Source organism: Oncorhynchus nerka, linkage group LG25, assembly GCF_034236695.1.
Source record: "Oncorhynchus nerka isolate Pitt River linkage group LG25, Oner_Uvic_2.0, whole genome shotgun sequence".
Lineage (NCBI taxonomy): Eukaryota > Metazoa > Chordata > Actinopteri > Salmoniformes > Salmonidae > Oncorhynchus > Oncorhynchus nerka.
In genome coordinates this window covers 37,785,439-37,837,346 of record NC_088420.1, presented here as the reverse complement: position 1 = coordinate 37,837,346, position 51,908 = coordinate 37,785,439, and the positions used below count along the sequence as shown (strand labels likewise).

At 43.9% G+C, this 51,908-nt stretch overlaps 1 pseudogene; it reads right to left on the bottom strand.

The window, feature by feature from the left end:
- Positions 1-23,856: 23,856 nt before the first annotated feature.
- On the bottom strand, positions 23,857-51,629 carry LOC115109472 (WASH complex subunit 1-like; annotated as a pseudogene).
- Positions 51,630-51,908: the final 279 nt, after the last annotated feature.

Here is a 51,908-nt window from a genome sequence, read left to right as displayed (position 1 = left end):
TTGATTTTTTGTGTGCTTGTGTGTATAGAGCTATACGGATGATAAGGCGGTGAAGCTGCTGCAGCTCAGTATGGGCCCCCCGTGGGGAGGATCTAAAGGACCCTTCAGAGGAGGAGCTTAAGAACGATAACGAGGAGGAGTACAGAGGAGTACAAGAACGATAACGAATCAAAGACAGAGAACAAGTCAGGGCAACTCAATTATTAGACCACAATTGAGTATAGCCTATGGCAATGCTGACTCAACAAAATATGGTTATTCAGTATTTCAGTGAGGGAAGTAATTTACAAAAACTGGAACGGGATATACATTTGTAATTGAAGGAAACTATCAGTTTAAAAAACTGGAGGCCTGGCGCATTGCTCTCTTTTCTCAAAATGTCCCCTCTCTCTCACTCTCGTACGCTCGCTCTCATTCTCTCGTACACTCACTCTCTCTCGTATGCTTGCGCTCTCTCGTAAGCTCGCTCTCTCAAGGAAGTGGAGGGTTGTAAGAGGAGGAGGGGTGTGTCTAAGGTGGTTTTTCCATATGTAGTGTGCAGTGTTGGGGCGGTACGAGACAGAGAACAGCTGCTCAGCCTGGCCACAGAAACACACTCCTGCCCCTACTACGATACACGCTTCACTATATCCCCCGAACAGGTAAACACCATCACACTCACCTTTTCCTTCAAATTATTAGGTATTACGTTGTAAGTCCCGGGCCCTTTTTATTTATTTTTATTTATTTTTATTTAACTTTTACCCCTTTTTCTCCCCAATTTTGTGGTATCCAATTGGTCTTGTCTCATTGCTGCAACTCCCATGCAGACTCAGGAGAGGCGAAGGTCGAGAGCCGTGCAACTTCCGAAACACAACCCAACCAAGCCACACTGCTTCTTGACACAATACTCATTTAACCTGGAAGCCAGCCGGACCAATGTTTTGGAGGAAACAGCGTGCAACGGCTCAGACACAAGAGGTATGTGGCAGGGTCTACAGTCAATCACGGATTACAAAAAGAAAACCAGCCCAGTCACGGACCAGGATGTCTTGCTCCCAGGCAGACTAAATCACTTTTTGCCCGCTTTGAGGACAATACAGTGCCACTGACACGGCCCGCAACTAAAACATGCGGACTCTCCTTCACTGCAGCCGACGTGAGGAAAACATTTAAACGTGTCAACCCTCGCAAGGCTGCAGGCCCAGACGGCACCCTCAGAGCATGCGCAGACCAGCTGGCTGGTGTGTTTACGGACATATTCAATCAATCCCTATCCCAGTCTGTTGTTCCCACATGCTTCAAGAGGGCCACCATTGTTCCTGTTCCCAAGAAAGCTAAGGAAACTGAGCTAAACGACTACCGCCCGTAGCACTCACTTCCGTCATCATGAAGTGCTTTGAGAGACTAGTCAAGGACCATATCACCTCCACCCTACCTGACACCCTAGACCCACTCCAATTTGCTTACCGCCCAAATAGGTCCACAGACGATGCAATCTCAACCACACTGCACACTGCCCTAACCCATCTGGACAAGAGGAATACCTATGTGAGAATGCTGTTCATCGACTACAGCTTGGCATTTAACACCATAGTGCCCTCCAAGCTCGTCATCAAGCTCGAGACCCTGGGTCTCGACCCCGCCCTGTGCAACTGGGTACAGGACTTCCTGACGGGCCGCCCCCAGGTGGTGAGGGTAGGCAACAGCATTTCCACCCCGCTGATCCTCAACACTGGGGCCCCACAAGGGTGCGTTCTGAGCCCTCTCCTGTACTCCCTGTTCACCCACGACTGCGTGGCCACGCACGCCTCCAACTCAATCATCAAGTTTGCGGACGACACAACAGTGGTAGGCTTGATTACCAACAACGACGAGACGGCCTACAGGGAGGAGGTGAGGGCCCTCGGAGTGTGGTGTCAGGAAAATAACCTCACACTCAACGTCAACAAAACTAAGGAGATGATTATGGACTTCAGGAAACAGTAGGACAGTAGTGGAGAGGGTAGTAAGTTTTAAGTTCAGAGGGAACACCCCCTATCCACATTGATGGGACAGTAGTGGAGAGGGTAGTAAAAACAGTTTATCTCAAGTTCCTGTTAAACAGCCTCCACACATCACAGACTCAACTCCAGCCACTTTAATAATGGGAATTGATGGGAAATGATGTAAAATATATCACTAGCCACTTGAAACAATGCTACCTAATATAATGTTTACATACCCTACATTATTAATCTCATATGTATATACTGTACTCTATATCATCTACTGCATCTTTATGTAATACATGTATCACTAGCCACTTTAACTATGCCACATTGTTTACATACTCATCTCATATGTATATACTGCACTCAATATCATCTACTGTATCTTGCCTATGCCGCTCTCTACCATCACTCACTCATATATCTTTATGTACATATTCTTATCCCCTTACACTTGTGTCTATAAGGTAGTAGTTTTGGAATTGTTAGCTAGATTACTTGTTGGTTATTACTGCATTGAAGGAACTAGAAGCACAAGCATTTCGCTACACTCGCATTAACATCTGGTAACCATGTGTATGTGACAAATAAAATTTGATTTGATTTGACCGTGTCAGCGAGCACTGCGCCTGGCCCGCCACAAGAGTTGTAAGTGTGCGACATCCCTGCTGGCCAAAGCCTCCCCTAACCCGGACAATGCTGGGCCAATTGTGCACCGCTCCATGGGTCTCCCGGTCGCGACAGAGCCTGGAATCGAACCAAGAATCTCTAGTGGCACAGCCAGCTATATATATACATATACATACATACATACATACATACAGTGGGGCAAAAAAGTATTTAGTCAGCCACCAATTGTGCAAGTTCTCCCACTTAAAAAGATGAGAGAGGCCTGTAATTTTCACTTCAACTATGACAGACAAAATGAGAAAAAAAAATCCAGAAAATCACATTGTAGGATTTTTAATGAATTTATTTGTAAATTATTTGTAACATATTGAGAATGGAGTCGTATTTAAAATGCTGAATCATAGAAGAGTCAGTTACCTAAATCTAATGAATTCTAAATAATAACGGAGAGATAATTACGATAGAGTTGTGCCCATCTAAATGTTTTTATTCTTAAGGATTGACTGACATACGTTTTACATTTTGGAGTAGAGAAAGTTGGAAAGTTTGGTTTTACTCTTACGGTAGAATTAAAGCAGAACTCAGTTTGAGTAGGGGGTATATTTTTTGCCAGGCAGGAATAAGATAGTTTGTTGCAGTGTTGCCAACTCATTTTTAGGGTAAGTTGCTGGAGGCAGGTTGATTTGTTGCTAAAAGACATTGTGATATCATTGCGTGATAACGTAGAATACACAATAACGTTACTCAAATTGATTTGACAGTTGTTCAGGTACAGACTCCCACTCCTTTCTGTACTTCTGGCAGTACAATTTTGATTGAGAGATGTTGATTGATGTTGTCAGTTATGTTCAAGATCAAACATTTGTGACCAACTGTATTCATTGGGTTTGGCTTGTCGAACCCGTTCTACTGCTGCTGCAGTCAGCCAACAATGATTTTCAATTCGTTGAAATTGCTGCTGCCTGGGCATGGGCTGAGCGCCTGCTGCTGACGTCGCTCACAATGCACTTTTGCAGCCAGGCAATGATGGTGTGACAGAGAAAATTGTTTGTGTAATTTAGAGGGAAAATGCGTGCATTATAGCTTTGAGAACCATTGCCTAGAAATTATTCGGCACAACAGGCTGAAATAGTAGCATTGACTAGTGCCTGTGAAAGCAGCACAGATAAATCTTAAAGTAGATAAGACACATGACAGAGAATTGTTACAGGATAGACATGAACGAACGCCCCAGGGAGAATTGGACATGTAGAGAATGAAAGGGGCGGTCCTACAAGATAATGTCAGACATAAGGATAATTTACTAATCTTACCTAAGTCATTTTTAGATATGCGGCAATGTATAATAAACTAATAAATAAAAAATTATATAGTGTTCAATTTATTTGTTGGACACGATTATGGTAACTGGAATATTAGGTCAAGATATTATCCCTAGAGTTGGTTTACTAGGATCGATTTCTTTAAATAATGGATGACAGTTTAGCTAATCAGGTAGCACAAATAGAAGGCCAGAGTTAGGGACCAGAAAAAGTACAAATAGAAGTTGGAGATATACTAGCAGACCACATGAGAAGACTGTTTGTTAACCAAACCCATATGTCCAAGATTTTATGCTCTACAGGTGAATTACAGGAGAAGGTGATTCACTCAATCCAGTCCCTGAGGAGAATAGATGGGAAGCAGCCCTGTTGGGTGGGGCCATACCAAGTACTCCTGGTGACAGCCTTCGCGGTGAGAATAGCTGAAAGAGCTACCGGGGTTCATATCACACATTGCGAGAGGGTAAGACACACTGACACTGTCGAACAATCACAGAGTTAGGAGAAGAACCGAATACCAATAGGGTTCGGGAGTTACCTCTCCAACGAAGATTCCCTGACCCCGCCCTATCCTCCCTGTGTGCGATCCTAGAAGTGAAAGTGTGGGCTGGCCTCTAACTGAGGATATGTTCTCTGGAAAAGGGTGGGGCTTTACAGGAGTGCTGATTGGTCTGAGCTGTCTTATTGTGGGAGCCATCTTCCTAATACACCAGGATCCATCCGAGAATGCAGAAGGTGGTAACTTGACCCATAGTGTAGATGGTGAGGATTTTGTATTAAGCAAGTATAAGAGATCACTTGATCTGGGTAAACAGGAAGTGAGAGTGGAGATCAGGAAGGATGTCTCAGTTGAGTTCTATGTAGACCAAATAGGGTCTCTGACCCCGTGGCAGTCTAGGACTATGAGCCATTATGGAAGATATCTGTGCAGGTCCCCGTGTAGTTCATGGAAACAGGTCATAGCTCACACAGAGAGAGAGGGCTATATAAATCCACATACCCAGTATGGAAGAAGGTGGAGTATAGTGAAGGTGAGCGTTTTTGACTGTAATCCGGAGCAAGGGAAATATTGCATAAAGGTACGAATTACCATTAAAAAATGTAAAGGAAGAGTTGCTAAGCAGTTGCTAGGGACTCTCCTGGAAGAAGCTAGCTAGCTTACAAATAATAACAACAAAAAATATCTAGTTAACAGAAGAAAGGAAGACAAAATAAGGACAGAAGAAAAAGGAAAAGAAAAAGGACAACAAAGTGAAACCTCTAAAGAAACAAGAGACCATAATACAAGAAACAGCACTATAGAGAGATAGAACAACAACAACACAGCCACTGCCAGCTAGCCTACTTCAGCAGTACTGTATCATTTGAATTATTTTAGTCAATAAGATTCCTGCTACGTAAGCTTAACTTTCTGAACATTCGAGACGTGTAGTCCACTTGTCATTCCAATCTCCTTTGCATTAGCGTAGCCTCTTCTGTAGCCTGTCAACTATGTGTCTGTCTATCCCTGTTCTCTCCTCTCTGCACAGACCATACAAACGCTCCACACCGCGTGGCCGCGGCCACTCTAATCTGGTGGTCCCAGCGCGCACGACCCACGTGGAGTTCCAGGTCTCCGGTAGCCTCTGGAACTGCCGATCTGCGGCCAACAAGGCAGAGTTCATCTCAGCCTATGCCTCCCTCCAATCCCTCGACTTCTTGGCACTGACGGAAACATGGATCACCACAGATAACACTGCTACTCCTACTGCTCTCTCTTCGTCCGCCCACGTGTTCTCGCACACCCCGAGAGCTTCTGGTCAGCGGGGTGGTGGCACCGGGATCCTCATCTCTCCCAAGTGGTCATTCTCTCTTTCTCCCCTTACCCATCTGTCTATCGCCTCCTTTGAATTCCATGCTGTCACAGTTACCAGCCCTTTCAAGCTTAACATCCTTATCATTTATCGCCCTCCAGGTTCCCTCGGAGAGTTCATCAATGAGCTTGATGCCTTGATAAGCTCCTTTCCTGAGGACGGCTCACCTCTCACAGTTCTGGGCGACTTTAACCTCCCCACGTCTACCTTTGACTCATTCCTCTCTGCCTCCTTCTTTCCACTCCTCTCCTCTTTTGACCTCACCCTCTCACCTTCCCCCTCTACTCACAAGGCAGGCAATACGCTCGACCTCATCTTTACTAGATGCTGTTCTTCCACTAACCTCACTGCAACTCCCTCCAAGTCTCCGACCACTACCTTGTATCCTTTTCCCTCTTGCTCTCATCCAACACTTCCCACACTGCCCCTACTCGGATGGTATCGCGCCGTCCCAATCTTCGCTCTCTCTCCCCCGCTACTCTCTCCTCTTCCATCCTATCATCTCTTCCCTCTGCTCAAACCTTCTCCAACCTATCTCCTGATTCTGCCTCCTCAACCCTCCTCTCCTCCCTTTCTGCATCCCTTGATTCTCTATGTCCCCTATCCTCCAGGCCGGCTCGGTCCTCCCCTCCTGCTCCGTAGCTCGACGACTCATTGCGAGCTCACAGAACAGGGCTCCGGGCAGCCGAGCGGAAATGGAGGAAAACTCGCCTCCCTGCGGACCTGGCATCCTTTCACTCCCTCCTCTCTACATTTTCCTCTTCTGTCTCTGCTGCTAAAGCCACTTTCTACCACTCTAAATTCCAAGCATCTGCCTCTAACCCTAGGAAGCTCTTTGCCACCTTCTCCCCCCCCCTCCTCCCTCTCTGCAGATGACTTCGTCAACCATTTTGAAAAGAAGGTCGACGACATCCGATCCTCGTTTGCTAAGTCAAACGACACCGCTGGTTCTGCTCACACTGCCCTACCCTGTGCTCTGACCTCTTTCTCCCTCTCTCTCAGATGAAATCTCGCGTCTTGTGACGGCCGGCCGCCCAACAACCTGCCCGCTTGACCCTATTCCCTCCTCTCTTCTCCAGACCATTTCCGGAGACCTTCTCCCTTACCTCACCTCGCTCATCAACTCATCCCTGACCGCTGGCTACGTCCCTTCTGTCTTCAAGAGAGCGAGAGTTGCACCCCTTCTGAAAAAACCTACACTAGATCCCTCCGATGTCAACAACTACAGACCAGTATCCCTTCTTTCTTTTCTCTCCAAAACTCTTGAACGTGCCGTCCTTGGCCAGCTCTCCCGCTATCTCTCTCAGAATGACCTTCTTGATCCAAATCAGTCAGGTTTCAAGACTAGTCATTCAACTGAGACTGCTCTTCTCTGTATCACGGAGGCTCTCCGCACTGCTAAAGCTAACTCTCTCTCCTCTGCTCTCATCCTTCTAGACCTATCGGCTGCCTTCGATACTGTGAACCATCAGATCCTCCTCTCCACCCTCTCCGAGTTGGGCATCTCCGGCGCGGCCCACGCTTGGATTGCGTCCTACCTGACAGGTCGCTCCTACCAGGTGGCGTGGCGAGAATCTGTCTCCTCACCACGCGCTCTCACCACTGGCGTCCCCAGGACTCTGTTCTAGGCCCTCTCCTATTCTCGCTATACACCAAGTCACTTGGCTCTGTCATAACCTCACATGGTCTCTCCTATCATTGCTATGCAGACGACACACAATTAATCTTCTCCTTTCCCCCTTCTGATGACCAGGTGGCGAATCGCATCTCTGCATGTCTGGCAGACATATCAGTGTGGATGACGGATCACCACCTCAAGCTGAACCTCGGCAAGACGGAGCTGCTCTTCCTCCCGGGGAAGGACTGCCCATTCCATGATCTCGCCATCACGGTTGACAACTCCATTGTGTCCTCCTCCCAGAGCGCTAAGAACCTTGGCGTGATCCTGGACAACACCCTGTCGTTCTCAACTAACATCAAGGCGGTGGCCCGTTCTTGTAGGTTCATGCTCTACAACATCCGCAGAGTACGACCCTGCCTCACACAGGAAGCAGCGCAGGTCCTAATCCAGGCACTTGTCATCTCCCGTCTGGATTACTGCAACTCGCTGTTGGCTGGGCTCCCTGCCTGTGCCATTAAACCCCTACAACTCATCCAGAACGCCACAGCCCGTCTGGTGTTCAACCTTCCCAAGTTCTCTCACGTCACCCCGCTCCTCCGCTCTCTCCACTGGCTTCCAGTTGAAGCTCGCATCCGCTACAAGACCATGGTGCTTGCCTACGGAGCTGTGAGGGGAACGGCACCTCAGTACCTCCAGGCTCTGATCAGGCCCTACACCCAAACAAGGGCACTGCGTTCATCCACCTCTGGCCTGCTCGCCTCCCTACCACTGAGGAAGTACAGTTCCTGCGCAGCCCAGTCAAAACTGTTCGCTGCTCTGGCCCCCCAATGGTGGAACAAACTCCCTCACGACGCCAGGACAGCGGAGTCAATCACCACCTTCCGGAGACACCTGAAACCCCACCTCTTTCAGGAATACCTAGGATAGGATAAAGTAATCCTTCTCACCCCCCCCTTAAAAGATTTAGATGCACTATTGTAAAGTGGCTGTTCCACTGGATGTCTTAAGGTGAACGCACCAATTTGTAAGTCGCTCTGGATAAGAGCGTCTGCTAAATGACTTAAATGTAAATGTAAATGTAAGAGGATCTCGGGTTATGGTATGTTGGATTTGATCAGGTTTCGGTTGATACCGTAGTGCCATTCCGGGTAGAAGAGGTTAGGGCAGGTGATAGCTCTATAGTCAGCCAGAATACAAGCAGAGTCCCTGACAAAACAGATACTGACCGTGGAGTCGTCCAGAGCCAAGGGCCAGTGTGGATAGTTCAGACGAAAGATCTTAAGGAAGTGATTGAGGTGGAAACTGGTTATGAGGATTCTAACCTATGGTTAGAATGGATTCAGTATACAGCCAGATCAGTAGCGAAAGAAGAATGTTATGCCTGCGCCACAGCAAAACCTCAGTTGACAACCATTCCCTTTCCATTTGATGGAATTGATGCACCCAGGGTAATGGCCTGTATGGTAAAGCTGTTCATGAGGGCAGGGAAGCTGGACAATGACAGTTGCATTGATCTGCATTATCTGTATCCCCATGTGCCCATTACATCCAGACTTCCCCCTTTCACAGTTACAGGAGGACATTATTATTGTATGGCTCGATACATCACACACGGATGGGATGGGGAACAATTCCGTACAGAGATGGCCGCCTCGCCCGCGTTCCTAGTATGCAGTTTTTTGTTTTTTTAATTTCTTATTAGTACAGGTCATCTTAGGTTTCATTACAGTCGAGAAGAACTACTGTTAGCAACTCACCATCAGTACGACCAAGAATATGTTTTCCGACCACAAACAGGACAACGGAATGGACTGGGACTCCGAAAAAGAGGGAAACGTTCTTCTGGTCAGACTCCGGACAAGGGCACATCACGCACCACTCCCGAGCATTCTTCTTGCCAATGTCCAGTCTCTTGACAACAAGGTTGATGAAATCCGAGCAAGGGTAGCATTCCAGAGGACATCAGAGACTGCAATGTTCTCTGCTTCACGGAAACATGGCTTACTGGGAAGACGCTATCCGATGCGCCAGCCAACGGGTTTCCTGCCTAGAAACAAACATCTTTCTGGTAACAGTGCCTCATGACTAACAAGACATGGTGTGATGAAGGAAACATACAGGAACTCAAATCCTTCTGTTCACCTGATTTAGAATTCCTCACAATCAAATGTAGACCGCATTATCTTCCAAGAGAATTCATTATAATCACAGAGTTATATCCCCCCCAAGCAGACACATTGATAGCATTTATTTAACTCTTTGCAAACTGGAAACCATTTATCCGGAGGCTGCATTCATTGTAGCTGGGGATTTTAACAAAGCTAATCTGAAAACAAGACTCCCTAAATTTTATCAGCATATCGATTGCGCAACCAGGGGTGGTAAAACCTTGGATCATTGTTACTCTAACTTCGCGACGCATATAAGGCCCTGCCCCGCCCCCCTTTCGGAAAAGCTGACCACGTCCATTTTGTTGATCCCTGCCTACAGGCAGAAACTTAAACAAGAGGCTCCCACGCTGAGGTCTGTCCAACGCTGGTCAGACCAAGCTGACTCCACACTCCAAGACTGCTTCCATCACGTGGACTGGGACATGTTTCGTATGGTAGATGAAAATATTGAATAGCTGATTCTTGAATATTAGTTAAGATGTCGCCCATAGAAATGAAACCGTGGATTGATGGCAGCATGTGAAACTGAAAGGTGCTTTTAATCAGGGCAAGGTGTCTGTAACATGTCCGAATATAAACAATGCAGCTATTCCCTCCGCAAGGCTATTAAACAAGCTCGTCAGTACAGGGACAAAGTGGAATCAATTCAATGGCTCAGACACAAGAGGCATGTGGCAGGGTCTAATCACGGACTACAAGAAGAAACCCAGCCCAGTCAGAACTGTCTTGCTCCCAGGCAGACTAAATAACTTTTTTGCCCGCTTTGAGGACATATAATGCAACTAAAAATTGGTTTCCTTCACTGCAGCCGAGTGTAAGACATTTAAACGGTTAAATGGAGAATGTCATAATCCAGCTGTGTGTTTACGGACATTTCAATCAATCCCTATACCAGTCTGCTGTTCCCATGAGAGGGCCACCATTTGTTCCCAAGAAAGCTAAGGTAACTGAGCTGACTACCGCCCCGTAGCACTCACTTCCGTCATCATGAAGTGCTTTGAGAGACTGATTCCACCCTACCTGACACCCTAGACCCACTCCAATTTGCTTACCGCCCAAATAGGTCCACAGGTTCTCAACCACACTGCACACTGCCCTAACCCACCTGGACAAGAGGAATACCTGGAATGCTGTTCATCGGCTCATTCAACACCATGTACCCTCCACATCACTCGAGACCCTGGGTCTCGACCCCGCCAACTGGGTAGACGGGCCGCCCCAGGTGGTGATGAACAACATCTCAGATCCTCAACAGGGGCCCCAGGAGATGAGCCCTCTCCTGTTCCCTGTTCACCCACGACTGCGTGGCCAACGCCTCCAACTCAATCATCAAGTTTGCGGCCACAACAGTGGTAGGCTTGATTACCAACAACGGATACGGCTAATGTGAGGGCCTCGGAGTGTGGTGTCAGGAAAATAATTGTCAACAAAACTAAGGAGATGATTGTGGACTTCAGGAAACAGCAGAGGGAACACCCCCTAAATGGAACAGTAGTGGAGAGGGTAGTTTTTAAGTTCCTCGGCATACACATTGAATTCCACTTGAGTGAAGAAGGCGCAGCAGCGCCTCTTCAACCTCAGAGGCTGAAGAAATATTTGTCACCAAAAGCACTAAACAGATGCACAAATCCTGGATGTGGCTGTAATGGTTTTCCGCCCTCAACCGTAAGTTAGAGGTAGTGAGGTCTGCAATCAATTAAACTACCTGCCCTCCAGGACACCTACACCACCCGATGTTACAGGAAGGCCATAAAGATCATCAAGGACATCAACCACCCGAACCACTGTGTTCAATCATCCAGAAGGCGAGGTCAGTACAGGTGCATCAAAGGGGACTGAAGACTGAAAAACAGCTTCTATCTCAAGGCTATCAGACTGTTAAACAGCCACCATTGAGTGGCTGCTGCCACTGTCATTGACACTGATAGCCACTTTAATAATGGGAATTGATGGGAAATGATCACTCCACTTTAAACAATGCTACCATATAATGTTACTTACCCTACATTATTCATCTCATATGGGACTGCATCCCTATGTAGATACATGTATCACTAGACCTATGCCACTTTGTTTACTTTGTCTAATACTGATAACAGGTATGGATCACTCACTCATATATCCTTATGTACATATTCTTTATCCCCTAACACTGTGTATAAGACAGTAGTTTTAGAATTGTTAGTTAGATTACTTGTTGGTTATCACTGCATTGTCGGAACTAGAAGCACAAGCATTTCGCTACACTCGCATTAACATCTGCTAACCATGTGTATGTGACAAATAAAATTTGATTTGATTTGATTTGATTTGATTTGATTTGGAAGTAAGAACATGCAATAGGACAGAGAACGTTACAATGAGGGACCACCCTGACTGGGTGGTTGAGTTCCGAGGACATTAGTAAGATAAAAAGTCCTAGAGCGGATGTCTGGTGGTTGTGTGGAGGTATGAAGCTGTGGCCCCACCTGCCTACAAATTGGAACAGTGCAGTGATAACATGGAGTTTACATTGGATTGTTCCAAGGGGGTACCCAGAGTCCTGGGGAAACAAGCATCTTCTGGGACTGCAACTAGTTTGATGGTATGGTAGAATGACCACTGAATATGAATCTGATGGTGGTGGGTGTATGAGGTTCGGAAGAATGTTGTACTTTCATCCCTGATAACACAGCTCCAGACGGATCAGTGACCAAGCCCTGGCTGGTTTAATCACATTAGCTCAGAGAGGGCAGAAACTCTGGGACTGCAACAAATTGGTTTGATAGTGTGTTTGGGAAATGGAAAAATGATAATCACTGGTGGTGGATTTCACCCACTGTGTGGAGGTTGTTTGATTCCAGAGAGGTTTGGGAAGGACTCTGGAGAGGTCAATGACACAACAGATTCCGACTGCCAGTGGGATGACCACTGGCCTGAATCTGATAACTAGGGAAGGATGTCTACCCCTTTAACAGTCATTGATGAATAAGGAATGAAAATACATATATTGGTTTTGTGAGGTTGATTTTGAGTGACATTGACAATATTAATAAAAATACAAATAGATGTGTAATTTTTTGTAGTTAATGTTTAGGCAATAATTAACAGTATTTCACCCTGTCACTGTATAACATATGGAAATGTGTTTGAATTATAGCAGACAAGGAACTGTGGCAGACAACTTATGACCACTGTGAATCTGATAACAGGGAAGGATGTCTCCCCACCCAGAGAGGGGGAAACCGTTGGGACTGCAGTAGATTGTGACCACTATGAATCTGATAACAGGGAAGGATGTCTCCCCACCCAGAGAGGGGGAAACCGTTGGGACTGCAGTAGATTGTGACCACTGTGAATCTGATAACAGGGAAGGATGTCTCCCCACCCAGAGAGGGGGAAACCGTTGGGACTGCAGTAGATTGTGACCACTGTGAATCTGATAACAGGGAAGGATGTCTCCCCACCCAGAGAGGGGGAAACCGTTGGGACTGCAGTAGATTGTGACCACTGTGAATCTGATAACAGGGAAGGAGGTCTCCCCACCCAGAGAGGGGGAAACCGTTGGGACTGCAGTAGATTGTGACCACTGTGAATCTGATAACAGGGAAGGAGGTCTCCCCACCCAGAGAGGGGGAAACCGTTGGGACTGCAGTAGATTGTGACCACTATGAATCTGATAACAGGGAAGGATGTCTCCCCACCCAGAGAGGGGGAAACCGTTGGGACTGCAGTAGATTGTGACCACTGTGAATCTGATAACAGGGAAGGATGTCTCCCTACTCAGAGAGCGGGAAACCGTTGGGACTGCAGTAGATTGTGACCACTATGAATCTGATAACAGGGAAGGATGTCTCCCCACCCAGAGAGGGGGAAACCGTTGGGACTGCAGTAGATTGTGACCACTATGAATCTGATAACAGGGAAGGATGTCTCCCCCACCCAGAGAGGGGGAAACCGTTGGGACTGCAGTAGATTGTGACCACTGTGAATCTGATAACAGGGAAGGATGTCTCCTCACCCAGAGAGGGGGAAACCGTTGGGACTGCAGTAGATTGTGACCACTGTGAATCTGATAACAGGGAAGGATGTCTCCCCACCCAGAGAGGGGGAAACCGTTGGGACTGCAGTAGATTGTGACCACTGTGAATCTGATAACAGGGAAGGATGTCTCCCCACCCAGAGAGGGGGAAACCGTTGGGACTGCAGTAGATTGTGACCACTATGAATCTGATAACAGGGAAGGATGTCTCCCCACCCAGAGAGGGGGAAACCGTTGGGACTGCAGTAGATTGTGACCACTGTGAATCTGATAACAGGGAAGGAGGTCTCCCCACCCAGAGAGGGGGAAACCGTTGGGACTGCAGTAGATTGTGACCACTATGAATCTGATAACAGGGAAGGATGTCTCCCCACCCAGAGAGGGGGAAACCGTTGGGACTGCAGTAGATTGTGACCACTGTGAATCTGATAACAGGGAAGGATGTCTCCCCACCCAGAGAGGGAAGAAACCGTTGGGGTTAATAAACAATGTATTGGTCTGGATTATTCTTGTATACAATTGATGTATCAGTGTGTATTATTTAGACATTAAGGGAGGATTGTTAATGGGATTTATCTGTTAATTGAATGATTAGAATATTCCACCCAGAAACCATATAATTTTATGGAATTGATTAGAATGTATACAATTATAATCAATAAATGTGTAGTTCTAGTCAGAATTAGGGTAAAACAATATAGCTAATGTTTATGTCTTCATGGTATTTTAAAGACAGACTGTCTGAGCAAAATTCGGCGCCGACCTGACTAGAGATTTGGGAGAGAACGGGGAGTACGTCTCAAGGTCTCCCTAATCTCTGACGGCTGGGTAGTGAGACAGTATGTGCGTAGGATACCTTCTGTTAGTGTGAAGGTGTGTGCGTAGCAGGATATTGTGTGCTAATGTTAGTGTGAATGTGTGTGCATATGGTTGTGTGAGTGTGTGTGTGAGAAGCCAGTATAAAATGAATTGTTTTGTATTCTTGAATTTAGAACATTCCCGTGAATAAACATTTGACACTTGTAGACTGGGCCTCAGTCTGTTTTAATTTCAATCAGTATCTTACAAATCCTGATTTAGCAGACTGAGTTTTTTGATTGAATTCGTTTATGAACATTGCGAACATAACTATCTTAACACTATCCTACATCCATTAATTGTTAGTCTATGGCTTAGTCACACTCACACTCTGTTCTGTTTCAGCCTCACTCTGGTGGGAGGAGTCCAGGCCAGGCTGTGATAGAGAACCTCTATATGAAGACTGTCAATCAATCCATAGTTGCTCCATATATACACCTTCTCAGTATAGGTAACATATCTATCTACAGTATACTGAACAAAAATATAAACACAACATGTAAAGTGTTGGTCCCATGTTTCATGAGCTGAAATAAAAGATCCCAGAAATGTTCCATACGCACAGAAATCTTAATTTTCTCAAATGTTGTGCACACATTTGTTTACGTCGCTGTTATTGAGCATTTCTCCTTTGCCAAAATAATCCATCCACCTGGCAGGTGTGGCATATCAAGAAGCTGATTGAAACAGCATGATCATTACACAGGTGAACCTTGTGCTGTGGACAATAAAAGGCCATTCAAAAATTTGCAGTTTTATCACACAACACAATGCCACAGATGTCAAGGTTTGAGGGAGCGTGCAATTAGCATGCGGACTGCAGGAATGTCCACCAGAGCTGTTGTCAGAGAATTTAATGTTAATTTCTCTACTATAAGCCACCTCCATCATTTCAGAGAATGTGGCAGTATGTCCAACCGACCTCACAACCTTAGACCATGTGTAACCACGCCAGAACAGGACTTCCACATCTGGCTTCTTCCCCTGCGGGATGGAGTGAGATGAGCCACCTGGACAGCTGATAAAACTGAGGGTCTGCACAACCAAAGAATTTCGACAAAACTGTTAGAAACTGTCTAAGGGAAGCTCATCTGCGTGCTCGTCGTCCTCACCAGGGTCTTGACCTGATTGCAGTTTGGCGACGTAAACAACTTCAGTGGGCAAATGCTCACCTTCGATGACCACTGGCATGCTGGAGAAGTGTGCTCTTCACGGATGAATCTCGGTTTCAACTGTACTGGGCAGATGGCAGATGGCGTCGAGTGGGCGAGTGGTTTGCCCCATGGTGGGGTTATGGTATGGGCAGGCATAAGCTACGGCCAACAAACACAATTGTATTTTATCTATGGCAGTTTGAATGCACAGATACCATGACGAGATCCTGAGGCCCATTGTCGTGCCATTCATCTGCCGCCATCACCTCAGGTTTCAGCATGATAATACACTGCCTCATGTCGCAAGGATCTGTACACAATTCCTAGAAGCTGAAAATGTCCCTGTTCTTCCAAAGCCTGCATACTCACCAGACCCATGTCACCAATTGAGCAGGTTTGGGATGGTCTGGACATATGTGTAAAACCGCTTGTTCCAGTTTCCGCCAATATCCATCAACTTTGCACAGCCATTGAAGAGGAGTGGGACAACATTCCACAGGCCACAATCAACAGCCTGATCAACTCTATGTAAAGGAGATGTGTAGCACTGTATTTGGCAAATGATGGCCACACCAGGTACTGATTTCTTTTTTTTAGGTGTCTGTGACCAACAGATGCATATCTGTATTCCCAGTCATGTGAAATCCATAAATTAGGGCCTAATGAATTTATTTCAATTGACTGATTTCCCTATATGAACTGTAACTCAGTAAAATCTTTGAAATTGTTGCATGTTGTGCTGTTTTTGTTCAGTATATATATCTCAAGATATCCTGGCCTAATCAATCAATCTGTACCCCTAATCAATCAATCTTCTGGGGATGACAATTTCCTCTCCTCGTCATCACAGAGACTATGTGTGTATTGTTCTGTGTGACCGACACTGCTCCCTACCTGCAACGCTGGCCAAACTCCCCGATTAGATCAGAGCACACACACCAGCTTCGGCCCCGCCTTCGCTGGCCTGCGATGAGTAATCAGACACACAGTCGCATACACACACACACAGTCACACACACACTCCTGTAGAGCACAACCCTGGAGCACAGGACCTCTGACTCAACACTTCTCTCTCTTCATGGAAAAGAAAAGACAACAGCAGCAGCCATGAGAGGAAGGTGAAGTGGATAGAGTGAGGCCAGGTGTGTACCCCTTGTCAAAAAAGTTAAGCTGCTTTACCTCTCTCAGCCTGGAGCCAGGACTTCTGATTGGACAAGAGTCTCTCTCTCTTCAATTGGAGGGATGTTCTTATCAAAAGCACATATACACACACACACTCGTTGAAGCATATACAGCACAGTGCCTTCAGAAAGTATTCTCACCCCTTGACTATTTCCACATTTTGTTACAGCCTGAATTTCAAATAGATTAAATTGAGATTGTGTCTTTAGTCAAGAATTCAACCCCTTTATGTCAAGCCTAAATAAGTTCCGGAGTAAAAATTTGCTTAACAAGTCACATAAATTGCATGGACTCACTGTATGCAATAATAGTGCTTAACATGATTTTTTAAATGACTACCTCGTCTCTGTACCACACACATACAATTATCTGTAAGGTCCCTCAGTCGAGCAGTGAATTTCAAACACAGATTCAACCACAAAGACAGGGAGGTTTTCCAATGCCTGGCAAAGAAGGGCACCTATTGGTAGATGGGTAAACATTTAAAAAAGCACATTGAATATCCCTTTGAGCATGGTGAAGTTATTAATGACACGTTGGATGGTGTATCAATACACCTAGTCACTAAAAAGATACAGGTGTCCTTCTAATTGCCGGAGAGGAAGGAAACCGCTCAGGGATTTCACCACGAGGCCAAACAGTTAAGAGTTTAATGGCTGTGATGGGAGATAACTGAGGGTAGATCAACAACATTGAAGTTACTTCACAATACTAACCTAGTGACAGAGTGAAAAGGAAGACTGTACAGGTTGCTGTGCGTTTTGTTGCCAACCGTACTTTGCTACCTGACAACTTTACGGTTTTTAATTTTTAATTACCGTTTATATTTTATAGTTTTTCCCTCACTCAACTTTTTTTCATTCAACTTTTTCAGCTTTATCTGGACATGGTTGGTCAGGACTTCCAACAGCCGAAGCTATGTAGTAACATTAACATGATGCCTTCTAATTGCAGTTGCTGTACTCATAATATGCAGGAGAACAATTGCCTTACGGCGAGGATAGCTGTGCAGCAAGCCCAGCTTCAGACGCAATCGTTAGGCAAGGGTAATTTCAGTGTAGGAAAGGATGAAACAGCGTCTGTGCCACCAGTAAGTACAGATAGTACAAATCCCCTGGCACAGTCCCCGCAGCCGGACAACTTTCTCATGGGTTCTGGAGGGAAATGCTGTAGGAACGCTCAACCGGTGTCTCTCATTCAGCCGACAGAAACTTTCAACCGGTTTTCCCCATTAAGCAGCAAGTCGGAGTCTGAGGCCGAGCCTTCTCTGGTCTCTACTCCTCCCGTTACGGGTCTGAGACGCCAAAGGCTCCCACCATTAGCTCTGACAAATTGAAAACCCTAGTCATTGGCGACTCCATTACCCGCAGTATTAGACTTAAAACAAATCATCCAGTGATCATACACGGTTTACCAGGGGGCAGGGCTATCGACGTAAAGGCTAATCTGAAGATGGTGCTGGCTAAAGCTAAAACTGGCGAGTGTAGAGAGTATAGAGATATTGTTATCCACGTCGGCACCAACAATGTTAGGATGAAACAGTCAGAGGTCACCAAGCGCAACATAGCTTCAGCCTGTAAATCAGCTAGAAAGATGTGTCGGCATCGAGTAATTGTCTCTGGCCCCCTCCCAGTTAGGGGGAGTGATGAGCTCTACAGCAGTCTCTCACAACTCAATCGCTGGTTGAAAACTGTTTTCTGCCCCTCCCAAAAGATAACATTTGTAGATAATTGGCCGTCTTTGTGGGACTAACCCACAAACAGGACCAAACCTGGCCTGTTGAGGAGTGACAGACTCCATCCTAGCTGGAGGGGTGCTCTCATCTTATCTACCAACATAGACAGAGCTCTAACTCCCCTAGCTCCACAATGAAATAGGGTGCAGGCCAGGCAGCAGGCTGTTAGCCAGCCTGCCAGCTTAGTGGAGTCTGCCACTAGCACAGTCAGTGTAGTCAGCTCAGCTATCCCCATTGAGACTGTGTCTGTGCCTCGACCTAGGTTGGGTAAAACTAAACATAGTGGTGTTCGCCTTAGCAATCTCACTAGAATAAAGACCTCCTCCATTCCTGCCATTATTGAAAGAGATCGTGATACCTCACGTCTCAAAATAGGGCTACTTAATGTTAGATCCTTCACTTCAAAGGCAGTTATAGTCAATTAACTAATCATAATCTTGATGTGATTGGCCTGACTGAAACATGGCTTAAGCCTGATGAATTTACTGTGTTAAATGAGGCCTCAACTCCTGGTTACACTAGTGACCATATCCCCCATGCATCCCGCAAAGGCAGAGGTGTTGCTAACATTTACGATAGCAAATTTCAATTTACAAAAAACCCAGACGTTTTCGTCTTTTGAGCTTCTAGTCATGAAATCTATGCAGCCTACTCAATCACTTTTTTTATAGCTACTGTTTACAGGCCTCCTGGGCCATATACAACGTTCCTCACTGAGTTCCTATCGGACCTTGTAGTCATAGCAGATAATATTCACATTTTTGGTGACTAATATTTACATGGAAAAGTCCACAGACCCACCCCAAAAGGCTTTCGGAGCCATCATCGACTCAAAGGGGTTTTGTCCAACACGTCTCTGGACCTACTCACTGTCACAGTCATACTATGGACCTAGTTTTGTTCCATGGAATAAATGTTGTGGATCTTAATGTTTTTCCTCATAATCCTGGACTATCGGACCACCATTTTATTACGTTTGCAATCGCAACAAATAATCTGCTCAGACCCCAACCAAGGAGCATCAAAAGTCGTGCTATAAATTCTCAGACAACCCAAAGATTCCTTGATGCCCTTCCAGACTCCCTCTGCCTACCCAAGGACGTCAGAGGACACAAATCAGTTAACCACTTAACTGAGGAACTCAATTTAACCTTGCGCAATACCCTAGATGCAGTTGCACCCCTAAAAACATGTCATAAGAAACTAGCTCCCTGGTATACAGAAAATACCCGAGCTCTGAAGCAAGCTTCCAGAAAATTGGAACGGTAATGGAGCCACACCAAACTGGAAGTCTTCCGACTAGCTTGGAAAGACAGTACCGTGCAGTATCGAAGAGCCCTCAATGCTGCTCGATCCTATTTTTCCAATTTAATTGAGGAAAATAAGAACAATCCGAAATTTATTTTTGATACTGTCGCAAAGCTAACTAAAAAGCAGCATTCCCCAAGATAGGATGGCTTTCACTTCAGCAGTAATACATTCATGAACTTCTTTGAGGAAAAGATCATGATCATTAGAATGCAAATTACAGCCTCCTCTTTAAATCTGAGTATTCCTCCAAAGCTCAGTTGTCCTGAGTCTGCACAACTCTGCCAGGACCTAGGATCAAGAGAGACACTCAAGTGTTTTAGTACTATATCTCTTGACACAATGATGAAAATAATCATGGCCTCTAAACCTTCAAGCTGCATACTGGACCCTATTCCAAGTAAACTACTGAAAGAGCTGTTTCCTGTGCTTGGCCCTCCTATGTTGCACATAATAAATGTATTTCTATCCACCGGATGTGTACCAAACTCACTAAAAGTGGCAGTAATAAAGCCTCTCTTGAAAAAGCCAAAACTTGACCCAGAAAATATTTTTAAAATGATCGGCCTATCTTCCATTCCTCTCAAAAATGTTAGAAAAAGCTGTTGCGCAGCAACTCACTGCCTTCCTGAAGACAAACAATGTATACAAAATGCTTCAGTCTGGTTTTAGACCTCATCATAGTACTGAGACTAAACTCGTGAAGGGGGTAAATTACCTTTTAATGGCATCAGACTGAGGCTCTGCATCTGTCCTCGTGCTCCTAGACATTAGTGCTGCTTTGATAACATCGATCACAACATTCTTTTGGAGAGATTGGAAACCCAAATTGGTCTACATGGACAAGTTCTGGCCTGGTTTAGAGCTTATCTGTCGGAAAGATATCAGTTTGTCTCTGTGAATGGTTTGACATCTGACAAATCAACTGTAAATTTCGGTGTTCCTCAAGGTTCCGTTTTAGGACCACTATTGTTTTCACTATATATTTTACCTCTTGGGGATGTCATTCAAAAACATAATGTTAACTTTCACTGCTATGCGGATGACACACAGCTGTACATTTCAATGAAACATGGTGAAGCCCCAAAATTGCCCTCGCTAGAAACCTGTGTTTCAGACATAAGGAAGTGGATGGCTGCAAACGTTCTACTTTTAAACTCTGACAAATCAGAGATGCTTGTTCTAGGTCCCAAGAAACAAAAGAGATCTTCTGTTGAATCTGACAATTAATCTTGATGGTTGTATAGTCGTCTCAAATAAAACGGTGAAGGACCTCAGCGTTACTCTGGACCCTGATCTCTCTTTTGACGAACATATCAAGACTGTTTCAAGGACAGCTTATTTCCATCTACGTAACATTGCAAAAATCAGAAACTTTGTCCAAAAATGATGCAGAAAAATTAATCCATGCTTTTGTTACTTCTAGGTTAGACTACTGCAATGCTCTACTTTCCGGCTACCCGGATAAAGCACTAAATAAACTTCAGTTAGTGCTAAATATGGCTGCTAGAATTCTGACTAGAACCAAAAAATCTGATCATATTACTCCAGTGCTAGCCTCCCTACACTGGCTTCCTGTCAAGGCAAGGGCTGATTTAAAGGTTTTACTGCTAACCTACAAAGCATTACATGGGCTTGCTCCTACCTATCTCTCTGATTTGGTCCTGCCGTACATACCTACACGTACGCTACGGTCACAAGACGCAGGCCTCCTAATTGTCCCTAGAATTTCTAAGCAAACAGCTGGAGGCAGGGCTTTCTCCTATAGAGCTCCATTTTTATGGAATGGTCTGCTTACCCATGTGAGAGACGCAAACTCGGTCTCAACCTTTAAGTCTTTACTGAAGACTCATCTCTTCAGTGGGTCATATGATTGAGTGTAGTCTGGCCCAGGAGTGTGAAGGTGAACGGAAAGGCTCTGGAGCAACAAACCACCCTTGCTGTCTCTGCCTGGCCGGTTCCCCTCTCTCCACTGGGATTCTCTGCCTCTAACCCTATTACAGGGGCTGAGTCACTGGTTTACTGGTGCTCTTCCATGCCGTCTCTAAGAGGGGTGCGTCATTTGAGTGGGTTGAGTCACTGATGTGATCTTCCTGTCTAGGTTGGCGCCCCCCCTTGGGTTGTGCCGTGGCGGAGATCTTTGTGGGCTATACTCGGCCTTGTCTCAGGATGGTAAGTTGGTGGTTTAAGATATCCCTCTAGTGGTGTGGGGGCTGTGCTTTGGCAAAATGGGTGGGGTTATATCCTGCCTGACTCCTTTAGTCTCAGCCAACACTATTTATGCTGCAGAAGTTTGTGTCGGGGGGCTAGGGTCAATCTGTTATATCTGGAGTACTTCTCCCGTCTTATCCTGTGTCCTGTGTGAATTTAAGTATGCTAATTCTCTCTTTCTTTCTCTCTCTCGGAGGACCTAAGCCCTAGGACCATGCCTCAGGACTACCTGGCATGATGACTCCTTGCTGTCCCCAGTCCACCTGGCCGTGCTGCTGCTCCAGTTTCAACTGTTCTGCCTGCGGCTATGGAATCCTGACCTGTTCACCGGACGTGCTACCTGTCCCAGACCTGCTGTTTTCAACTCTCTAGAGACAGCAGGAGCGGTAGAGATACTCTGAATGATCTGCTATGAAAAGAAAAACTGACATTTACTCCTGAGGTGCTGACTTGTTGCACCCTCGACAACTACTGTGATTATTATTATTATTTGACCATGCTGGTCATTTATGAACATTTGAACATCTTGGCCATGTTCTTTTTATAATCTTTATTACCACCTTCCGGAGACACCTGAAACCCCACCTCTTTCAGGAATACCTAGGATAGGATAAAGTAATCCTTCTCACCCCCCCCCCTTAAAAGATTTAGATGCACTATTGTAAAGTGGCTGTTCCACTGGATGTCTTAAGGTGAACGCACCAATTTGTAAGTCGCTCTGGATAAGAGCGTCTGCTAAATGACTTAAATGTAAATGTAAATAATCTCTACCCGGCACAGCCAGAAGAGGACTGGCGACCCCTCATTGCCTGGTTCCGCTCAAGGTTTCTTCCTATGTTTTGGCCTTTCTACAGAGTTTTTCCTAGCCACCGTGCTTCTACACCTGCATTGCTTGCTGTTTGGGGCTTTAGGCTGGGTGTCTGTACAGCACCTTTGACATATAAGCTGATGTAAGAAGGGCTATATAAATATATTTGATTTAATTTTAATAAAACTATTCCAAAACATGCATCCTGCTTGCAATAAGGCACAAAAGTAAAACTGCAATAAATTTGGCAAAACAAAATAACTTTTTGTCCAGAATACAAAGCGTTATGTTGGGGGCAAATCAAACAAGTAAAGACCAAGAAGCTCCGTTTTAGATCATATCGTTGTCAATAAAACTGAATTGGGAGCTTCAACAGTGTGCAGGCCTTGTTCTGTACTAGTATTCTTTGTTAGCCCAGCACCTATGTTTTTAAGGATGTGCATATGACCACAAACTTTTCTACAAATCCAACATCACTATTCACATTTTCAAGCATGGTGGTAGCTGCATCATGTTATGGGTATGCTTGTCATCAGCAAGGACAAGGAGGTTTTTTAGGATAAAAAGAAACGGGATAGAGCTCAGCACAGGTAAAATCCTAGAGGAAAACCTTGTTCAGTCTGCTTTCCACCAGACACTTGTTAGACAAATTCACCTTTCAGCAGGACAATTACCTAAAACACAAGGCCAAATATACACCGGAGTTGCTTACCAAGATGACATTGAATGTTCCGGAGTGGCCAAGTTATGATTTAAAATGGTTTGAAAATACTTACTGTACATGACTGTTTAGCAATGATCAACAACCAGAGCTTGAAGAATTTTTAAAAGAATAATGTGCAAATTATTGTACAATCCAGGTGTGCAAAGCTCTTAGAGACTTACCCAGAAAGACTCACAGCTGTAATCACTGCCAAAGGTGATTCTAACATGTATTGACTTAGGGGGTTAAATACTTAAATATTTAAGATGTTTTATTTTTCGTATTTTGTGTAGATCATTGACAACAAAATGACAATTAAATCCATTTTAATCCCACTTTGTAACAACAGGTGGGGAAAGTCAAGGGATGTGAATACTTTCTGAAGGCACTGCAGGTTTAGGCTCTGTCTGTCTCACACACCTCTCCAGCAGTACAGATCAGTCAACTCTCCACTGACAGTTTTATTTTAAATGCAAAAAGCCATTTATTGATTGAAATGTTCTGCTACTTTAGTGTGGTGTTACACATGATGTAATATTTACATGTTACTTTATTAAACATCTTTACAATGCTGAGATGAGGTCTGACTTTTCTCCTGTAGTTGTTTGTCCTTTCATTTTCTCAGTAAAGATCAGTCCGTGATGGTTCCTGTGTGTTGATCAAAACTACAGAAAACCAGCAGAGGGAGTCACTGAACTATATAACACACCTGGGTCAAATACATGGCAGGCACTGGAATTGCGGCTGATTGCATACGTAGGGACCATGTCACTATCGTCAAACAACCATATAATCTGCAAAGAAACCAGTGGCATTCCCGGTCTTTATTGAAGTTATGCTACGACCTGGAATGCCACCATTGTCTATCATCTGGAAGAAACTCAACCCACTGACAGCACAGCATTACCTCTCCTCAACAAGCGTTAGCTTCATCCCTCAGAATCGCCTCAGTATTCTGTTCTCTGATTGGCTTAGAGCTAGATGTGCTCAGAGTTCCATTGGTTCTGACTGGCAAGTCTCAGTTGTTAGGCCTCCCAGTCGTCCTCGTCTTCAGCGGTTGGCTGATGGGGGGCAGGAAGAGGCGGGATTACATCGGACATCCTAGCGAATGCGCTGCCAGAACCAGCTTGGCCCTCCCCAGAGTCCCCGCCTCCAGGACCCTTACCAGAGATACCTAGGAAACACACACACCACGATCACCGAGACAGAAATACTTATACACCATTATCAGAGCCTTTATGACAATAACCCAGGGGAGATGAGCAAAGGAGGGAGGGACAGGCACCTTTCCTTCGCATGGCCAACTTATTGAAGAGATCTGACATGAAGTCTCCTCCACTGGCTGCTGCTACCACTGAGAGAGAGGGAGGGAGAACACAGTAAGAAAACAGTGAAGCAGAGATGATGGATTCCATTTCTATGTCCTTTTTAGTACAGTGGAGAGAGACCAGAGAAGTTACATACTACATAAATAGTATAGCTGGTGAACAACTGTAGTAGTTTTCATGACTTGCTCAAATGAACCCAACTGTTAAATGTTGGTGGCCCGGCAGCAACTGAACCAGCAATGATGACGGGACTTACTCTCACACATATTCTCGCTCCCTCACACACGCTCACAGCAAATGTCATAGAGACTAAAACAGCATGTAGTTAAATCAGTGCTTAATGAAGGTGATGTTTATACATCTAAAGGTCATGCAGCCCTGAGCTGTTCTCTATGACTAGTTAGGTAACCCTGTGGTGTGTTTTTACACACACTAACACTATGTCCCAAATATGCTCTGTAAGTTAAAGAACTGGAGGCGGGTAGCATTGCTCTGTTGGTGCTACATGTTCTCAAAGATTTCTCGCTTGTTATTCAAGTGGAGAACCAAGACACTCAACCAATGGCAATCTGTTTATTTCTCTCTCCCTCTATTCTTCTTCTTCTTCCTCTCTCTCTCCACCACCTCTCCCTCCCCCTCTTTTTCTCTTACCTTGTTCCTGTTCCTTCTGTTTCTTCTTTTCCATCTTGCGTTCTTTGATGTTGCGTAGTTTGGCCTTGCCGATGCCTCCAGCGTTGCGGATGGACTCTAGTAGACTGGCCCGGCTGTTTGATTCAACCACCTCGCTGGGAGCCCCCGCTACAGGAGCTGGACGTAAACCCACAGTTGGAGAGGAGTGTGTGTATGTGTGTGTGTGTGTGTGTGTATATATACTTACATACAGTGCATTGGGAAAGTATTCAGACCTCTTCCCTTTTTCCACATTTTGTTACGTTACAGACTTATTTTAAAATGTATTAAATTATTTTTTCCCCCCTCATCAATCTACACACAATACCCCATAATGAGAAAGCTAAAACAGGTTTTTAGAAATTTTAGCAAATTGATTAAAAACAGAAATAAGTATTCAGACCCGTTGCTTTGAGACTCGAAATTGAGATCAGGTGCATCCTGTTTCCATTGATCATCCTTGAGATGTTTCTACAACTTGATTGGAGTCCACCTGTGGTAAATTCAATTCATTGGACATGATTTGGAAAGGCACACACCTGTCTATACAAGGTCCCACAGTTAACAGTGCATGTCAGAGCAAAAACCATGCCATGAGGTCAAAAGAATTGTCCGTAGAGGTCCGAGACAGGATTGTGTCGAGGCACAGATCTGGGGAAGGGTAAAAAAAATATTTCTACAGCATTGAAGTCCCCAAGAACACACTTGCATCCATAATTCTTAAATGGAAGAAGTTTGGAACCACCAAGAGTCTTCCTATAGCTGGCCGCCCGGCCAAACTGAGCAATCGGAGAGAAGGGCCTTGGTCAGAGAGGTGACCAAGAACCCAAAGGTCACTCTGACAGAGCTCCAGAGCTCCTGTGGAGATGGGAAATCCTTCCACATGACAGCCCCCTTGGAGTTTGCAAAAAGGCCCCCAAAGGACTCTCAGACAATGAAAAACAAGATTATCTGGTCTGATGAAACCAAGTTAAACTCTTTGGCCTGAATGCCAAGCGTCATGTCTGGAGGAAACATGTCACCATCCCTACGGTGAAGCATGGTGGTGTCAGCATCATGCTGTGGGGATGTTTTTTAGTGGCAGGGACTGGGAGACAATTCAGGATCAAGGGAAAGATGAACGGAGCAAAGTAAAGACAGACCCTTGATGAAAACCTGCTCCAGAGTGCTCAGGACCCCAGATTTGGGCAAAGGTTCACCTTCCAACAGGACAACGATACTAAGTACACAGCCAAGACAACGCAGGAGTGGCTTGGGGACAAGTCTCTGAATGTCCTTGAGTGGCCCAGCCAGGGCCCAGACTTGAACACGATCGAACATCTCTGGAGAGACCTGAATATACCTGTGCAGCGACGCTCCCCTTTCAACCTGATAGAGCTTGAGAGGATCTGCAGAGAAGAATGGGAGAAACTCCCCAAATACAGGTGAGCCAAGCTTGTGGTGTCATACCCAAGAAGACTTGAGGCTGTAATCACTGCCAAAGGTGCTTCAACAAAGTACTGAGTAAAGGGTCTGAATACTTATGTAAATGTAATATTTCCGTTTTATTTTTAATACATTTGCAAAAATGTCTAAAAACCTGTTTTTACTTTGTAGGGTAGGGTATTGCGTGTAGATTGATGAAGAATATATATTTTTTATAAATTTTCAAATAAAGGCTGTAACAAAATGTGGAATGTGAAGGGGTCTGAATACTTTCCGAATGCACTGTATGTAGTGTGTGTGTGTGGTACCTGTGCTCCGAGTGAGGTTGGGTTCAGCAGGGCTGTCTGGAGGTGGAGGTGGGGGAGGAGGTGGAGGAGGGGGAGACCAGGGGAGGGGTGGGGGTGTGTGTGGGCTCTGGTGGGGGAGGAGGGGGAGGAGGCGGGACTGCAACTTGGAACTGAGAACCTGTAACACAAACAAACAACAAAACATCAACCAATAGAAACAGTTCCGTAAGTTGACATGACCGATTTCCAGGAAAACTTCTATTTAATCCACACAATAGAAACAGCGTGTCTACCAGACATGTCCTCCCCAGTGAAGGTCGGTAGTTCAGGGAAGGTGTGTGTTGGTCCAGAGGGTGCGATGCCTGGCCCCAGGTCTTGGCTGTAGGACAAGTCGTCAGCAATGCCTGGCAAGTCTGGTAGGTAGGAGGGGACGTCTATCTCTGGGACCTGACCTAGGTCTGGAACATAGAAGTAGCTCTCTGCTGTCTACAGGGGGACAGATGGAGAGGGAATGAGAGAAGAAGGGAGAGAGAAAGTGTCCTAATTCAAAAGGTATACTTTAACCTGTTTGCAAGGCCCTTTGAAATAATCTTTCAGGCCTCCAGTTCTTTAGTGAACACATGTAAGGGAGTGCGTGTGTACGGTGTGTGTGTACCTGTCTCTCCAGCTGTTCTCTCTTGGTTATGGATAGCGGAGCGTCAAATGGTTTCTCTTCCTTCTCTGTCTCCAGAGTGGTGTGTGTTTTAGTCACCGCCCCCGCCAGGGGGTCCAGGAACACATACTTCTTATACCTAAACACATAGACAAACAGTTAGAGGAGTGTGTGTTAAGGGTGTGTGTGTGTGTGTGTTAAGAGTGTGTGTGTGTACTAACAGGTTCTCTGTAGTATTAAACAGCAGCAGGGAGCTGACAGAGGAGATGTTTCGAGGCAGACCGCCCAGCCCCTCTTCGGTCTCATCCTCTGAACGCTTCTTACTGCTCACAAACACCGGGTAATAACACAACTTCTCCTAGAGGGGGATATAGAGACAGGGGGTGTAAAACAAGAGAAGACCGATATTAAATGAGTCTGGTAAGAACCTACTTTTCTTTAAAAAACACAAATGGCCACCAGACATAAACATGCATCAGCATTGCTTTCCAACCCTGTTTTGAACAAAGAAAGAGTTTTTTATTTTACCTTTATTTAACCAGGTAGGCTAGTTGAGAACAAGTTCTCATTTACAACTATGACCTGGCCAAGATAAAGCAAAGCAGTTTGACACAAACAACAGAGTTACACATGGAATAAACAAACATACATTCAATAACACAATAGAAAACAATCTAAATACAATAATATTAAATAAAAAACGAATAAAAAAAGAGTTACAGTAGTAGCTTTCGATAGAGACAGCCTTGCAGGCAAAAGAGAGAGATGCAGATTCAAAGACTGATTCCAATACCCTGTGGTTTGGTGTCTGCAGACAACCAGACTCCAAACCACATGAATAACTCCCACTCTTTCCCTTTTCGTCATCAGCCTCTGTATATTTCTCTCTCCTTATATCGCTCCCTCTCTCCGCAGCGCATGAGGCTTCATAAATAATACATCTCTGAGCCAGGGAAGCACACAGGAAATATTGTTTTCCACCCCCCCCCCCCCTCTCAAACAGCACAAAATACTACTGTTCCTGGAAGTTTTCGATTCCGGCAGCAAGGGAGATCTCATGGGTGTTCACTATCAATAAACACACAACTTCACTGCTGAGCTAAGGTGCAAACACACACAACTGTGGTGTAAAGTAACTAAGTAAAAATACCCTGACACCCAAAAGTACTCAATATATTTCAAATGCTCAGGCAGGAGAGTAATACGGTCCAATTCATATACCTGTCAATATAACATGTTGTCATCCCTACTGCCTCTGATCTGGTGGACACTCGCTAAACACAAATACTGCATTTGTAAATTATGTCTGAGTGTTTTAGTGGGACCCCTGGCTGTCTGTAAATACAAAAACATTGTGCCTTCTGGTTTGCCTAATATAAAAGGAATTTCATGTGTAGAATTTATTTTTACTTAAGTATGACAATTGAGTACTTTCCCCACCACTCTACTTAAGTATTTAAAACAAGATACTTTAAAACTTTTATTCAAGAAGTATTTTACTGGGTGACTTTCACTTTTACTTGAGCCATTTTCTACTAAAAGGTATCTTTACTTTTACTCAAGTATGACAAGTGAGTACTTTTTCCACCACTACACGCACACAGTAGTTTCCTGAGGGTAGTTTTAGTCAGGGCTTCTCATGTTATGTCCCCAGGTCAGAACAGGTCTGTCCTCAGGCAGGTCAAGTCAGGTCAGAGCCTAATCTAGCGGTAGGTGTCTCCCAGCCAGGTCAAAACCCATCACCTCAGTCCCCAGGTTTGTCTATGCAGCTGTTAAATACCTGTGGACTCAGCTGTACGGTTGAGTGGAGCAGAATGTACACTACTGTTCAAAAGCTTGGGGTCACTTGTTTGTTTTAAATGAAAGCACATTTTAAGTCCATTAAAATAACATGAAATTGATCAGAAATACAGTGTAGACATTGTTAATGTTGTAAATGAATATTGTAGCTGGAAACGGCTGATTTTGTATGGAATATCTACAGTGGCGTACAGAGGCCCATTATCAGCAACCATCACTCGTGTTCCAATGGCAAATTGTGTAGGCTAATCCAAGTTTATCATTTTAAAAGGCTACTTGATCATTAGAAAACCCTTTTGCAATTATGTTAGCACAGCTGAAAACTGTAGTGCTGTTTAAAGAAGCAATAAAACTGGCCTTCTTTAGACTAGTTGAGTATCAGCATTTGTGGGTTCGATTACAGGCTCAAAATGGCTAGAAACAAATAACTTTCTTCTGAAACTCATCAGTCTATTCTTGTTCTGAGAAATGAAGGCTATTCCATGCGAGAAATTGCCAAGAAATTGAAGATCTCGTACAACACTGTGTACTACTCCCTTCACAGAACAGCACAAACTGGCTATAACCAGTTTGTTATAACTCTGCCTAGATAATGGGCCTCTGTACACCTATGTAGATATTCCATAAAAAAATATCCAGCTATAACAGTTATTTACAACACAAACAATGTCTACACTGCATTTCTGATCAATTTAATGTTATTTTAATGGACAAAAAAATGCTTTTCTTTCAAAAACAAGGACATTTCTAAGTGACCCCAAACTTTTGAACAGTCGTGTATCTTGAGTTAAAGCCAAAAAGGCATGGTCATATTTCATTTATCTAAACAGCTAGGACTATACCCTATAAGAAATCCCGCTATGCCCTCAGACGAACCATCAAACAAGAAAAGCGTCAATACAGGATTAAGATTGACTCCTACAACACCGGCTCTGACGCTCGTCGGATTTGGCAGGGCATGAAAACTATTATGGACTACAAAGGGAAACCAAGATGCGAGCTGCCCAGTGATGTGAGTCTACCAGACATGCTAAATTTATTTTATGCTCACTTCGAGGCAAGCAACATTGAAGCATGCATGAGAGCACCAGCTGTTCTAGATGACTGTTTGATAATGCTCTCGGTAGCCGATGTGAGCAAGACCTTTAAACAGGTCAACATTCACAAAGCCGCGGGGCCAGACAGATTACCAGGACGTGTACTAAAAGCATGTGTGGACCAACTGGCAAGTGTCTTCACTGACATTTTCAACCTTTCCCTGACCGAGTCTGTAATACCTATATGTTTCAAGCAAGACCACCATAGTCCGTGTCCCCAAGGAAGCGAAGGTAACCTGCCTAAATTATTCCTGCCCCATAACACTCACATCGGTAGCCATGAAGTGCTTTGAAAGGCTGGTCAAGGCTCACATCAACAGCATCCTCCAGGATACCCAAGACCAGGTATTCCCAAACTGGGTGCAATGCCAAATGTGATTCACATTTTTTTTTAATGCCTGGCAGGTTTGGTAGGTAGGAGGGGACATCTATCTTCACACTTTCAAACAGTCCTGAGTAGCCGAGTTTCACTGCCAAAAATAAAATTAAACCATTTAGTGTTGAACAACACAATGTCAAATACAGGTAGTCTAGTCAAATAATTAACATCCAATCACATTAACCGTTACTCTGTCCTGGGAATTCCACTAACGATCCGTATGTAGCCAAACGTAGCTGCTGCTCATGTTGGTATCTGTACTGATGGCACAAAAGCCATGACAGGGATACATAGTGGAGTGGTAACGCACATGCAAGCAGTTGCTCCCAATGCCACTTGGGTACCCTGCAGCATCCAACGAGAGGCTCTTGCAGCTTGAAAGACATTTAGGACACTACAGTGAAAATGTTTAACTTTGTTAAAGCAAGGCCCCTGAACTCTAATATATTTTCTGCACTATGCAATGATACGGGCAGCGATCATGTAACGCTTTTACAACATACAGAAGTGCGCTGGTTATCAAGGGGAAAAGTATTGACACGTTTTTTAAATTTTATTGAGAGATGAGCTTAAAGTTCTTTACTGACCATAATTTTCACTCGTCTGACCCCATGCATGATGACAAGTTTCTCACACGACTGGCCATCTGGGTGATGTTTTTTCTCAACTGAATTATCTGAATCTAGGATTACAGGGACTCTCCTCAACTATATTCAATGTGCGGGACAGAATTGAGGCTATGATTAAGAAGTTGGAGCTCTTCTCTGTCTGCATTAACAAGGACAACACACAGGTCTTTCCATCATTGTATGATTTTTTGTGTGCAAATGAACTCAAGCTTACGGACAATGTCATATGTGATATAGCGAAGCACCTGAGTGAGTTGGGTGCGCAATTACGCAGGTACTTTCCCAAATGGATGACACAAACAACTGGATTCATTATCCCTTTCAGGCCCTGCCTCCAGTCCACTTACCGATATCTGAACAAGAGAGCCTCATCAAATTGCAACAAGCGGTTCTGTGAAAATGGATTTTAATCAGAAGCCACTGCCAGACTTCTGGATTGGGTTGTGCTCAGAGTATCCTGCCTTGGCAAATCGAGCTGTTAAGACACTGTTGTCCTTTGCAACCACGTACCTATGTGAGAGTGGATTCTCGGCCCTCACTAGCATGAAAACTAAATAGAGGCACAGACTGTGTGTGGAAAATGATTAAAGGCAGACTCTCTCCAATACAACCCAACATTGCAGAGTTCAAGCATACCCTTCTCATTAACCTGTGATGAGTTATTCACAATTTTCGATGAACAAAAGGTTTTATATGTAAGATGGTTAAAAAAAAAAGAGCAAAATGATTGATTATCATTATATTATTATTTGTGCCCTGGTCCTATAAGAGCTCTTTGTCACTTCCCACGACCCGTGTTGTGACAAAAACTCACTTATTCTTACGTTTAATAAATGTATCATATAGTGTATATAGGTCGAGAGTTATGGTCCTTGGTGTCCACATCACCAACAAACTATCATGGTCCAAAGACACCAAGGCAGTTGTGAAGAGGGCACGACGACAACTTTTCCCCCTCAGGAGACTGAAAAGATTTGGCGTGAGTCCCCAGATCCTCAAAAAGTCCTACAGCTGCACCATCGAGAGCATCCTTACCAGTTGCATCACCACCTGGTATGGCAACCAACTGCTCGGCATCTGACAGTAAGGTGATACAGAGGGTAGTGCATACGGCCCAGTACATTACTGGGGCCAAGATTCCTGCCTTCCAGGACCTATATACTAAGTGGTGTCAAAGGAAAGCCAATAAAATTATCAGAGACTCCAGCCACCCTAGTCATAGACTGTATTCTCTGCTACCGCACGGCAAGCGGTACCGGAGCACCAAGTCTAGGACCAAAAGGCTCCTTAACAGCTTCTACCCCTAGCCATAAGACTGCTGAACAATTAATCACATGGCCATCGGACTATTTACATTGACCCCCCCCCATTTGTTTTGTACACTGTTGCTACTCGCTGTTTATTACCTAAGCATAGTCACTTCACCCCTACCTACATGTACAAATTACCTCAACTAACCTGTACCCCCACACACTGACTCAGTATCGGTACCCCCTGTATATAGCCTCGTTATTGTTATTTTATTGTGTTACTTTTTATTATTTTCAGCTAGAGTTTATTTGGTCAATAGGGCTTGGTTAAGGGCTTGTAAGTAAGCATTTCACAGTACGGTCTACACTTGCTGTATTCGGGGTGCATGTGACAAACAAAGTTTGATTTGACCTCTTTGTACTGTAATGTTTTGCAGATGATCAAATAAAGTATTGTATTTGTGTGTTTGTATTACCTGCAGGTCCTTGTCGTCAAGGGGTCGTAGTTTGGCCTGTATGTGGTATCTGGGGCGTGTTTGGGAGGCGGGGTCTGTGGCTCCACTGAAGATGGAGGAGTAATCCTGGAGACGATCTGGAGCTGGATACTTAGCACTGGAGAACACCTACACATTGTCACACATCAAAATCTCGTAGTACTCGAAAGTATTGTAAGTAATCTGTTTTGCAGATATCTGCAACTCTGTGTGTGAAGCGTGTTACCTTGGTGGCCTTCTTGCTCCCTTTGATCTTGTCGACGCGGGCCTGGGCCAGCCTAATCCGATCTGTCACACTCTGCAGCTGACAGCGATTCCGCTCTACACTCTCAGACACCCTACACACACACACCAGGGGAAACTCAAAGTGTAAATGCGTGGGTGTGTGTGTATGTTCTGCTGATCAATTGTTTTTGTTTTTTGTGATCAAATGTTTATTCAGCAAACAAGAATAAATACAGTACCAGTCAAAAGTTTAGACACACCTATCTCATTAAAGGGTTTTTCTTTATTTTTACTATTTTCTACATTGTAGAATAATAGTGAAGACATCAAAACTATGACATAACACATATGGAATCATGTAGTAACCAAAGAAGTGCTAAACAAATCAAAATATATTTTAGATTGTAGATTCTTCAAAGTAGCCCCCCTTTGCCTTGATGACAGCTTTGCAAACTCTTGGCATTCTCTCAACCAACTTCACGAGGTTGTCACCTGGAATGAGTAGGTGTCCAAACTTTTGACTGGTACTGTACATACAAAATGAAGTGACACCCCCCTCCCCCATCACAATCCCACCCCAGTCGAGGACCTTAGGGACACAATTAAATAAAAATAGATGGTTCAAATTAACAAATAAAAAAAACTAATCAAAGCAACACATCAAAGTGTTTCAGTGGCATTAAGACATTGGTTCAAAGTGTCTTTTTTAGCTCTATGAATGCAAGCAGTAAAATGCTCCATATCAATTACATCCAAGAAAGTGAGGATCCATTGACGGATAGAAAGTGTGTGGAGGCTTCCATCGTACTGCAATATTTTTTTGCAGTTTGGCCAGCAAGAAGAATGTGCTTCTGACGAAGAGATAAATGAAGTACAGAGAAATCATATCAAAGTCAAACAAAAGGAGATACAGGAATATTTTCTGACAACAGAGTGGATAAGTTCGAAGCTACTTCATCCCAGAATACAGACACCAGAGAGCATTCCCAAACCATGTGTATAAAGGTACCAGGTTCATTAAGAGGGCACAATGTACAGGAAACATTGCTGATGAAGTGTGTGTGTGTGTGTGTGTGTGTGTGTGTGTGTGTGTGTGTGTGTGTGTGTGACTGTCAATCCAATCAAAATCAACTCAAATGTACTTGTCACATGTGCCGAATACAACAACAACCTTACCGTGAAATTCTTACTTTCAAGCCCTTAACCAGTTAAGAAAATATTAAGAAATAAACAAAAGTGAAAAAGGAACACAATAACAAGGCCATCTTCAGGGGGTACCGGAACAGAGTCATTGTGCAGGGGTACAGGTTAGTCAAGGTAATTGAGGTAACATGTACATGTAGGTAGGGGTAAAGTGACTATACATAGATAGCTGATAAACAGCAGGTAACAGCAGTGTGTAAAAAAAAAAAATGCAAATAGTCCAGGTATAATTGTTTTAATAATTGTTCAGCATTCTTATGGATTGGGGTTAGAATCTGTTATGGAGCCTTTTGGACCTAGATTAGACATTCTGGTACCGCTTGACATGCAGTAGCAGAGAGAACATTCTATGACTAGTGTGGCTAGAGTCTTTGACAATTTTTTGGGCCTTCCTTTGACACCGCCTGGTATAGGGGTCCTGGATGGCAGGAAGCTTGTATCGCCTTACGGTCGAATGCCGAGCAGTTGCCATACCAGGAGGTGATGCAACCGGTCAGGATGCTCTCGATGGTGCAGCTGTAGAAGCTTTTGAGGATCTGGCTACCCATGCCAAATCTTTTCAGTTTCCCAATTGGGAATAGGTGTTGTCGTCTCCTCTTCACGACTGTCTTGGTGTGTTTGGACCATTCTAGTTTGTTAGTGATATGGACACCAAGGAACTTGAAGGTCTCGACCCGCTCTACTATAACCCTGTCGATGTGAATGGGGGTGTGTTCTGCTCTTCTTTTCCCGTAGTACCCGATCAGCTTCTTTGTCTTGCGCACGTTGAGGGAAGAGGTTGTTGTCCTGGCACCATACCTGCCAGGTCTCTGACCTCCTCCCGATAGTCTGTCTCATCATTGTCCGTGATCAGCCCTACTACCGTTGTGTCATCAGCAATTTTAGTGTTGGAGTTGTGCTTGGCCACGCAGTGGTGAGTGAACAAGTACAGGAGGGGACTAAACACGCACCTCTGAGGGGCTTCCGTTTGAGGATCAGATGTGTTATTGCCTACCTTTGCCACTTGAGGGTCAGTAAGTCCAGGATCCAGTTGCAGAGGGAGGTGTTCAGTCCCAGGGTTCTTAGCTTAGTGATGAGCGTTGAGGGCACTATGGGGTTGAACGCTGAGCTGTAGTCAATGAACATCATTCTCACGTGTTCCTTTTGTCCAGATGGGAAAGGGCACTGTTGAGTGCAATTGAGATTGCGTCATCTGTGGATCTGTTGGGGCGGTATGCAAATTGGAGTGGGTCCAGCGTTTCTGGGATGATGGTATTGATGTGAGCTATGACCAGCCTTTCAAAGCAATTCATGGCTACAGATGTGAGTGCTACGGGGCGGTAGTCATTTAGGCAGGTTACCTTTGCGTAATTGGTCAGGGAGAAGTTGAAAATGTCAGTGAAGGCACTTGTCTGTTGTCACATAGAAACTTAAATTAGAAGGAAGGATGTTTTTGACACTTTATACATTTGTATGACAAACTATTTTTGAGAAAATCATGAGTGGCCATTCTGGCCCTTTTTAGATTGATACATGCCTTCTGTTAGACCCTATCATCTGTAAACTGTACATACTACAGACAACATATGTCATTATACTCCTTATAGTGAGTATCTTAATTCTGAAAAACACATTTTAACATGAATTTATTCTACATATAAAAATGACATTTTTGATGTTCATTTTGTTGTTCATTTTAAGACATATTGTTTTGAACAATATACTCTTCAAGTACATACTATTTCCAGAGTGGGCTCTCTGCTAATTCTGATGTTCTGATCAAATTTCATGAGCACCAATAACACATTGAATGGTAAATGGATTCAAAGTGAACTCCCCCTGCTGGTGATTTACTGAATGTGCAATCCTAAAGGAGGGCTGTGATTTGTTAATGACCTATAATGTACAGTGGTTGCTCAACGAAAAGTTTTGCGATTATGCTGCGGGATTTATTTGTGGTTTAGTACAGTACCCTGTGTCACTACTTCATTTCTTCAGACCAGTGCAAGGGGGAGTTAGAGCATGGATTTTGCTATTGGGTCCCAAGGCGCTACTGTGTCTCTAACTGACAATAAGTTGGCGGCATAAGCCAAAATAGAAACTGATAATTGTGCACGACTTCAGTATTACTTACTAAAACTGTTGTTACACTAAGGTTTTTATTCTAAGAGAGACTTCGACTACAATTAGGGTGTGGAAATGTTAGGACTATTTTGCTCTTACTGTGGTACTGTAGCCTACTCCCGCCCGGTCACATTGCACCAGAGTGGCGCAGCGGTCTAAGACACTGCATCGCAGTGAAAACTGCGTTGCTACAGATGCTGGTTCAATACCCGTGCCGGCCGCAACAGGGAGACCCATGAGGCGATGGTGGGCTTTTGGTTTCTCTCCCTCTAAAAACAGAAATAAATCATTCTAAATAACAAACTGGCCTTATTTACAAATTAGTAACAATGTCTCACCAATGTCTCACAAATGACTAACAACGTCTCAAGCAAACTTGAGGTCACGAGAAAGTCTGGACATGGCCTGCTCTCCCTTATGTAAGGAATTAGGCACTTTAACATGTTTACTACAGTATGTACTGTAGGCTGTTTACTTGTCAGACTTCACAGTAGCCTAAAACAAATGCAGGTGGCTTCTATCTTCAAAATGTTTTAAATGCTTTATTATACAAATGTTTAAAGTGCTTGTGGGCATCCTCATGCAACAGCTAAATGTCAGATAAAGCATACAGTGTAAAGTACTGTATTTCTTCATCAGTATCTTTATGCTTTCATTAATAAAATAATGATAAAAATACTCTTTCAAACACACAAGGTCACGTTGAAAAGCGCCAATTATGGCTATTAGCAGGATAATAAAATCTTGCCTTGGAGGGTAGGGGGAGAATTGTATCATAAAATTACTTTCTTAGTTAGATTGGCTGTATCACAACCGGCCGTGATTGGTTGCAATTTCAATTCAATCCACCAGAAAAGACAGAACAAATAATACAACAAATATTGTGGTCAAACTCAAATATACTAATTGATAAAAACTTTATCAATTGGATCTTTGAACATGTGGAAGGGGAAAAAAGTAATTATTATTATTAAACCCTGTTTTTCACAAGCGTAGCTTGAATTCTGCAAACGTTTCTAGGATGGGCTATTAGCAGGACAATATAAACTCAGCTAAAAAAGAAACATCCCCTTTTCAGGACCCTGTCTTTCAAAGATAATTCGTAAAAATCTGTCTTCACAGATCTTCATTGTATAGTGTTTAAATACCGTTTCCCATGCTTGCTCAATGAACCATAACAATTAATGAACATGCACCTAGGGAACGGTCATTAAGACACTAACAGCTTACAGACGGTAGGCAATTAAGGTCACAGTTAGGAAAACTTAGAGACACTAAAGAGGCCTTTCTACTGACTCTGAAAAACACAAAAAGAAAACTGCCCAGGATCCCTGCTCATCTGCGTGAACGTGCCTTAGGCATGCTGCAAGGAGGCATGAGGACTGCAGATGTGGCCAGGGCAGTACATCTGAACATCACACCTACAGGGCAGGTACAGGATGGCAACAACAACTGCCCGAGTTACACCAGGAACGCACAATCCCTCCATCAGTGCTCAGACTGTCCGCAATAGGCTGAGAGAGGCTGGACTGAGGGCTTGTAGGCCTGTTGCACGGCAACAACGTCGCCTATGGGCACAAACCCACCATCGCTGGACCAGACAGGACTGGCAAAAAGTGCTCTTCACTGACGAGTCGCAGTTTTGTCTCACCAGGGGTGATGGTCGGATTTGCGTTTATTGTCGAAGGAATGAGCGTTACACCGAGGCCTGTACTCTGGAGCGAGATCAATTTGGAGGTGGAGGGTCCGTCATGGTCTGGGGCGGTGTGTCATAGCATCATCGGACTGAGCTTGTTGTCATTGCAGGCAATCTCAACACTGTATGTTACAGGGAAAACATCCTCCTCCCTCATGTGGTACCCTTCCTGCAGACTCATCCTGACGTGACTCTCCAGCATGACAAAGCCACCAGCCATACTGCTCGTTCTGTGCGTGATTTCCTGCAAGACAGGAATGTCAGTGTTCTGCCATGCCCAGTGAAGAGTCCGGATCTCAATCCCATTGAGCATGTCTGGAACCTGTTGGATCGGAGGGTGAGGACTTGGGCCATTCCCCCCCAGAAATGTCCGGGAACTTGCAGGTGCCTTGGTGGAAGAGTGGGGTAACATCTCACAGCAAGAACTGGCAAATCTGGTGCAGTCCATGAGGAGGATATGCAATGCATTACTTAATGCAGCTGGTGGCCACACCGGATACAGACTGTTACTTGTACATTTTGACCCCCCCCCCCTTTGTTCAGGGACACATTATTCCATTTCTGTTAGCACAGTCATTTATAGCCTTGTTATGTTCAACAAACATTTACTGTGAAGTTTGCATAAAGCTTGACAGTGACTCTTTTTTTGCTGACTCATTCATTTCAGGCTTTGGCATCAAAATAAATATTCCATGATATTCTTAAGATATATGTGTTGACTGAATATAAGCAACATTCTTAGTCTTTAATAAAAAGAAATGGCTTTTAAATAAGTACCAACATTCTTAGACTTTAATAAAGAAATGTTTTGCTTATCCTGACCTGGTCATCATATACTGTATTATAATAGCCCATTACAGGTTATTAGCAGGACAATGTACGCTTACCAACACCTCTCTGTAATTTGATACTTTGTGCAAGGCAATTGATCAGCATTAAAAACTTTGTGGATTATTATTATTACTATTAATTAATTTAGAATTTTATAAAAGCACCTCAGATATTCTCACAGATCAGATTTGTCATAATGAAAAATGCCCCTTAGATATTAATTTAGAATCCTCTAAATGTAATTATTGGCGGAGTCACGTCATTGAAAAAAAACATTTTTCAATATACTGTAGGCCTACCGTAGGCGACATGACTCTCACTAGTGTTGAGTAATGTGCTGTTAAAAGTGGTGTAGATCTTATTTATTTAAAAAGTATATTGAAGTTAGAATGCTATGCTCTTACTACTGTAGACTACTCCCGACTGTCACGTTGGACAGCGCCATATTTTCCTTTCAATCCTAACGGAAACCCTGAGGGGTTTGTTTTTTGTTTTACTTGGAAATAGAAACACCATAATATTAATCAAATTAATTAAGCTACATTTCTTAAAATCAATCCCATATATGACGTTCTTACAAAAAAGCTTTAGAATTCTCTAGTACAGCCACTATTGAAGGCTATCAAATGCTTCTCAAAGATGCCCTCTGGTGGTCAAACTAGCACTAACTAGCATTAATGGTAACACTGGCTGACAATTAAATAACGTAACATTGAACTCTGTGGCAGCCCGCAAGATGTGCTGCAGTATGACGCAACTTTTAAAGGAGGAACCACAGTTCATGTATAAGATGGGTCATTTCATTATAAGTACCAGAGAGCCCACTATGGAAATTTGATGTGTTTGAAGAGTATATTGTTCCAAGCAATATGTCTAAAAATAAGCAAAATCAAAAAGGGTTGAGATATTCCTATTAATATTTTTTATGTTGAATAACTCAATGTAAGAAAACATATTTCAGAATCTAGACATAGTTCATATTTGAAAGCGCATTATATATGACACCAATATATTGTCTTTATCGTGTACAGTTCACAGCCTAAAACGGCCACTTTCATCATGATTTTCTTAAAAATGATTTGTGATACAAATGTAAAAAATCATGTTGAACATCCTTCCTGCCAATGAAGTCTCTGTGTGAGAATTCCCAGAACAATCTGAGATAACAAAATATTTTCCACTCCCGCTGGCATGGAATAAATCAGGAGGATCTTTGCTACCAAACAACACATATAGCACATGCTCTTATTGGACAACTTATACTCCTCGATCTCAGTGTGTGCGTACCTGGTAAAGATGTCAGTAGAGATGGTCTCTAGGTAGAGCAGGGCATCTGCTATCTGGTGAACAGCCTCCTCCCTCCTCAGGTCTGACTGGATCAGAGGCACAGAGTACACCTGACCCTCGAGACACTGCTTCACACTCATCCTACAAACACACACAAAACAATGAGTGAGTGATGAATGAATGAGAGAGAGAGAAAATCCTCTGCATTATCATTGACAGCAAACTCCTACATTTCCTCAAATGTCAAATTGGCTTCTTACCAAATTACTGTATGACAGACCACGTATTCACCCTGCACACCCTTATTGACAAACAAACAAAACAAAAGCCTTTTCATGCTTTGTTGATTTCAAAACAGCTTGACTCAATTTAGCATGAGGGTCTGCATTATAAATTGATGGAAAGCGGTGTTGGGGGGGAAATATCCAACATTATCAAATCCATGAACACAACAAATGTGAGGTTAAAATTGGCAAAAAAAACACAAACATTTCTTTCCTCAGGGCCGGGGGGTGAGACAGGGATGCAGCTTGAGCCCCACCCTCTTCAACATTTATTGTGAACAAAAATATAAAACGCAACAGACTTTCAAAGACTTTACTGAGTTACAGTTCTTATAAGGAAATCAGTCAATTGAAATAAACAAATTAGGTCCTAATCTATATATTTCAAATGACTGGGAATACAGCTATACATATGTTGGTCACAGATACCTTTAAAAAAAATTGAGGCGTGGATCAGAAAACCAGTCAGTAGGGCCTCCCGGGTGGCGCAGTGGTCTAGGGCACTAGCTGCAACTCCCGTACGGACTCGGGAGAGATACCACAAAATTGGGGAGGACGCATGCTTTCGACCTTCGTCTCTCCCGAGCCCGTACAGGAGTTGTAGCGATGAGACAAGATAGTAACTACCAACAATTGGATACCACAAAATTGTGGAGAAAAGGGGGTAAAATTCAACAACAAAAAGTCAGTATCTGGTGTGGCAATAATTTGCCTCATGCAGCGCGAAACATCTCCTTTGCATAGAGTTGATCAGGCTGTTGATTGTGGCCTGTGGAATGTTGTCCCACTCCTCTTCCAATTGCTGTGCGAAGATGCTGGAACAGGTGGCTTATGGTAGAGAAATTAACATTAAATTCTCTGGCAACAGCTCTGGTGGACATTCCTGCATGCAACTTGCACGCTCCCTCAAAACTTGAGGTGGCATTGTGTTGTTTGAAAAAACTGCAGATTTTAGAGTGGCTTTTTATTGTGTAATGACCATGCTGTTTAAATCAGCTTCTTGATATGCCACACATCAGGTGGATGGATTATCTTCCCAAAGGAGAATTTCTCCCTAACAGGGATGTAAACAATTTTGTGGACACAATTTTAGAGAAATAAGCTTTTTGTGCATATGGAACATTTCTGGGATCTTTTATTTCAGCTCATGAAACATGGGAACAACACTTTTCATTGCGTTTATATTTTTGTTCAGCGTATATCAACGAATTGGCGAGGGCACTAGAACAGTGCAGCACCTGGCCTCACCCTACTAGACTCCGTAGTCAAATGTTTACTATTTGCAGATGATCTGGTGCTTCTGTCCCCAAACTATAAGGGCCTATCGCAGCACCTAGATCTTCTGAATAGATTCTCTCAGACTTGGGCTCTGACAGTCAATAACGGTGTTCCAAAAAAGGTCCAGTTGCCAGGACCAGCATCACATTTAACTTCCACAAAGATGTGAACAATCTGAGAGACAAGGCAAGAAGGGCCTTCAACACTATCAAAATAAAGATCAAATTTGACACACCTGTGTGGCTCAGTTGGTAGAGCCTGGCACTTGTAATGCCAGAGTTGTGGGTTCGATTCCCACGTGGGAACAGTAACAAAAATATATGCACTCACTACTGTAAATCAATCTAAATAAGAGTGTCTGCTAAATGACAAAAATGTAAAACATACCAATTAGGATCTGAGTGGAATCAGTTATATAACACATTGCCCAATATGGTTGTGAGGTCTGGGGTCCACTAACCAAGAATTCATAAAAAAAAATGGGACAAACACCAAATTGAGCTAATTATCAAAATCCAGAAAAGAGCATTAAATTCTACAACTACCTAAAAAGTAGCGATTCTCAAACCTCCTATAACAAAGCCCTCACCTACAGAGAGATGAACCTGGAATAGAGTCCCCTCATCCTGCAGGTACGGGAGCTCTGTTCACAAACTCAACAGAGCTCCAGGACAACAACGCAAATCAAGAGAAAACAAAAAGATAATTACTTAACACATTGGAAAGAATCAACTACAAAACAGAGCAAACTACAATGTTATTTTGCCCTAAACAGAGAGTACACAGTAGCAGAATACCTGACTACTGTGACTGACCATCGGCTGACCTGGCTCTCAATGGAAGACAGTCTGTGCCCACTGCCCAAAAAATGAGGTGGGAACCGAGCTGCACCTTCTGCCAATTGTGTGACCATAGTAGAGATACATAATTTCCTCAGATTACACAGACCCACAAAGAATTTTAAAACAAATCCAATCTTGATAAACTCCCATATCTATTAGGTGAAGTGACACCACAGTAGCAAGATATGATCTGTTGTCACAAGAAAAGGGCAACTAGTGGAGAACAAACATTGTAAATATAATATATATTTATCTGTGATCTTTGTTTTCCCTTTCATACTTCAACTAATTGCGGACTGTTACAACAGTTGAAATGTCTATATTCTTTAAAAACTTTTGTGAGTGTAATGTGTACTTTTAATTTCTGATTGTTTATTTCCCTTTTGTTAATTGCCTATTCCATTTGCTTTGGCAATGTAAACACATGTTCCCCATGCCAATAATGTTTTTTGCATTAAATTGAATAGAGAGAGATCATCCTGATCCAAGATGGCGTAGCAGTCAGACATCTTGTCCTCGTCTTGTAATCTCCCTAATGTCAATATGCCTCGTCCATTGTTCTTTTGGTTAGTAATTATTGCCTTATTTCACTAGAGCCCCAAGCACTCCTTAGATAACCCTTTAGTTCCACCTCCCACACATGCGGTGACCTCACCTGGTTTAAATGACGTTTCTAGAGACGATAGCTCTCTCATCGTCACTCAATGCATATGTTTACCTCAACTGTGTTCACATCCTACCATACCTTCGTCTGTACATTATACATCGAATCTACTCTACCGTGCCCAGAAAGCTGCTCCCTTCACTCTCGGTTCCGAACGTACTAGACGACCAGTTCTTATAGCCTTTAGCAGTAACCAATTCCTACTCTGTTCCTCTGGTGATGTAGAGGTTAATCCAGTCCCTGCAGTGCCTAGCTCAACTCCCACTCCCCAGGCGCTCTCATTTGTTGACTTCTGTAACCGTAAAAGCCATGGTTTCATGCATGTTATCATTAAAAGCCTCCTCCCTAAGTTTGTTTTATTCACTGGCTTAGCACACTCTGCCTACCCGGATGTCCTACTCGTGTCTGAATCCTGGTTTAGGAAGACCACAAAAACCCTGAAATTTCCATCCCTAACTATAACATTTTCAGAGAAGATAGAACTGCCAAAGGGGGCGGAGTTGCAATCTACTGCAGAGATAGCCTGCAGGGTTCTGTCTTACTATCCAGGTCTGTGCCCAAACAATTTGAGCTTCTACTTCTAAAAATCCACCTTTCCAGAAACAAGTTTCTCAACGTTGCCGCTTGCTAGACCACCTTCTGCCCCCAGCTGTGCCCTGGACACCATATGTGAATTGATTGCCCCCCATCTATCTTCAGAGCTTGTGCTGTTAGGTGACCTAAACTGGGACATGCTTAACACCCCAGCCATCCTACAATCTAAGCTTGATGCCCTCAATCGCACACAAATTATCAATGAACCTACCAGGTACAACCCCAAATCCGTAAACACGGGCACCCTCATAGATATCACCCTAACCAACCTGCCCTCTAAATACACCTCTGCTGTCTTCAACCAGGATCTCAGCGAACACTGCCTCATTGCCTGTGTCCGTAATGGGTCTGCAGTCAAACGACCACCCCTCATCACTGTCAAATGCTCCCTAAATCACTTCAGCGAGCAGGCCTTTCTAATCAACCTGGCCCGGGTATCCTGGAAGGATATTGACCTAATTCCGTCAGTAGAAGATACCTGGTCATTCTTTAAAGGTGCTTTCCTCACCATCTGAAATAAGCATGCCACATTCAAAAAATGTTGAACCAGGAACAGACTGCCCTTTACCAGCACAAAAACATCCTGTGGCGTACTGCATTAGCATTGAATAGCCCCTGCGATATGCAACTTTTCAGGGAAGTTAGGAACCAATATACACAGGCAGTTAGGAAAGCTAAGGCTAGCTTTTTCAAACAGAAATTTGCATCCTGTAGCACAAACTCAAAAAACCACTGGGACACTGTAAAGTCCATGGAGAATAAGAGCACCTCCTCCACCTCCTCCCTACCCTGCCTTTCTAAGGTCTTCGAAAGCCAAGTTAACAAACAGATCACCGACCATTTCGAATCCCACCGTACCTTCTCTGCTGTGCAATCTGGTTTCAGAGCTGGTCATGGGTGCACCTCAGCCACGCTCAAGGCCCTAAACGATATCATAACCGCCATTGATAAGAGACATTACTGTGCAGCTGTATTCATCGACCTGGCCAAGGCTTTCAATTCTGTCAATCACCACATTCTTATCGGCAGACTCAACAGCCTTGGTTTCTCAAATGACAGCCTCACCCGATTCACTAACTACACCAACTACTCCAGCATCACTACTCTGGACGGTTCTGACTTAGAATATGCGGACAACTACCTAGTAGAGGTCGACCGATTATGATTTTTCAACGCCGATACCGATTATTGGAGGACCAAAAAGGCCGATACCGATTAATTGGCCGATTTTTTAAAACATTTATTTGTAATAATGACAATTACAACAATACTGAATGAACACTTATTTTAACTTAATATAATACATCAATAAAATCAATTTAATGAAACATGTTCAATTTGGTTTAAATAATGCAAAAACAAAGTGTTGGAGAAGAAACTAAAAGTGCAATATGTGCTATGTAAGAAAGCTAACGTTTCAGTTCCTTGCTCAGAACATGAGAACATATGAAAGCTGGTGGTTCCTTTTAACATGAGTCTTCAATATTCCCAGGTAGGAAGTTTTAGGTTGTAGTTATTATAGGAATTATAGGACTATTTCCCTCTATACCATGGCAAAACGCATGAAAGTGCTGTTTGAATGAATGTTTACACGCCTGCTTCTGCCTACCACTGCTCAGTCAGATACTTGTATGCTCAGTCAGATTATATGCAACGCAGGACACGCTAGATAATATCTAGTAATATCATCAACCATGTGTAGTTAACTAGTGATTATGATTGATTGTTTTTTATAAGATAAGTTTAATGCTAGCTAGCAACGTACCTTGGCTTAGTGCATTCGCACAACAGACAGTCTCCTTGTGGAGTGCCAGGATGTCATAAGGTGAACGCACCAATTTGTAAGTCGCTCTGGATAAGAGCGTCTGCTAAATGACTTAAATGTATGTTAAATGAGAGAGGCAGGTCGTTATTGCGTTGGACTAATTAACTGTAGAGTTGCAAGATTGTATCCCCCGGGTTGACAAGGAGAAAATCTGTCATTCTGCCCGAACAAAGCAGTTAACCCACCGTTACTAGGCCGTCATTGAAAATAAGAATGTGTTCTTAACTGACTTGCCTAGTTAAATAAAGGTATAAAATAATAATAATAATAAAATACATTTTTAAAAATCGGCAAATCGGCGCCCAAAAATACAGATTTCCGATAGTTATGAAAACTTGAAATCGGCCCTAATTAATCGGCCATTCCGATTAATCGGTCAACCTCTAATACCTAGGTGTCTGGTTAGACTGTAAACTCTCCTTCCAGACTCACATTAAGCATCTCCAATCCAAAGTCAAATCTAGAATTGGCTTCCTATTTCGCAACAAAGCATCATTGCTGCCAAACATACCCTCGTAAAACTTACTATCCTACCGATCCTCGACTTTGGCAATGTCATTTTCAAAATAGCCTCCAACACTCTACTCAACAAATTGGATGCAGTCTATCACAGTGCCATCCGTTTTGTCACCAAAGCCCCATATACTACCCACCACTGCGACCTGTATGCTCTCGTTGGCTGGCCCTCGCATCATATTCGTTGCCAAACCCACTGGCTCCAGGTCATCTATAAGTCTTTGCTAGGTAAAGCCCCGCCTTATCTCAGCTCACTGGTCACCATAGCAGCACCCACCCGTAGCACGCGCTCCAGCAGGTATTTCTCACTGGTCACCCCCAAAGCCAATTCCTCCTTCAGCTGCCTTTCCTTCCAGTTCTCTGCTGCCAATGACTGGAACGAACTGCATGAATCACTGAAGCTGGAGACTCATATCTCCCTCACTAGGTTTAAGCACCAGCTGTCAGAGCAGCTCACAGATCACTGCACATAGCTCATCTGTAAATAGCCCATCCAACTATCAAATCAAATCAAATTTTATTTGTCACATACACATGGTTAGCAGATGTTAATGCGAGTGTAGCGAAATGCTTGTGCTTCTAGTTCCGACAATGCAGTGATAACCAACAAGTAATCTAACTAACAATTCCAAAACTACTGTCTTATACACAGTGTAAGGGGATAAGGAATATGTACATAAGGATATATGAATGAGTGATGGTACAGAGCAGCATACAGTAGATGGTATCGAGTACAGTATATACATATGAGATGAGTATGTAGACAAAGTAAACAAAGTGGCATAGTTAAAGTGGCTAGTGACATAAGAATGCAGTCGATGATCTAGAGTACAGTATATACATATGCATATGAGATGAATAGTGTAGGGTAAGTAACATTATATAAGGTAGCATTGTTTAAAGTGGCTAGTGATATATTTACATCATTTCCCATCAATTCCCATTATTAAAGTGGCTGGAGTTGGGTCAGTGTCAATGACCGTGTGTTGGCAGCAGCCACTCAATGTTAGTGATTGCTGTTTAACAGTCTGATGGCCTTGAGATAGAAGCTGTTTTTCAGTCTCTCGGTCCCAGCTTTGATGCACCTGTACTGACCTCGCCTTCTGGATGATAGCGGGGTGAACAGGCAGTGGTTCGGTGGTTGATGTCCTTGATGATCTTTATGGCCTTCCTGTAACATCGGGTGGTGTAGGTGTCCTGGAGGGCAGGTAGTTTGCCCCCGGTGATGCGTTGTGCAGACCTCACTACCCTCTGGAGAGCCTTACGGTTGAGGGCGGAGCAGTTGCCGTACCAGGCGGTGATACAGCCCGCCAGGATGCTCTCGATTGTGCATCTGTAGAAGTTTGTGAGTGCTTTTGGTGACAAGCCAAATTTCTTCAGCCTCCTGAGGTTGAAGAGGCGCTGCTGCGCCTTCTTCACGACGCTGTCAGTGTGAGTGGACCAATTCAGTTTGTCTGTGATGTGTATGCCGAGGAACTTAAAACTTGCTACCCTCTCCACTACTGATCCATCGATGTGGATAGGGGGTGTTCCCTCTGCTGTTTCCTGAAGTCCACAATCATCTCCTTAGTTTTGTTGACGTTGAGTGTGAGGTTATTTTCCTGACACCACACTCCAGGGCCCTCACCTCCTCCCTGTAGGCCGTCTCGTCGTTGTTGGTAATCAAGCCTACCACTGTTGTGTCGTCCGCAAACTTGATGATTGAGTTGGAGGCGTGCATGGCCACGCAGTCGTGGGTGAACAGGGAGTACAGGAGAGGGCTCAGAACGCACACTTGTGGGGCCCCCGTGTTGAGGATCAGCGGGGAGGAGATGTTGTTGCCTACCCTCACCACCTGTGGGCGGCCCGTCAGGAAGTCCAGTACCCAGTTGCACAGGGCGGGGTCGAGACCCAGGGTCTCGAGCTTGATGACGAGCTTGGAGGGTACTATGGTATTGAATGCCGAGCTGTAGTCGATGAACAGCATTCTCACATAGGTATTCCTCTTGTCCAGGTGGGTTAGGGCAGTGTGCAGTGTGGTTGAGATTGCATCGTCTGTGGACCTATTTGGGCGGTAAACTACCTCCTTCCCATACTGTTATTTATTTTGCTCCTTTACACCCCAGTATCTCTACTTGCACACTCATCTTCTGCACATCGATCACTCCAGTGTTTAATTGCTATATTTGTAATTATTTCTCCACCATGGCCTATTTATTGTCTTACCTCCCTTATCCTACCTCATTTGCACACATTGTATATTGACTTTTTCTATTGAATTATTGACTGTGTTTGTTTACTCCATGTGTAACTCTGTTGTTGTTTGTGTCGCACTGCTTTATCTTGGCCAGGTCGCAGTTGTAAATGAGAACTTGTTCTCAACTAGCCTACCTTGTTAAAAAAGAGAGTATATAGCCATAATATAACATTTGAAATGTGTCTATTCTTTTGAAACTTGTGAGTGTAATGTTTACTGTTAATTTATGATTGGTTATTTCACTTTTGTTTATTATCCATTTCACTTGCTTTGGCAACGTAAATATATGACTCCCATACCAATAAAGCTCTTTGAATTAAAATGTGAGAGACAGATGGCGCAGGGACAAAGGGATATTGCTAATGGAACTCTCTCTCTCTGACAGCAGAATGCAGAAACAAACCGCTTTACCCGTTCTGTCTTTTCACCATCTGTCAGCAAAGATGGGTAGCTAACGTCATAGCTGCTTCTGAGCTTTCTTCTTTGTGGAGTTTAACGACGGTTGGCATCCAATATGTTGCATTACCGCCTCCAGATGAACTATAGTATTAATCCATTACACTTTGTGATACAAAATGGGAAAAGGGGGAAAAGGGAGAAAATGTTACAAAAAAATACTAATATAATGTTTTATTACCATACCAACTAACCCTACACTCATTAATACCCACCACCTTATTCTACTACCTGAACCCTATCTGATCCTATCCCAGGCCAAAGACAGAGGACGGGACACTACCACTCAACACACCCTGTAACTCTTCTGAAGTCAAATCTTGTACCCCCGAGTACTTCTCTGCAGCTGCCACCACAACATCTATTTTCTGTTGATAATCATTGCTATGAACGCTAAGAAGCCAACCTTACTGAAACATATATCACTCATTGGCCTATCCCTCTATTCTGGACCAGATGTACTATTCACAGGGATCCTATCAGAATTCCACTCACACTTGATCCACTCTCCTCTACCTTCTTCACTGCCTCAAAATAGGACATCTTCTGCACTACTCTGACCCTGGCCACCTCAACCTGCCTCTTTCACACAGGACACCGTTGATCCCCTGCAACATGGGCACCCCTACACAACTTTCCCCGTCCCATGTCCTCCTGCACACTTCCCACATCTTGGAATCTCCCTCCTACACACTTCCGCAACATGCCCATTAACGCAACACCTGTAACTCTGCAGTGTATTCGGCATAAAAGCTTTAACAGTATAACTCATATATCCTAACATTACTGGTCAGGTAAAGACTCCGAATCAAATCTCAAAAGAGCAGACTGTCACCTCTGTTTCATCAAGCTCCCCATCGCACAAACACCAGGAATCTTCAACTTAAATTGTTCCACCTTTACACACAGCCGCGGGAAATAGTTTGGGGGTGGGGGTGCTGCGATTATTTTGCAGGCGGGGAGGAGGGGGGATGCAGAAAAGATGTATAGCCTGCGCTGAAGACATCTATATCAGTCCGCTAATAGAGGACAAAGGGACTGGTTCCAACCTCGTAAAAAATCTCACTCCCACTGGACCAAATGTATCTTTACCATAACCATGTCCATCAATGCAGGGCTCGGGCTTCGAGCTCCTCACAACACCTTCTACCCCTTCCATTTCACCTCCAAAACTCAAACTGGCGTCCGACTCACTCGGAACTTGACACCAATCATCCTCGACATACAGAGGGTTATTGTTATTGATACCTTCAACAGATTCAAACATATCCTCTGCATCCCTCAGTCTTTTCAAAATCCTCTCTCTTTGCCTCCAATCCTCCTTCCTTAATCAATTACCCGACTCCTGAAAATATATAACTTTTCCAAACCGAAATATCCTTTCAGCCTCCTCGAGAGTCATACTAAACCTGCGTTACAACTCAACCAGTTAGTCTGACATTTCCGAGGTTTCTAGTTCCGACCTGTCCATGAACGCGGCATCTGTGTCGGTCTCGGCTGACTGTCATGTGACGGGGTTTACCACTTCCCACCCTCAGATCCAGGAAGGCATGTTCTGTCAGCTGTCCTTCACAGATAATCAATAACTAACTCGGGAGTGAAGCAACAGCCTTGACAGCTCATCTTTATGTTGATGTCTCATATTATATGACAACGTTAGCATTCTTAGCAAGCTAGCTAGGTCACGTTAGCATTGTCCAGTTAACTAATTAGTAATGTGCAGCGAGACCATGTAAATCCTGTCTACGTGAATTTCTCCACTACGAAAATACTTAACACCAGAGAGCTTTTCATATCATGCCCGCTCTCGGCAGAGACGCTACCCGACTACATCCCCAGGGCCGTGGACCCATATCTCCGCACTGACACTCACAAATTATTAAAATAATCACTAAGCTTTCTTATGATCGATAATATAATTAAGTTAATGTATGTTTCATTGGTCTTACCTGACCACTGACAGCATATAGTGTGTACACGGCCGCTGAGAGTTCTTTCTTCGATGAGGCTTAACGTCGGTTGGCATCCAATATGTTACATTACCGCCACCTACTAGACTGGAGTACAACTCGCGTATTCTTTGCTTGAAAAAAATAAATATATAAACAAATAACCTACCATTTAATACTACACTCGCAAAAATTCAAAAGAAAAATAACACCATCATACTCCACTATTTTAAAAATATTTAGCCCTGCCTCATGCCAACAACCTGAAAGGATGGGACACCACCACTAAACACACCCTGTAACTCTTCTGATGTCAAGTCTCGCACACCCAAATATCACTCTGCATCTGCCACCACAACCTC